Source organism: Pagrus pagrus, assembly GCF_965226575.1.
Source record: "Pagrus pagrus genome assembly, chromosome: 20".
Lineage (NCBI taxonomy): Eukaryota > Metazoa > Chordata > Actinopteri > Spariformes > Sparidae > Pagrus > Pagrus pagrus.
In genome coordinates, this window is record NC_140207.1 from 11,532,104 (window position 1) to 11,597,031 (window position 64,928).

General features: G+C 41.0%; 2 protein-coding genes across 2 annotated transcripts in view; one reads left to right on the top strand and one right to left on the bottom strand.

Moving 5' to 3' along the window:
- Positions 1 to 615, top strand: part of sec22c (SEC22 homolog C, vesicle trafficking protein) — a 6,682-nt gene extending 6,067 nt beyond the window's left edge. Inside the window, exon 7 of the mRNA XM_084340741.1 lies at positions 1 to 615. This exon is cut by the window's left edge and continues 2,413 nt beyond it. The gene's annotated coding sequence lies outside the window, so the exon portion shown is untranslated.
- Positions 616 to 10,349: 9,734 nt separating this feature from the next.
- Positions 10,350 to 56,372, bottom strand: vipr1b (vasoactive intestinal peptide receptor 1b). The gene is made up of 13 exons (XM_084341018.1): positions 56,184 to 56,372; positions 47,811 to 47,901; positions 43,825 to 43,935; positions 31,424 to 31,524; positions 28,652 to 28,749; positions 24,901 to 25,033; positions 19,581 to 19,734; positions 19,422 to 19,482; positions 19,269 to 19,341; positions 17,366 to 17,457; positions 16,645 to 16,774; positions 15,932 to 15,973; positions 10,350 to 14,140 (listed from the first exon to the last, which is right to left on the bottom strand). The coding sequence occupies exons 1-13, from the start codon at positions 56,235 to 56,237 to the stop codon at positions 13,949 to 13,951; spliced, it is 1,332 nt and encodes a 443-aa protein (XP_084197144.1). The 5' UTR covers positions 56,238 to 56,372; the 3' UTR covers positions 10,350 to 13,948.
- Positions 56,373 to 64,928: the final 8,556 nt, after the last annotated feature.

Genomic DNA, 64,928 nt, shown 5'->3' on the forward strand with positions numbered 1-64,928 from the left:
CTCATTTGTTATCATGTGTGATGCCGCATGGTATTTTCTGTACAGGACGTTGGTGACGCTGTAATATTTTTGATACAAAGGAGGTTTTACTGACTCACCATTTCCACTGCAAGTCTCTGACCAAATGAATTGTAAAATAATGTTCTAAAGATGTCGAACCAAATAACGTGGAGGATATTTTAAGACTTGAAATTGAAGTGAAGGAATCGTGTTGATTATGAGAGTTTATAACACACAGTAAAGATACACTGTACAGCTGAAACATGTGGCAGCCTTTTCTTAATATATATGTTTTTCTTTTATTGACGTACTGGTGACGGTTGAAAATCATTGGGGTTCAGGAGGGCAATCTGAAGTATGTCTAATAGAACATTTTTCTTTATGTTGTTCAATACAAACGCAGCAGAATGAAGTCATTTGTATCTAATTAGACTCACAAAAGGTTGATTCAGTGGGTTTTGTGGCTGCAACTTGTTTGTAATAATAGGAAGTAATGTAACAATGCCATTCATTGTAACTGCCAACTGGTGATTACATTACAGGGCTTTGTTTTTTTTTCCTGCTGTGGTAAAACTGACATTTCATTAATAAATAGTGTCTTTTTTTCAAATTGTGGATGTTTGATTTGTGTGTCCAGGAAATGAGAATTACTCAATGTTTAAACTGTATTACCCTGGTGATTTGGCTCAATGCTTATTGAATAATTAACAATTTAAATACATAAATAAAAACTATAAACAAATCATTCAATTAAATTACAACAACAAACTTGAACAGGGAATGTAAAACGTATTGATGCATTTCTCCAATGTTACACCAGATGGAGCTCCTTTACAGTGTACTAATCCTCATTTAAAGTTTGTGTCAGAAGTTGTTTCTCTGGTGAGGTTTAGCATCTTTCCGCTGGTTACCTGCATCTTATAGAATTGACTTTAAAATTATTTTTATAACTTTTGAGTCCCTGTTTGGCATCTCCTAATATTGCAGAGCTGCCCAAACGCAGACCATCGGACAAAACTCTTTTATAAAGTCCAAAATCGCGCCTCACTGTGCTTTCACTGACAGAGCCCCCACACTATCGAATGCCCTGCCCCATTTTAAATCACTTCTTAAAACACGTTTATATAAAGCTGCTTTTAACACCTGATTCAGATGATTTTAACTTTGTTTTATCAGTCCAGATTTTTACTTATTTTATTTCCCTGTGTTACACTGTCTGCTGTTTATATTTATATTTGTGATTATCACTGCAATTACTTGCTTTTTGTGATTTTTGTTGATATGTTGCATGTAAAGTACTATATAAACAACATTAATTTGTATTATTATTATTATTATTATTATTATTATTATTATTATTATTATCCTTATTATTATTGGTTGATTATATTTATCAATAGAAGTTTTACTACAGCCAGAGCCTATAGTACATTTATGTTGGGCTACAGGCCAAACAAATCTTATTCATGAAAGTGGTCCACACTCAGCTAATGTAGCTGAGAATATTCATTGTGAGACGGAGTCAAACCTGACAGGAAAGGTCACTAAAGGTGGAAATAGACACTTCTTGTTTAGTTCTGTGGCAAATTTTAGCAATTTAGTCGAGTAGTAGTCCAACTGCTGCCCCTAAATTTACATAGGTCATATTAAAGTTTAAACAGCTGGAACGGTGACTTCAGGTAAAGTTTTTAAAACCTCACCACGTCCTGAGTTGAGTCCAGACAAATACCTGCATTCTCATTTGACCAGTCGAGTAAGAGTTTCATTTAGAGAAGCAATAATTATATGTTTATTTAAAAGTACTGTTAAATTTCTTTTATAGTGTCCACTCAGTGAATGGTGAAAGTAGCCTTGGCAAATTGAAAGAAAACTTTCCCCTCAGCCTGCTGTCACCGTAACGTGAGAAGTTTTCCAAACAGCTTTTTCAAAAAGCGCGTATGAAAGGGAGTGTATTTTCCCGTCTCTCTTTCAGGTTATTAAAAAACTTCCGTGCGTCAAAGGATTGACTTTGGCTTTGACAAAAAAGTCACAATAAAGAAGGCAGCTTTGACATGTTGTGCCGTGTTTCCGGTGGTTTACAGTTTAATTAAAACTTCATTCAGTGATGGGTCTGCGTTCGAGGACCCAACCTTGAGGAACTCTCGGTTTTGGTAAAATGAATAAAGTATTTTTATGTCTATTCGTTTCTTTTTTCCAAGACTTTGCAGGTATCTACGTCACAACACTCACATCCTCATTCAGGCTTCACTACATGCAGCCCACTGATAAATATGTTCTCATATACTGTATATAATACAGTTTTAATCTTCCTCACGTCAACGCAGTAGGTCTCATACTGAGATATGCAATGGCATTTCATGACATTTGACACGTGCACACTCACTGCTGTTTCCCATAAAGTCACAAATAAGCTTCTGTTTAATTTCCAGAGAAGGACATAAAACCCTCCCATAAACATCTGGCTCATCTCTGTTGCCACTTTTATTTTATTTTCTGCCACCATAGTTTACAGACATTGACGTGGTTGTGTCATTAGCTGTAAAGCATGCAGAGTGTTTGTCAGCATTTTCATGCATATTAAGGAGGGTAATTTGAGGTTGCGACCCAGAAACAAATGGAACATGCCCCTCGGAGCTCTTGGCGGCATTACAGACCTACATCGCCATCAGTCATGCTAAAATGCGTCAGTATTGAACCATCAGCCTCAGTGATCCCTAATTTGCGAGGATTAACCTCTTTTATCCTAATTGGCAGGAGCTGCTGCAGTCGAGAGGCTGCCGTCGATCCCTTAACAAATAGGTTTTACGAGCACGGGTGGTCCGACTGACGTGTTTATGGCTCACAGTGACTCATCTGCTCACATGTTCACAGGACAGCAGCAATGGTGTTTTTTTACCTTATAAGTGTTTGCTTTTTCAGCTCTGGGTGATGATGCTACCATTGCTATTTCTGCTGTATGCTAGAAGTGATATAATCTAATGTTTCTTAATCATCGAATGTGATGGTTATTACTAACACTCTAACACTGCACTGTTTCCTGTCTCTGTGCTATTTGTCGTCACTGACTGACAGTCGCTAACAGCCGTTAAATCTGAATCCACGTCAGTCAAATGTTAGACAATGAGCTGACCTTAAGTCTTGCAGAGTAAGAAAAATGAAACTATAGGTCTGACAGGCTATTGTATATTACATAAGAGGTCACGGCCTATCAGTGATTTCCCACCCAGCGGTAGGCCTACCTGTAGCATAGTCCTTCTGCAGTGACCAGGGTATGTGGAAAGATTATGGATTAGCACATCTAATTAAAGAAACAGTAAATTAGTAACCGGCAAGAATGAAAGGATAAAATGTTAAAATAGGAAGCGTCAGATAATGAATTAAAAAATAATTACGCTGAACAAAAATATAAACGCATCACATTTTCGTGGATGACTGAAACAAGTGAAATGAACGATTCGCTGTTATTGGCTCTAGTGGAGTCAGCATGCCAAGTGCAAGCTGCTTTCTAAAAAGCGACATCTTTTTATTCTAACCAGCCCGAGGCGCACCTTTAGCAAAGTGCTCGCTAACACAGATTTTTGCCTACTTCTGCTCAATGTAGGCTGAAATAGGCTCGCGGTTGGGACAGCCAGCCTATATGCATAAACGGATGAAATGTTGGCTAACTCAAAAGTGATGGATAGCCTAAATGGGGTAAACGGGTAGCTAAAAGTAATGGATACATGGTTGAAGTAGTGAGCTAAGATGGCTGGTTAGCTAAAAGAAATGAAATGGTAATGGCCAAGCTTTTAACATGTTAGATAGCTAAACATTGGTTGAAATTGCTAAATTACTGGATTAGCAGTGGAAACAGTTTATTACAGTTCAAATGCAAATCAAACTGGTGAGTGTTATACATAGTTATAACTGTAACATTCAGTTTAATATCTGTTCAAAAGAACAGTATTTATCCTTAGGGCTGCTGGTCACCTGAGAACAGAAAAAGGATGGGAACCAGCTCTGTGTCCTTAATGTGACAGTGGCGGCAGCGAAAGCCCACCTCAACAACCTTTTTCAGAAGGTCAAATCTCTACTCTGATATTTCAATGTGATGGCAGGACGTCTTTCAGAAACTCTCCACGACTCTGTGAAATTACTCCTAGCTGTGGAAGATTTAATCAAGGTGAGTCACGATGGCACCCACTCATCTATTTAATCTTTGTCTCAATTCACTGCCCATGCCACATGCGGGCGGCCTACACTTTAGCCTTTTCCATTAATTTCAAACTCATCATTCATTGATCTCGCCCGCTGTCATGAGCGAAGCAGTCTCTCTGCGGAGGTCTCCAATATCAAAAATATTAGAATTATTATTACTTTGACAGCTCTTTCTCTGCTTCAGTGGCAGAGGGCGCATATTTATGAACCAGAACAATTAGTTACCAATTTATCAGACAGAAAACAATCAGGCTAATTCAATTTTAGTGGAAGCAAGCTGTAAACACAACTGACATATTATCACTGCATCACTGATATGGCTAAGTTAGCAAATAATTGCTTACCCATCAGCTTTAAAGTCATTTCATTTAGATTGATGAGTTTCCGGTTGAAGGGAACCAATCCAGAAATCCTTAAATCTTGCACTCTTTAGATTCCCATTGTGCGCTTCCATAACTGTGGCAGACATGACGAACAAAGCTTTTACATTCATATCATGTTCCAACTGTGATGTGTTGATTCACAGTCTGGTACGCCAGACCTCAAGGCTATACACAGTAGGTCCCTTATGCTTATTAGGATGTTCAACAATTCATAAACCCAGAGTCTTTGATGTTCCCCGCTGACTGGCTTCACTGAACCAATGCATGAAATCCCAAACCAAAGACAAATCAAATAATAAACTTTACTTACAAGAGTCTGCTTCCTTGACCATCTCTCAACAGCATAATGAATAAGTACAAGTTGGTTTTTTTGCCTAAAAGTGTATTTTTTTCACGTCTCAAGTCTCAATAATATGATTGTTATTGTTCAAAATGTATACAATATATACTTTATGTACTTGTTGATACTATTTGTAGTATGTGTATCTGCTCTCTGTTGTCATCCTTTGTTATACATCTATTGATGTAAACTTTGCTTAGTTTTCATTGGTGCAAAGTTAACCCAGGTCCAGTTGAATTGTGCTGTTTCATTTGCCTGTTCTGATGTTTGCAGTCAATCCCCAATATTAAAGAAAATAACTCCATAAGTCAATTGATTTATTAGTTTTGCTTTCATCCAGGTCCTCTCCCCCTCTCATGTAATTCAGACAACACAGAGATAGCCTGAAATTGACTCCGCTATCAGTCCAACACTAACAGCTCCTTTGAGAGCCCTCTATAACGCTGCTGCACACGGATATTAGAAGAAATCAGATGACAGCAAAGTCAAGGTTATTTTCAGAAGTATGCTCATCCTTACTTTCAGACTCAATCCAGTTGGTAAACCCCTTTTTCTTCCCATAGACGTTCAATGATTTCAGTTGCATCAATTATTGTAATTATAATAAATTAAATTGGGTACATACTGCATAAAGTCTCTGCCACACATCCTGCTGACAAACCAGCTAACACACAATAACGTGTTTTGTATAGTATTTGCCACATGTATTAAAGCTTGTATAAAGTTTAATGTTCAACTTAATTTGGCACTCTCCAACTTAGTGCACATGCCCCCTTTGCCCTTAAATGTGGAGTCATGTGAAAGGTTACTGACCTGTGCTGTGTGCAGCAATTAGGTTTTAGACATCTGCATCAAGAGGTCTGTACAATACACACCACCAGTTCCCAAACCTCATGCGAGAATTCTCCCTGCAAAACCAGCCCAGACCTAAACACAATGCAAAAGTGAGATCAAACATCCTGTCATTGTATAAATGTGTGGAACAATTTCCCAAGCTTGTTTAAACCCTGGTTAAACATGAATCAAAGAGTGTTGCTTTATAACAGTTTCTTTCCAGTGTGCGTTGGCAATGACTGATCACCTTGAGTACTGAATGTAAGTGCATATGTTAGAAGAATGGATTTTTAATACACCGCGCTGTGCATTAATCATGACTGAGTGTACCATACAAATCAAGATGAAAGAGCCGCACGACAACAATGCACCAAGGAACTGAAGGAAAAAATAACGTCTCTTTAAAGCTGCTTTTTTCATCTGGCGACAGAGGAACAAGCCAAAGCAAACTGGAAACATAGGGGCCATAACACTTTAAAATAAATTTGTAAGCAAACAGTGGTCAGCTTAGCATTTAATTTTCACACTGTACACCCGTGACTGAACTCCCAGACATCGAAAGAACTCTACTGTGAAGTATGTGGACAACAACACCATCATCGACTGCATTACAAACGACGATTAGAGTCTATATCAGGAGGAAATCAACAATCTACTGCTCAATGTCAGCAAAACCAAGGAGCTGATTGTTGATTTTAGAAAAAGGGAGACAAAGACACACAGCGCTGTCTACATCAGAAGAGCTGAGGTGGAGCAGGTGAACAATTTTAGTTTCTAAGGATCACCATCAGGGTCATCGTCATACGTCTCCAGCTTGCAGCACAGAAAAGCTCTATTTCTCACAGAAACTTAAGAAAGCCATTGTCCAGAGCCAAAAACTCAGCTTCTCTTTCTCTTTACAGAGGAGCAATAGAAAGCATCCTGACAGAAAACATCACAAACTGGCGTGGTTCATGCACGGACCAGGACAGGAAGGTTCTACAGCGACTTAAAAAAACGCCTAGGACATCACAGGCACCCATCTGTGATATTGGTGAAGTGAAATGTCTGCATAGAGCCCAAAGTGTACTAAACAACAACACCGATTGGGTCTGTTCACCCTGCTGCCATCTGGCAATGTGTTACCGTACCACCAGACTACGGAGAGGTTTCATTCTTTTCAGCTTCTCACAAAAACTGAGCAGAATATCGTTGGGTTGGTTCTTGTGAGTCAGTTCAGGACCATTTTGTTCTTTTGTATGAGCTGGTATTGGCCGGCAGTAGTGGTTGGCATGCTAATGCGTGAAATGTTCAGAAAGTTCAAGGTAACAGAGTTTGTTTTAACATTCTCTGTTATATGCAAATGGAGAGATCAAAGCTGAGTGAGACATTGTCCCCCGAAGTCTTTGTGCAGAAGACAAAGTCAAGCTCAGTCATTCTGTTGTGAATTACAACCAGGAACTAGAGCAAGTCCCGACCACAGAGGTCATGAAATCAATGATGTACGATGACTTATTCCTATGGCTCTGCGTCTGAAAAGTGTAAAAAAAAACCCAACCTCTGATGTTCATCAGCATGACTCCTGGCCACGCATCAGATCTGATCAAATCTGGCAGACGACTTCTCTTTAAATCAGGAGTCAGGTTCTCAGAGCCGGCGTGAGGATGGCAGAGGTAATCAAAGCAGCCTCTTAGCCGTTTGGACAGTTGCTCAATCGCTAGCCTTTCCAAACTTTGCTTTATTTGTCACATGAATATTTAACCAGTGTCATGAATATTGAAAGATGCTCAAAGGCAAGACACCTGTCCCACATTTTAAGAGTCACCGAGAATCTGAAAATAACTTCATCCATCTTCTCTCTTCTCTGCACCCCGCTGCCTGTTTTATTCTGACAGCGAGTACCTAAAACATGTATTTTTAATATACCTGACATGCTGCATAAATACAGACAAAAGAATAATCAAATGCCTGACTTGATGGCAGAATAGACGGCAACAAAGCATATTGTGTATTGATCAGCATATTCCAACACAAGGGCCTCAGGGGTGAATTTATTAACATATGTTTTTATTTCATGCAGCAACCTTCAACCCCAAAAATCCCTCTATTTACAATCATTACAATTCCTATGAATAGTTAATCGTATTATATGCATGCTAATTTCCACTTTGTAGATAGAGCTAATGAAACATTAGACCCAAGAGCAGCTGATCTGAGACAGCAGGCATGGCAGGGTTTGTTTGTTAATCTTCTTACGGCACACAGCGTCCTGCCTCAGCTGAATTTGCTCTTCTTCATGGTGCTGAGCACAGCGAGAGGTCTGCACCGCTCAAAGGCAGTGAGTGAACCAATAAACCAAAGGGACAACACTGGGATTAACTCAAATAGCTGAAGTTTCATTACACCAAAGCAAACTCAGCGGGTCAGTCATACCTGTCAAATATTGTAACTGAAGTGCAGCACTGGGAGGAACTGGAGCGAGAGTAGCTTTGATTTCTGACTGGTGAAAGATTGATTCAGATCCTTTTACCCAGTGGACCGACAAGTACTGTGATCATTAAGTAAAAGTAGAAATACCACAATATTAAATACTCTGTTACAAGTAAAAGTTCTGTGACAATCCATCATATTGTATTAAGTTATTATTTGGTTTAGATGTAAAAATCTGATCTGCGAAGTAGAATACTGTACAGCTGTCAGACAGATGTAGTGGAGTAAACATTACATTCCTCTGAAATGAAGCAGAGTAGAAGTCTAATGTAGCATAAACATGGAAATACTCCAGTATAGTACCTCAGATTTGTGCTCAAGTAAAAGACTATAGTAGAGGTACTGTTTAACTCCACCATTTGCTTCACTTAAAGTAAAATTATTTATTAATACCACAAAAGAAAAAGTCTTCATTCCATGCAAAAGTCTTTAATTTTGCCTAACTGAACTATTAAAGCAGTAAAATGTATTTGACCTGACTTCAGTAGTATGGATATAGACATATTTTACTGGTATGATGTAAAAAGTACATCTGTACTGGATACCCATTTCAGCTGAGTACTCACTAAACCCTGTGTATATAAATGTAAGTGGTGAAGTTGACCTGCAGGTTAAAAATCAAAATTATGTCTCCTTCTGGTCTTATCACCGTTTTTTTTAGATTCAGTTTTAAATTTTGTCTTGTTACAACGCTGTGCGTAGTTTCTGGTTAGGGTTAGACACAAAAAACACTTGGTTAATAACAGGAAAAGATCATATTTTGGATTAGAATACTTGTCTTGGTCGTCACAATCAAAGCTGTAAAGGTCTTGCAAATGTTGAAACACCGACTCAAATGGCGATCACAGGTTTGGAGTTTGGGGCCTTTTTTTCCTGTAACTCGAAAACCATCCCCCCACCTTCGTATATACAGTAGTCAGGTCATAACCATGTGATGTGAATATGATCTGACATGTTATTTAGGAATGTCAATATAGTACGTAGCCTATGACATGTACAAATGTTTGCAGAAACCATATCTGCCAACATTTTATCCTGGTGACTGGGTTGGTATATTTGACCTGTTTTACTGCTGTGAGTACTGAATAAAACAAACCATTGACTGCAGCATAAAACATTTCTAACTTTGACTGAATTGTTTGAGTTGTCTGTTATTCGTCTTTGCAACCAGACACACCAATTTATTTGGGAGTGATAAACAAGTCCAATCCTGTGTTTTAAATGTTATATTCCAGATTAAGACTTTTAATTACTTTTGCAATTATGTGTCAGTGGTGTTTAAATGTTGTTGCCCCGAGTGGCGAATTGGTTTCGCTGACTTTATTGAGCCCTTGAACAAAGTATTTTCTCGGTTTTCAGACACTATTGTCTTTAAGGGCACTGTGACTTGTAGCAGCACACAGTGAAGTGAGAAAAACAGTCATTTACTTGGATAATTCCTTTCTGTGAGTGCTTTAAGGACACTTTCAGCTGTCACAAGCAAATAACTTGATGTTTGGCTTTCCACACATTCACTTCAATTTCTCAGATAAACACGAGCAGGAATGCAAGTTCAGGAGACACTGACTGTGAAATATGAATATTTAAATGAGAAAGACCTGCATGCAGCCTGTTGAACGGTATTTTTCCGGTGACAGGGATTAGAGTATTTGCATGAGTAAGTTGAGTGGGAAGCTTAGGTGAACATCACTGGGAGTGAAAAAAGAAATGAATCAACTCTAGGCCATGCCCTTGTCAAGTAGCAGAGGGCGCTTATGAAAATAAATTTCAATTAGGCAACAGTACGTTGCATGTAGCAGTCAGTAAGGACATTACAACAGCTCGTGGTGCAGACAGTCTTACTAAAGAGATTGTTGGTAGCACTTTATTACATTTACAACCGATGCTAATAAACCTTTACGATTGCTTGATAAATCATTTATAAAGCCTCTTATTCTTTATTAACAGTTAAATAACTATGAACCAAGGTTCAATTAACTGTAAATATACAGCTTATCAATGGTTGTTATCAAGTGTTATTGATTATTGCAACTTGACAGAAGGTGTGAACACGTAAAATAACAACTGAACTTCCACCATCTTATATATTTCTAAATAATTTATTTCATACAGTTTGAGTGGAACAATGTTAAAATTTTATGGCAAGTTATTTCTCCTCACTGTTTACATACACTCTTCAACACAATAATAATGACAATATTAATAATAATAATGATAATAACAATAATAATAATGATAATAATAATAATGTGCAAAAAACCCATTATAAAAAACCTAAAACTAAGAAGAACTAAGGACTAAGAAAACTAAGAAGTGGTCCTGTATGAACACAAATGTGAACTTAAGCTAATAAATACTTGCAGTACATTTGTAGCTTCACAATGGTTTGCATTGCACCAGTATTACACGTATTGCATTAACAACAAACCAGAAAACTCTCAAATTTTAAATATACACAACACAATATCCAGTTCGCAAAAAAAAATCCATATTACAAATACGTCAATACTGAATACTTATACTTACACTATAAGTGCACAGAGTCATTGTTGATTCAATATCACTTTTTAATATTATCTCACTGATACAAAACAACCATGCCAGGTTAACAAAACACTAAAAGATGATATCTAGTAACACCTGTGACTGGATTTGGAAATGCTGTATAGATCGATAGTTTCCTCACCATGTACAACTCTATTTACATTCACTGTTATGAGAGGTACATTGGTATGGTCACACAATTACATTAAACTTTACTGACAACAGAAGACAAGCACCAAACAGTGTGGGGGAACGAGTCTTTCAGGGAATAGTTTGACATTTTTGGGAAGCGAGTTAGATGAGATGACTGATACCACTCTCATAATGTACACTAAACTGGTTAGCTTAGCTTAGCACAAAGAATGGAAATAGATAATCAAATTTCCGAAGGTTAAAAAGATGAATTAAAAAGTTTCTTCAAACACCTTGTATTTCATTTGATAAATCTGTACAAATAACTGAATGTTAAAATGAATGGGGGGTTACGTGCCAGACTGTTTTTTTTGCACGGGGGAGTTTTTTGCTTCCTGAAGTGTCTGGTTGCCTGGAAACCTCACAGTGATGACAAGACTCCACAATTAAGATTTTGTTATATTTGAATGGAGCCATACTAGCTGTTTCCCTCAGCTTCCAGTCTTTATGCTAAGCCAAGCTAAGCTAGCTGGCCGATGGCCTTGTGGTCCTGGTACTCCATGCTAAATACATCTATCAAGTTTTTAGACAAGTTCAACTGATGCCTTCTTCCCGCCACAACATAAAAAACTGACTTTTCGTGGCCCTGATAGTCAGCTAGCTAGCTTGCCATTTCCTAACTGTATGTTGAGTGGTTGTCTGGTGTTAATGGGTTGGGTTTTTCTTGCAGTTGGTTTGTAAAACATACGGACATTGGCGAAGCTGATAAAGCAGGTTGTGAGCTGTAGTTCCCCCAGTAAACACACCAAACTCTCTGGCTGTCGGAGCTGCAGTGTCTCAGGGGCTATGAAGACCCGGCCTGTCTTCTCCGTCTAGCCCAGAGACACTTTGGCTGCGTAGAGTGGATCTGGCGGATAAGTGACCCTGAGAGGAGCAACAGCAGGCTGGGACAGGTCAAAGAGGTCGGTGTGTTTACCAGGGAAACTACAACTCATAAACTACCATATCAGAACCACTATCAAAACAGACATTACCAGAGCTATTCTGTGTGTGAGTTAGCAGTTTGAGCCAAGCATGGAGAATGCAACCAGCAAAAGTAACCAATCAGAAGCTTGCAAGAAAAGCAGTGGGATCCATAATAACACATGTGAGAGTGATATCAATCTTCCTATCTAACATACCACTAGAAAGTGATTTAGTGTACTTCCCAAAATGTAATACTATTCCTTTTGTCACCAACAAAACATTCTGAATGATTGACTGTTTATCATTTCCAAGATCAATATTAGCATGTGTTCTTTATTGCACATGTTGCTCTATGGCGGTCTGACCCCTTAAATGAGCAGAGGGTTGAGATGATGTTTTTTTTCCGGGGTAAAGCTGGACCTTCTGGATGTTCCCGTTTGCATGAACATGCAGGTGACTTTCAGCCTAACCATGTAAGCTGAAAAGAACAATGATAGAATTGTTGTGACAGGGCCAGTCATCCTTGTCACCTTGCTTGGCTTTACATACTGGCTCCCACAGTCTCTGCTGACTTGTCAGGTTCAAACTCCTCCAGTGGAGAAGTTTAAACCTGACAAGTCAACGGAGAATTCAGGAAATGTTTTTGCAAAATGGTGGATTTGTGGGATGGTGGGGTTCAAGCACCCGTTATTCTACCAAAGCATCACAGAGAAAGCTTCTTTGTACATGTCTGAGAACTGTTTAAAAGTCAAGTCTCTTTTATTCAGCTGTTATGCTTAACACTGAGCCACAGACTGCCACATAAACAAGCTTGCACAGGAGAATTTTATGTTCTGGCGAGGCTTTAAATCTCACATGTTGCAATAACGTGAACAAACAACAATTAGAATGATACATTACTGACACTGCAGCCACGATATGATCAGTATGGCACAACAATCCATAGCAATTAATTTTCTTTACACTGTATACTTGTCTGTACAATGTTTAATGACCCATTCTGAGTAAATGTAAACATTCAAGGACTGAATTGCTTGAAGGCATTTCCTCTCCGGAGTTGCTGTGCAGAGCAACAGTCGGCGGAGATTTGATTCAAAGTGTCACTTGAAAATACTGAAACCAGGCACTCGTCAGTGATTGGAGCAAAACTGCCAGAGTGCCTTAAAAAAGAAGAAGATATCAAACCTATCAGTGACTCAGAATGAAAAAGAAGAGTGAAGGCTGTGCCGTTAACAGGGAAGGCAAAGGGCAATCAGTCTCTCACGAGGGTGATAGTGCAGAGAAGGGCATTTGTATACTCCTAACCCATCACTGTGAATCAGCGTCACACTGGTCACTCGGACCAAATCTGTTTGGCATTTATGGAAATATTGTTCTTCTTTTTCTGTCTTCCTACACAGGGAGGAAAACAAAACGCTTGCTCACCGTTTTGTTCTTTTACATTCTTTTCCGTTGCCTAAAATATCACCATTCACATTCAGCAACACCTTCCATATTGCATTTCTTGGTATTTTTATCACACTGTAACAACACAGCTAATGGGATTTCCTTTTAAAAAACAGCTCCCTTTCTTCTGCTGGCTGTGTCTTTGAACCAGCCTTGGTAATTTAGAGCTGCAGGAATCCACTAAGTGATTTTTAATCAGCACGAAATTACATCAGGTGGGACGGTTCACAATTGGATCCCTCACCCAGCCCCATTAATATGTGACATTTCGCGCTGCCCGGTGTCTGAGCACGCAGGGAACTGAATAGCGATTGACCACATGTGACTCACGAAACACAAAAACGTTAATGGTTCTCATTCAAATGTACAAAGCTGTGCTTGTGAAGCGATGTATCTCAGCCACTCAATCCTGCTATGTGTAAAGAGAGCGTGGAGATTAAAAGCAGCTGATTACAGTCACACCGTGTTCTCTCACCACCTACCTCTGTCCATGTCACACTCGAGCAACACATCCCCCCAAAGAGTGCATGTTGCTAATGAAGGAGTGTGTGTTCTTTCATTCAAGAGCTTACATACGCTGTGTCTTTTCTGTTTGGCATGTGAGTGTTTAGCACGTCTGTATCACAGTTTGTCTGAGTCATATGGAGGACAGGTCGTCGTGACAGGAGGATGAACCCCGGCGTGTTTTTGGGCTGCATCGCGTCAACATGGTGATCTGGGTGCTGAAGTTGTTACTGCTGCCAATAGACGGATGTTGGTATTTGGTGTCCGAGCCCATGTATCTCTGCAGGTGCCACCTCCGCCACTTCCTCTTGATCTCTGCTTGGACCTACAATGGATTAGAACAAAAAACTAATTTGCAATTTTCCATGTACATTCATTTTATGCTGTATGTCCCATGTTTTGGGGTTTTCAGTTCAGTTATTTGCCGTTTTATTTTGTAGGTTTCATCCTCATGTGTCATGATTTGTTTTACACTTCCTGTCTTTGTCTGTTTCCCGTCTGTTTTATTGCCTTTATTTGTCTCACCTGTATTTACATTTAAGTCTGTGTGTTACCCTCACTCTTTGTCAGTTCCTATGTTTTAGTCCTCGTGTCTTATCTGCATTTGCTGCCTGTGTTCTTTGTGCCAATCCTGGTTGGTTCTCAAATAGTTTTGCTCTTTGACTTTAGCTTTTTGTTGCCTGTCTTTGTAATTTGGATTTCAGCTTGGTTATTAAAGCTCACTTTTTGTTTTTCTCCCTTCTGTCTTTGTGTTTTTGGGTCCTTGACTTTTGAACAAAGCTAACAGTACACTGTGGAACACCTCATAACATTAACTTAATGGACAATATTGCATGGGAGGTGAGTTGGTGACGGGTTTAACATCATATCACATTGTTTTGAATACAGAGGATTTTGTTCCATATTGCTGGCGCACACGTTGGAGCTATATACCAATTAACAACGGACTATTCCTATAAATGTAATAATGTCTGTAAATGTAATAAAATTTGCACTTAACTTGATTGAAAATGTAGTTAAACCGCAAAATGTAATAATTTTACCAATTATATTCTAAAATGTCCTGACTCATATTTTAATAACATTTTACCAGTAATGTAAAACCTTATTACATTTAAAACTAGAGAGTCTGTGATTGGATCCCCCCCATCATAGTGTGACAATGTGAGCCATATTCATATAATACAGCCATACTGAAGTAAAAGACGGAGAAGTGATGCATCGTACATTAAGGAGAAGAAAAGCTAGGCGGTTGGCATGGCCACCAACACTAAAGCTGAAGAGCTAGAAGATGGAGGAAAAACATTAAAGGCATCTCTACAAAAGGTGTTTCTAATACAATGAGGGTGGACAAAATAACAGAAACATCTCTTTGTATAATGCACCTGATTACCTGGCTATTGATTGTATTGTGCTGTGTATCACTGTAAAGGTAGGTACAGTGCGGCATGGTGGGTAATGAGTAAGTCCTTGAGCTCTTTGTCTCCCTGCAAATGACTGTCTCCTGTTATTTTCATGCCTTTTGTTTGACTTTGTACAGTATTTGAAAATAACTGTAGTTTCTCCCGTTTGTCGATACTACATTTCATGTGTTTTGCCGTGACTCCACATGCCACTATGTGTAAAAACAGGATTCCAGGGGCGCATGTAATTCCTGAGGCTGCAGTCAAGGCTTTACACTTCACAAAGGACACCTGAAAATTGCACCAGATTAAAATTCAGGTGGCGTATTGTCAAGCCTTGCCATCCAGCCCATCACTGTGATTCAATCTGGTCCAGCCCCTGGAACATAACTAATGTGCCCACAGACAGCCTCTGCAGACATCACTGAGTAACTCGCTGCCAACAAGGCTGTGCTTTTTACTGGCACAGCGCAGAAAATGTGCCGTGAGGAGGTCCAAGGGAGGAGGTGTGGCTGGGGCGACCTACGCTGGTGACTCATCCTCATTTTCAGAGCTACGTGTGTGAATGTCAATGTTGCAGTGAAGTCACAGAAACGTTATAGATAGACTTCATTGTCTATGAATAACCACATCACTGAGGGTTATCTCTGCCTGGATATCTTGAGGTGTAAACAGTGCGTCTGGTGTTTACATCACCGTGGAGGGGTACCTACCTCTCCATTGAGGAAGCAGTAAAGGACTGCGACCACAAATCCCTAAATGGAAAGAAAAACACAGATAAGAGAGCAGTAACAGTGTTAAAAATGTGTTCAATCACGAACCATGTAAATGGATTACATTGCTAAAAGAATGTGGGATGGTTGGTTTATAGTAATGATGATAAAAAGATATGAGAAGAACGATGGGAGGAATGTGTTGGGAAGGTTTCCCTGGTTTCCAAGTGGCCTGTAATGGAGCTGTACTCTCTCACTGCATTCTCCATTATTCCTCATTATGTGGTGAACTGAAATAACTCCAGGGTTAAAAGTGGTAACACTGCCAATGGATCTGCCAGCACAAAAGTGCCTGGAGACCTGCCAGGCAAGCCTTTTCTTCAATAGAAAACACTCGCGAGTCAGAGCTGACAGGAAGCCAAATGATTACTCTGGAGCCTGAATTTTAAAAAATCGAGGAAAATGTGTTCTTAAAGGGTAAATCCACCGATGTTACAGTGTGTTTACAGGTCCTGGGGAGTTTTGTGGCTCCAGAGGAAGCTGCATTTAATCTGATAAATTGCCTCCAGTGATGTCACTCATTGGCTAAGCTGTAAACACACTTTAATGTGTACCCTTTGAGATGGCTGAACTTCTGGGACACCATTTCCATGCAAATTCTTCAATGCAGAATTCGTAAAATCCGAATTCCTCCTAAAAAGCTGACATCGTACCTGAAATGATCCCAGAATCAAGTCAAAAACAAGCCGCAGTTCAGTCTTCACCTGCTCTGGGATGAATGCAAAAACAATAAAATTGATCCCGAACAGCGGAATCAAAAGCAGCGTCGATTTCGCCAGTCTCCTGAAACGACAAAGCAGAAATGGATTCACGGTGAGACCAATTTCCAATCTGTCTCCATATATGCCAATAATGAAATGCAACTGCGGAGCACTTTGTTATTTTACATTTCGGCTCTGAGGGCCAGAGATGGAAAAAAACACCATTAAACGCGTCAGTGGGAAAATGTCTCACGCATTACGGCTGGCTTATGAGATGCTCTCCATCACAGGGAAAAAACGCTCACACAGAGCTCTATATCTCTGTGTAAAGCAGCTGCCAGGGGGAGGCTACTGTGCTGAGTGCCATGAGTTTCTTTTCTGAAGTTCGGAAAGGATTGGTCATCCCTGCATTGCTATGAGCGAGGAAGTTTAAATTGCTCTGAGGAAGTTAAAGGGAGCCACAGAAAAAAAATTAGATTTACAGCACCACAAAATCCCTCTGCTTTCTGTGTTTATTTGAGATTATCTGCTCTCTCAGAACCTAATTCAGCCCACGACAGAAAAACTACTTAAATGGTGAAGAGTTTTCCCAACAATCTTATGAGGATAGATAATATTTATCTTAATCTTATCTGAATCGACGAACGATAGAAATGTTTAAAATCATACTCACGAATACTGGTTGGACTCATTTCTTCCAATATCTGGGCAGTTGATTTTCTGGCGAAGTATTCGTATGATGCAGATGAATAGAATAAAGTTCATCTGTGGAGAATAACAGGACAGTATAAGGCCGGAAACATTTCCAGATGGAAAAAGCTCGCTCTGTTCTCAGAATGAAACTCTCCACATAACAGAAGCTTGCTGCTGAATTTCATCTCGCTCTGGCTGGATTGTGACGCTGCCCTGTGGGAAAATGAGCATTTCCTAAATTGTTAATTTGTGTTGGACCTCTGAACCCGAGAACACAACGCAAACATCACTCAGCTGCTGCAGAGAGGAAGAGACAGAGGGATCTGACGGGCCAGGCTGCTGATCCTGATCCTAATGTGAATGAACACAACTAAACATGCTGTGCCAAGACCTGCTGCCAAGCAAAGGCTGACAATTCAAGACATCAGCAGATCTGACGAGGAGGGGGATGTTATCTCTGTCTATTCTGTGCATCCCAGAATGTCTTTTTAAAAGTCTGCTGTTTGCTGTAAATTTTAAAAGGCAATTTCCTAAAATAGTAGTAGTACTAAAATAGAGAAATTAAGTAATCCCCTAGGGATATCTTTACTGATGTACAGCAAATCATTGGAAAAAATGGCGGCCAGACGTCACTGTTTTCCGGGTTAACTGTACGTTATATGGACTAAACCAAAACTGAGTACATATAGGATTATACAATTTAAATATGGTACTGAGAATAATGTTGTATAAATAACGAAAAGGCATAGATCCTTATGTGCCCAGCTGAGATCTGGTATTTTACCACTGATGGTTGAAACTGGCTGGTATGTCAGTCTGACAGAAGAAATGCAGATTTGTTCTGCGTACTGTTTGGCTGATATAAAGAAAATCAACTTGTTTTGTTTTCAACTATGCAGAACTTTGTTTAGTAACATAAAAACAGATTTGATGGGATTTGGACTGCTTTTGTAAATATGGATGATGCACAAAGATTAAGTAGGACGTAGAAAAACGGCCTCCACACTCCCTGTAATTAGTGGCAAATTACATCGTCCTCGGGGCAAGATTCAGTTCCAGTAGCCTATTATTAGTCATCTTCATTCTCACCACTTAACATTCTCCACTGCAGCTTTTCTGCTTGTTGAACTCATCTCTCCCCTGCTTTTCACACCTCTCTGAAAGTGTCTTCACTTCTCTCTCTCACACACACACACACACACACACTACAGATACATATCACTTTCTTTTTCTGACTTGGTAAGTGATTGAATCTACGATCTATGTGTGGACTGAGGTGAAAGTATCACACCTTCGCTTTTTCTTTTTATTTGACTTCCTCTGCCTGTTCGCTCTGTTGCTGTGAGTTATGAGAAGATTGATATCACTTTTATTTCAGTACAGTAAATATGAAGCAACAGCCAGCAGCCGGTTAGCTCGGCGTAGCACAAAGACTGGAAACAGGGGCGTGCAGCTCAACCTGGTTCTGTGCCAAAGTGCAAAAAACAATAATCTAACACTTCACAGTAAGGGGGGTTCATTGATTAACATTAGTTAATGCAGGTAGGTAGGTACAGTATCTTACCAAAAACGATGCCAGTCGAGAAAAAGAATCAATAGAGACGTCTGTGAAAGTTTCTAATGTGAGATGAGAGTTTTGAGGTCGTGCCGTCCTCTCAGTTGTACACTAAAGAGAATGTGGAGTTTAAAAGCCTTCACATGGAGAACTCTGACAGATACGTCTGAGGTGCTCTGATGATTACTGACGAAGACGTGTTCTCTCCTACTGGCAGTTAGATTTGCTTTCAAAGTCTGACTTGAGAGTGTCGACAGTGCAAGTTGCAAGAATGTCAAAGTGATGGAGTTTGAGTGATCGCGAAATGGTCGAGGGCTTGCAAACTTACCAGGATTGACGCTAAAATGGGAGTTTTAATGATCCACCAGAAGACATCAGTGTTCTCGATTATATCCCAGCACCTGGTAAAGCATGAAACGATATTAACACACAAGATGGTGCAGCGGATTCTGGTTTCCTTGTCCCTGGAAGTTTCTCTTACCCAACATCGTTATAGTAGGCTTTAGCGATGCTCCAAGCTGTGATGAAAACGGTCGGACCTCCTAGGGGCACAAAAAACAAATCATGAATAAAAGCGAAGAGCTCAGACTTCAGCTGAGGTCTAACCCCAGGAGAGCAGAAAAGGAAGACATCATCTCACCCCAGCCAATCAGGATGTAAGCCCAGAAGTACTTTCTCTCTGAGAAGAAAGAGACTGCCAACAATGCGTGAAGATAAAGGCCTTCCACCAGCAGCCAGAAGAAACTGGCCATAATACAGTACTGGAAGAACACAATCACCACTTTGCAGCCAACCTGGAGATGGACACAGGACACAGTCATGAATGATCTTCTAAGTGGAGAGACAGAGAGCAGGAACAAGATTACACTGCAGATATTAAAGTGCAATTTCATACCCTAGAGTGGCAGAACTGACTTTAAAAAAATGGAAGAATGTACTTATTGAGTTTCTTTGGGCGCAGGCTGCCTGTATCCAAACTTTAAAATGCCACAATGACATTTTGCACGCAAATAAATAATCACATCTCTGTATGATTGTCTCAAACTGAGAGCCGCGAACGTAAGCTGATGTGCCTCTGAGCATTTCAGGTTAATTAAACTAAATCCACCTCTGGGCCTTCAGTGAATTATAAATGAAGCTGATAATAAGGTGATAAAAAAAGTTGTTCTGCATTGCAAAAGAATTCATTTTATAGGCTCATATTAACATCTTTACTGCCTCAAATATGTCTAATAATGGAGATTTTGACTCGGTGCATATTAAATGAAGCAGAATAATGAACGTGACTTCAGTAAGTTTAAGCAGGTTTATACCTAACAGCTATATTATTGTCGAATAAAACATTTATTATTGATGTTCTATAGGTCAGTTATAACCATTAATAATAATAACTTCTGGGCCCTGTGTACTATCTTTTCGCTGTAGCCAGAACCAAAATTCACTTATCACAGTAAGAAAGCAGAAAGTAAAAAACATTTTATCAAACACTTCCACTTTAAGAGTGACATAACTCATTATCACTTTATTAACATTCACAACTGCAAACCTGACGATTAATACCTTTAATTAATCACTTAATACTATTCATAACAATGACAATGGCCGCAGATAAATATATTTCAATGCAGTGTTTAAAGCTGTTATTATGTATTGAAGATTGAAAAAAAAATCATTTTTCATATGTGTTCTCTCAATTTTAAACATGTGTGTGCGCTGTTTTTAAAAATTTTTGTATTGTGTCTGTCATACCCTAAGAAACTTCCTCAAAATTTACAATTGTAACGGAGAGTTTTGATTAGCTTTTTGGGCGTTGGGTGATTAACTAATAGAACATGGGCGGGAAAACAAACAAAGGGAGGAAATGAAAAGCAAAGGATGACACATGAAGGCAGACCTTCAATATATATACTGTATATATATATATATGAGCCACCCTAGTAATACAGAAAAGTTGGCAACATATAACTCCATCTATCCAGCCCAATAGATGACACAAAGCTAAAGTGCACAAATGTTCCCGCACATATTTCAGCAAACAGGAGGACAAGAGAGGAACAACCACACAGGGTGAAATAATCAGCTCTGTTCTGGTTCAACAACAGCACAACAGCTCCATGAGGACGGGTGAATTCTTTCAAAATTCAGCCTGCTGCTATTCAACGCGTTACACAAGTATAAAAGGTTCATTTCCCCTAATGGTGTGGGCAGGCTGAGCTGATGTGTGAGGCATGTCGCTTTTTTCACAACCTCTTCAATTCACTGCAACCACTCTCGTTCTGTAGAGTCCGGGGCTGACTCCATGAACCACATACAAGCTTGTTTTGGGATGAGCGTCCCAGAGATGCAACAGGGAGGGCATCACACAGATGAGAAAAATCAATAGTGTACCCACTTTAAAAATAACCCTGTGAGAGTGAATGCGATGAGCACTTTAGCAGATGTAGCAGATGTGAGACATGGGAAGAATCGGGAGGAGGGTGAAAAGGACAGAGTGTGATGAGGAATGGGCTGATGCACATTATGGATGGAGACAATCGGGCAGTCGGGGCTGAGGGGTAAACAGTAATGTAATAAAGAAACAAAATATGAGTGGATATGAATAAGGCACGGACATTTGTTTTCTGACAGGCTGAGTTCAACCCACAGACAGAGACAAGGACAATGCTGAGAATGATGAATGAGTCACGAGGAGGGAAATGTCGCATGAAAAATGAGCAGTGTGTAAAGCCCGAGCCCCTGCAGAGGAGTCAAAGTCTTCAGGGATACAGTACATGAACATTATGAAGACTGAAGACGTCAAACTGCTTCTCATTCATAGTTTAGTACGCTGATACTTCACTCGTGTTTCTGGAAGTTCAAACCCAGAACCTCAGATTTTAGGGAAGAGAAAGATCTTCACTGTTTTTATGCGTAAACAAACTTAGTAAACAAACTTTTTTCATTTTAATGGTTTTACTTTGTTTAATATGTGGCGGACCCTGCCACCTTTCTAGCTTCAAACAGTGTTCTGGGGACCTTACTTTCCTCTGAGAACAGCTTGTTTAGTCAGTGATGGAAAACATTTCTGAGTTTGAATTATTACCTCATTAATATTGTAAATATTAAAAGCCTGAGTTTAAACTTCTTCTCCAGAACTACACTGTGCCCCTTTAACTTCACGTACAAGCGTGAAGGAAAGTCTTTCTTCAGAAGCAAACAGGAGAGAGGTTGTGTTGATTTCCACTTTATCTGTCCACGGCTGATTAAAGTTGCTGCCTGGGTTTAACTGGTGTCATGAGGAGCTAAGGTCTGAGGACAGAATTGCTGCTTTAAGTTAAATTCTGGATATTTCTACCGCTGATGTTACGAAATCGTCTTTTGGCACCAGCCCTGCCTCTCAGAAATGTCCGGGGAGTTTGCTTGTTGATTCAAACACACCTGGACTACTAGTGGAAATGTACACAGCACTGATATATTTACTTTCCTGTGTTTGCTTTCTGGGATACACTTCTCGTTAAACTGACATAAAGCTGACAGGAATTCGGTAGCATATATAAACTGATCCCAGTTTGGCACGTTGACAGGAAGGAAATGCACCGCAATGGGCCGGAGCAGCCCTAATGCATGCAAATCAGTACACATTATTTGCTGGCGCTCCGTTTTAAAAAGCCTGCCATCAGCGGCGCATTGGATGAACATTGTGACAAACACAGGTAGCTTAAATAATGCATTAGTTGTAAGCCTCCCTACAGCGATTATGTCCTGAATTAATCTAATGGGTCACTACAGCAAGCATCCAACTGTAGAGCGAGGAGCATGCAGAACACCTACACACAGACAGCGACTGTCGCTGAGCCAACAGGAAGTAATGTCAGGGTCTCGATGAGCCGGAGCTCCAAACCTGTCTCTGTAATGTCTTTTTCAGCAGCTGGCTCCTGTCAACCCAGTAGCTCCATTAACACAACGGAGGCGGCCAGAGATCTCACTAATAAAACACACTCTGAGGCTCCGCGTGTCGTGTGGCCACATCCTGTTACATAAACCACATGTAGCAGGCCTAACTGTGGCCTCAGGGGCCTCTGGTCTGCGGTTCAGCGGTATGTGGTGGGGTGGCGGCGGCGGTGGTGGTGGCGGTGTCGAGAGCAGACTGGGAAACATCCAAACATTGTGGTTTGATATAAATCCAAGTACGGCTTGTAAGCCTGACATAGTTTAAGGACAGCGCAGATCTGTGGGCTTAACATTATCTTAGTCTTGTTTTATATGAGTTTTATTCCGATTTATATTATTTCTGATGAACAATTACGTTTTTTTTTGTTTTTTTTAATATATATATATATTTTGCTGCTTGAGGGGTATGACGGTTAACAAATGATCCAAAAAGTAAATCTTTCTGTTTCTAATCTCCCTGCAAGGAATACTTTTTTATCTTTTTACACGTGAAAAATCACAATTTATATGTAATTTTAATATTTTCACATGTGAACTTGGTTTTAACACCTGAAAAGAAGATAATGCCACATGTGAACCGGACATTTTTTACAAATAGCTGGCCTTTTTCACACATGATTCAAAGTTTCCACATTTTCTCACGTGAAGTACACACAATACATTCATATGTGACTGACTTTTGTCACATGTGGATTAGAACCTCCACCATCCTGAAAGGTCCGAAACATTTTTTTGGGTTCTGCTCTTAAAGAAACGGTGTGACATTCTGTGAAATGACTTCCTAAAGTCGCTGCACATAACCCTCCGTAAAACCCCGACTTGACATTTTTACACCACATTTTGGATTAAATCAACAGAACCCGAGGTATATTTGATGACCCATTTCAGCATTTCTTTACTTCTATTCATTATCCGTATGAGAGAACGATGCCGACCGTGACTGATTAACTAATGTACAATCTGCCCTCGCTCTGCACATCCCGTCTACTGACATTCACACATGCTCTGCAGAGAACCAGAGAGAGAAAGATGTTCTCTGGTGTTGCGTCCCTCCTGTAAACGCACTGATTGTGATGCGACCTCTCCTATTTAATGCAGCCCTTCTTATGCTGTTCTTTCGTACGAGCTTGCAAGCGCACCTGGCGGGTTGTCTTGTAAGTCGGCGGACGTTGGTATTGATCGCCTGGATAATTAACAAGTATCCTAAACACGAGGTGTGCTTTGTTTTCCCTCTCTGATGAGGCAGCAGATAACTTTGCTGGTAGAGAGAAAACAGCAAGGAGAGAGAAGGGAGGGGAACACTCCCCTGTAACTCCTCTTAAAACCACAACTTGTTGATTTTACACTGTGAAGTCTTCTGCGGGATTAAACGAATGAAAGGGGCGCCGTCAAAAGGCCTCAAGATCAGGTAGTAAATTGGGACGGTCAGTCAATATTTCACTTAAGTACTGCATACTCCTAAATAAAATTGAAGCACAGTAAGCTTCTAACTTTCGATGCCCTGGGGCAGTTAAACCGTTGGCAATCCAGTCTAGCTGTTTACCCTCAAAAGTCCAGTGTTACTAATAAAAATCCATAAAAATATCAACTAATGCAACAGATAAAACAGAATCACCATCATGCAGTTACTCAACTCATCGCTCTTGACGTTTGAAGGTCATATGTACTAAAAACCTTGATCAAATGATACCGATCTTTACCCTGACTTGATTTTTGTCTTTGTTATAATAAAAGTGACCTTTCGACAGAACCACTGAGGCTCCCTCTGTGTCTCCCGTCAAGCCTCAGCACTACAGAAATCCATCTTTTCGTCCCCATCTGAGCCGTGCAGACCTCTCATTAGGTGGTCCAACTTGGATAATCAGCTTTCCAGCTCTGCGCCACGTCTGCACACCCTGAGTGTCATGTGCGCCTGCTGAGCTTCTTCGAGAGTTTGACTTCTTCGGGGGTTCAAAGACACCAGAAATCCCCGAGAGCTTCATCTGAAAACACCCACGGCAAAACAGCAGTGTCTTTGACAAACAACTCACAGAGCCTGAGGAGCAGTTGTCCACCTCCCCGACCTCGTAGAGGACAACATCCTTGATGAACACAGCGATGGCCTTCAGGATAAATGACACAAACAGATGCATGTGGATGTAGTTCCTCGTGCAGTGGAGCTTCCTAGGCGACAAAGAGGCGAGACACACACACACACAATTCAATAAAGAGGGCCTTCACACTAATTATCCAATGTCCTTGGAGTTAATAGCTTAAAATGACAGCAAATAACAGACTGACTAAACTCATAATTAAGCTCATTAGTTCCTTTTATCACTCCGTGGGAGGATCTGCTTTAGAGCACTACGAAAGCGTTTGATGGTCCTTCACATCATTCGCCAATAAAGTCGAGAGGTGTGGATTTCAAAATGACTAATCGGAAACATTTTGAAGTGCTTGAGCGTCAACTTCTCGGCTTCCTCGTCACGTTTATCACATACCATGAAGATTCAACATTTAGGGAGAGAGCGAGAGAGATGGCACGATCACGTCTGTGCTTTGCTTCAATCGTTGTTTATGCAGGTGATGTCGGTTTCCAGGTCGCTGTAACGCAGCGCATGTATAATCACTTAATACCCCCTCAGGGAGTAATTTAAGTCCCATCTCACCTTATCTCACAGCCACGAGAGCTTGTTAACATTCTGTCACAGCGGCTTATAATGACAATTGTTAAAAGGCTGTTAATCCGAATTTGGTCCGGACTCCAAACTGTTAAATGCTTGTTTTCCTCAGCGACATTTCAGTTTTAGACACTCAGAGACTTCAGTCTAAGTGCTCAGGCAAACACTGACAGAGGAGAAAGCTCAGCAGAATTAAAGTGTTGAAATCCCACATGTGTAATCATCTGCCGTTTCTATTTTGGGGGCAAAAGTGAGATCTAATCTCACCGCGCTGGTGTCGTCGTAACTAGAGACTGTAATTTTCCATTTCGGCTCATAGTCAGTACTTTCACTACAAGTGTCACTTTCTTCTCAAGGTTAAATGACTTTGGATCAGGGGAGGAAAGCTTTTCTTCTAGAGCAGAGATCTGACTGTTTTGGCAAATTAACGCCAAAGATTCGATTAGATTTCTCTCTCCCGGTAGTTTTAGCGACAGTCGACCAAATCAAACCGTTACCTTGAGTAAAACCCCCAAGTCATCCCTATAACATTGATGCAATTTTGAGACTGACGTATTCTGTCAAAAACATTGTGATATTTGACTCTGAAGTGCTTTTGAGTTGATTTTAAAGATAAGATGCCTATTGTCTAAAAAAAAACCCAATATTATTTTAAGGCTGTATCAGCCAGCCCATCTCAGACACGTCTGTAATAACAGCCGGACAGAGAGGAGTGGGCAATGTAAACATTTTTAGGCAACAGAGATTACGACTGAAAAGGTTAAAGAAATGATTGTAGAAGAGAGTGCTGGTGACATTTATGGATACGGACGAAACAGTCCCAGTGACGTAGGTACCCAAACTGCCGCACTATAGGTTGCCGTAGTTCACAAAGTAAACGTTGTTCAGCTTTTGCCGCAGTGAAGCCGAGCTGTCTCAGAATAGGGTACGGGAGGAAAACAATAGGAGCACGCCTCATTTTCTCAGAAAGGCCGATGACAGACATGCAGACAGAGAGATAGCATTGAGCAACCAAAGCTAGTTTATCAAAGGGCTGTAGTCCTGATTGACGTCATGACTTCGGCTCTCAAAAGATCAAACTGCAACAAATGCGACAGGCTGACATATTTTTGCTTCCGACCTGTAATCTTTTAGAAACAGGTGTGACTCTTTCCATCACACCAACCCCTGTTAAAACCCGTCACTGTAACCCCCTCAGCTATCTTCACCCTCCCACCGCTCTGTCATTACTCTCCTCCAGGCTCAAACCTGTTGGCCGGCTCGAATTCACACCTTCACACATTTTCTTTTATCATCCTGACCTTGGCCCGCCTTGTGGCTCTGGATGCACGAGGGTGAACGCAACTCTCAGGTGGACACACTTTCACACCTACTGCGCGTCTCTGCGGAAAACATGAAAAGTAGCTCTGACCTGTGACTAATGCAGCATTACACAGTGTGGCAGCGGGGGCACGCTATACTACTGGAAAAATGCTGACGAAAAAGAAGCCATAGAAAAAAGTAATTCTCTTTCTCCCCGTGGCCCTGCGGGGAATTAGTGTGCACACGGTAAAGAATGGATGGTTGAATGGAAGAAAGAAAATACTTGTTGCATCACATTATTTTGGCTGTGAATTCAAGTGAGCACAGAGGAGAGCTCATGCAGCATGAAGAGTGATTTCACAGCCAGAGTACTCGTGTGGGGATTATTCCAGCAGAGCAAAAAGCTTATTTACAGTGCGTTCAGTGACAAAACGCCGAAATGGAGACCACGCATCTGCTTAGAAACTGCTTTTTCCTGTTTCCTTGTTACGACGACTGAGGTGGAAAAACTGCGTTTAATCAAAAGAATCTGCTTTTTCCGACTTAAATTCTGAACACTGTGGTTTTATACGCAACCAGTTCCAGCATTTTTCCAGCCACTTTCTTTTACATGAGTCTAATTTCAAATACAGTACTCTGCTGTTGTCCCAATTTTTACTGGTAATGCGTCAGCAATTTGTATGGAGGCGTGAAACTGCCAGTAAATCAGACGTAATAAATAAATAAATAAATGGCAATATAAAAATATGTAGGAATTAATTCATTTAATGTGACATACAAAGGTCAATTAAAGCAGAAATATCCATTTAAGTCACATTCTATAGATTAATGAATGCCTACATTTACTTTCATTAATCATTTTTGATGCATTTGATGCCATCTTTAATTATTTATTGTGACATTTATTTATTTATTTATGATTTTGGCAGTTTTGGTCTTCCCCATATTCCTGCAAAAGGATTACTGATCAATATGTGTCTCTTTTCCAGCATTTCCAGCAACTACAGAACCAAAACAACGCTCCAAGATCCCTTTAATCAGTATGATCTGAGTCGTGCACATACTGTCCACTGTGTATTGTCTATTTATTGTCCTCCAGGGTGAAGAACTTGCCACCTGCCACCAAAGCTGTGATCTCCGTCATTCTTGACATCAAAACTGTAATTGTGTTTGAGGAGCTTACGATCAGCCGCTCACTTGTCAAATATCAAACACGTCACTGTACTTCTGACGTATAATCTCCAGAACACTGCAGATAAGTGCCCTCAAAAGATCAAGGCAGTGAAATGAATGAAAGCATCGCCACGTTTGACTGACAGTTTAATTCAGAGAGCATTTTATATCTTTCTTCCTGTCTTTCATAGTTTAACATAAGCCTCGTATTTCCGCCCGGGTGTGAAGCTGCGCTGATCGGAGGCTATCAAATCCCAGTTCAGATGTACTGCCTAAGTGTTTGATGTTCAAACTGTCATGTTGTCTGTATCATACTGCCCAGCAGGAAGAAGTCAACGTCAGTTTGCTTTATGGTAGATTGCTCTTATTAATGCTCGACGCAGGGGGTCCTGCAGCCGTGACTGTTTGTTCTCCTTCTCCTTCTTCTTCTCTTTATTCTCTCCTTTTATCCGTTCTCTAAACAACTGACCACAGGAGGCCGGGGACAGGGTTTATGTTTCAGGAATTATCATAAAAGTCAATAGTGCAAATCCTGGAGCTGCTGTCAGGAGTGAAAACATAGATTTCTGTTTGCTTCTCTCTACATACGCTGAGAAAGAAATGAGCAGTCGTGTGGTGAAAGGTGACTCACTGTTTTCCTACATACCTGAAGATGCAGAGGATCACAATGGCTGTGGTGAGAGAAATGAGGGAGACGCTGTGGCCGATGGTGTAGCCAATCTTCACCTGCCAGAAAAACTTGCCCTGAAGGAAAAGTAAGAACACGACATCAACACAAGTCAAATGTGAAGTTTGTATTGCCGACTCATTGTGGCCTATTTCCAATACCAATATATCCACATAATCCTTTTTTTCCACCTAATGGAAGTGTCATGATTAAGCAAAGGGGGCACAAACACAAGACGCACAGGCAGGCAAGTAAGTTGAACAAAAAACGAGCTTTATTAACATAAAGCTGATAATCCAAAATCCAAGAAGCAAGAAAAGGCGAATAACAAAACCAAAAGTAAAAGCAAATTACGAAGCAGAAATGACGTGAGGAATCAGGAACAATAAGCCAGAAACACACGACATGAAGCTGGGACAGGGAGACACAGGAACAGATAAACTGACAGAGAGACAGGGGAAGACGGTGATTAACTGATGGGACACAGGTGAACACAGACAAAGGGAGGAAATGAAAAGCAAAACGTGACTGATGAGGAAAGCACTTGACGCCGTGACAGGCAGAGTCTGTCTTGTGGTGGAATTTACATATTATCAGACCTCTTATCAAACTTTCCCTCACCTCAGAAGACTCAATCCAACTGGATCTGCTGACGTACTGCGAGCTAACGTTCGTTGTCGTCTTCTGTAATAGCTGGATTTCACATGAAGCTTGTCTCTCTACAATGTTGCTGCCGCAGCACTGTATGATTTTTGTGCTTGATGAAAATGAGATTAAGAGCTCTGCATCCTGAGGTATCAAGTATGCAGAAGGACGGACATCAAATTCCTTTTAGAGCTCTTCACCCGCCTCGTCCCTCCTGACTTCCTATGTGGCATACTAATGAGGGAGTCACAGAGCAGAGTACCCACCTAGAAAGCTTTTACTGCACTGTAGAGCACATCAGCTCTCTGCTCCACCTTCGTCAACACGGATTAGCTCTCTCTGCATTACACTGGATAAGACAAACATGTGATGTATTTATTCCCGTCCTTGCCCTGAAGGCAACGTGAATAACCTCTAATGACTCATAATGTCTGATAACAGAGGCAGGATATACTAACTGAGCCAGGCTTGTCAATGAAAATCAAGAGTGTTCTGCTTTAAAGACATATGCCTGCTTCAGGAAGCAATGTCGACTGATGTATTCACCTCTGGTGCTGTCTGAATTTCAGTTCATGAATTCTTCACACAAGAAGAGGAGAAAAAGGAACGAACATAACTTTCTGGCCAAGAGTTCAATACCTCTCTCTTGTCTTTGGGTTAAAGTGGATAAAATCAATATTTTTTATAATAAGTCTGGATCAGGAGAGTGCAATATGAAATGAGTCAGTACCACCCCACCAATAATTATAAAATCTCTGCAGTTATCTTCAGTCTTCCAGTCCAGACAGATAAAGCGAGTAACGTGCAAACATAGTGGAGACATGAATCTGCACTTTCTGAGCATGTCATTATTGCAAATGCACATCCATAAATCCACATAGGAATCACAGAAAAACTATACTCGTCAAACATCAGAACTTGCCTGTGATTTGTCACAGGTTAAAGTTTTCTGCAGCATCAAAGTAATCCAGCGACAGCTGTCTGTACCTTCATGGGTACACCACAAACAGAAACTGCTAATAGATAATTCAGCTTTCTGTTAATGGTGCCAATTTGCCTGAATGCAAACATATATAGGTTAAAACACAGGGCTCAAGTTGTAGCCAACGGCTAAAGAAAGAATAAGATTGGGAGTGACAAACTCTTCAATATGAACTTCTTCCAATTGCACAATACATCTTTTTTTTTACATTACAGTAGAAGTGGGTCCCAGAGGGGCAGAGGGGGGTTAACAGACTTTGAAAACCCTTCGGTGTAGAGCAAACCAGAGATAAAGGAGACTGATCTGGGTGATTTTACACCCACTATGTTGAACTTTTTTGACTTCATGCACCAATGAGCAGCTTTAATAGGAATGAATGGGGCTCAACCTCCCACACTGTACCCAGATTCCTGTTATTACATTGTGGGTAAAGGCATGGAGCTAGCATACGATTAGCTTAGCTAGGCTTAGCAAGACTGAAAGCAGGCTGTCTCCAAGGTTCAGAGATGCACCTACCAGCAACTCTATTTTTCACTTATTAACATGTTGGTCGATCCATATATCAAATGAAGTGCAAGAACAACACTTTGTGGTTTTACAGGGAATTACGTGCCATTACTTTCTCTGGGTGAACGGGGAACCAGTGGAGACACTGGACAAATGTCTCACTTCGAAACCTCCACTAAAACCACAAATTTCTATTTAACATATTTGTTCAGACTACATTACATAGGATACAATGTCAGTGAGTGTTAGAGTTGCTGTTAGTCGCAATTTTAAACTTGGAAAGGAGTCAGGCTACCTTGTTCCCCTTGCTTTCACTCTCTGGACTAAGCTGAGCTAAGCAACATTTTTGTGTTCTTTGTCCATAGAGGCCATAAAAGACAGAAACAATTGAATGCAGGCATAGAACAAGTATGAGTCGTGAACCTAATGATCAATAAAGCTATTTTCCTGATAGACCCGACGACATCCCCCCACTGAGAAGAAAAGGATGTTCTTATTAAATTCTTCCTGCCCACTGGCTCTCGAGCTAGTTTCGCACTGTGCCGCAGAGTTCATTCACAATTGGACCATTGGGTATCTGCTCTGCTGCCTCTTATTGACAGCAGAGGTGTACTCACATCGTCGCTGGTGCCGTTGAGATTGTATCCACAGTTCACGGCGATGTCAAAAGGATGCATCTCAGTCCAGCCCTCTGCTGTGCAGGTCTTGGAGAGGTTACCTGGAGTTTGGGAAGACATGCAGAGGTCAAAGCCACCCAGGCAGCAGATTTCCCTTTTATCTGCTCAAGAAGTTAGTTTAAATTTATCCAACTGCGAGACCTACGGTGGAATGAGTGACCTCGTATCTCGGCTTGTTGTGTCACTGCAAACAACTAGAAAACCTCCACAAACTTGAATCTCTCCCACTAATGTGAGCCGTTATTGACTCCATGCCTGCAGAGGGCACTGACATTCTGATCCTCCTCCAAACATAAATAAATTTTAACAAGCTCGAGCCAAGGAATGGTATGCATGTCATATGAGGAAACTTAACATGCCGAGACCATTATTCTTTGGTATTTTTTTATTTATTTCCCACACAAAAGTCATAATGACGCAGTTTGGGTGGATGTTTTGGGTACAAAGTGCAGACCAGGGAAGCATTATCAAAACAAAAACAGGGCACAAGGAGCCATGGTATCGAATAATTGAGGAGGTTGGCCTGCCAGGTGTGTAGCCAGTTTTGCAAAATATTCTGTTAAAGGACACACAGCTACGCCACATGCCTTTGAACTTTCCACTTCGAGGAAAAGTAGAAATAAAGCTCATCAGTAAGTGAATTTGTTTATGCTATAACTTCCTGTCGGGCTGATACATTGAAATACAGGATCAGATCGTTTGGCAGAAAGGAATTAAAATGCATTGACAGACAACATTTACTTGGACATATCGCTACTTGCCAAATAACATGAATAAATAACCACAATTCTTCATTATGTTGATTCCAAACTTAAACTTAAGGATCACTGAATAACTGTATCCAAGGCCGCTATCAAGGCCGCAACATGTTCGGACAATTCGGAAAGTATATTGTGGCATTGTTGTGTAGCTGGAAACGTTAAGTAGTCTCTGTTGATTGCGGGGTTGGTTTCAGGTAGATATTTTAACTTTCTGTGTAATAACGTAGGCAATAAAATAGATCCGTTGAGAGCTGTGACCTCTGGTGGAGGTGTAATATGCTTCATTACTTCACTTGTTGTCATATTGATTCTCAATGCGATTGTCTGCTCCTATTTTTCACCGTTAAGACGAGTTTTCTTTTGCTTCTTTTACGGATTGTGTATATGAGCTTTTGTATTGAATACTAATTAATAATTATATGTGATACAACTGCTTATGCATTACAGAACCAGAAATATCATCTTTTTATTCCACACTTTCTTCTTCCTTTTCAAAACTTCCCACCCACATATTAAATGCTTCCTACGCCCATGATACTAACAGATACTGAAGTGATTGCTCCACTGTTCATATCCTATTGATACAATCCGTTAAGATCAGTTTTCCCTTACACACCGTGCTAGACATGACCTGCTACTTCCTCTGCCGAAGACATACTTTTTGTGCGTAATTGCAGGAGACGAGCACCAGAAATAGTCGGTTATTTGGTTTATTCATGGGATTTATTCATGGTTTATTCATTTGTGGTGCATCAGAGGTTCATGTAAAAAGCTTAACCCCAAATGAGACCTCAACTACAGTGTGACCAACAGACAAGCTGCTCTGCGCATGCAAACCTGGACAATTATGACAAAATGTTATCACACGCAGGCACAGAGCTGTGGAGGAAAGCATGTGCAGCAGGAGGTCGGTGTCTAGAAACGCTGATCAGCCAGAGAAAGGTTTGCTATCGCCGCTGCCGTGGCTGCATTTGAGCACCATGCTGGGATGATGGGCTTAAATTCAGCCTCATTTTCCCTCTTATTTCATCCTTAGTCCACCCCTCTAGTAACCAAACATGCTTTCATGGATGTGTATGTTCACTCCACACACACACACACACACACACAAAAAGAAACATTGACTAAAGAAGGTGTGTAGTCATTGTTCAGGCCAATCGACTCATTTGTAGTCAGTGTGGTAGACTCGCAGTCTGTTCAATAGATTTATTACTGCACTGCAGAATATTGCAGAATGGAGGAGCAAGGGGACGGCAGAAAAGCACTACAAGGAAAAGCGACTTCATCTGGACTCAAGGCCGTTTCACAGAGAGATATTGTACCAGCTCGAACAGTTTTACACATAGACAGATTGTAAAATACATCTTACACACAATATATAAACGTGTCTGTGCCTCCTGGATAAACTGGCAACACCTTTACTATACAACAAAACACAAAAGTTTAATTTAAGTTTCCGAACTGCTATTTCTAAGCATGTGTCACTCAGACTTTCTTCTGTTGCACTCAACAGAAATTGCTCTTCAGAGTCTCAACTGACAGACTTAAGAGGTGGTTGTGTCTCTGGGTGAGCCCTGCAGTGCTTCTCCCACTATCTCTCTGACAGGACTGTCTCGGTTGCTCTTGGCGACTCTGCCTCTGCCTCTTCATCTGAAGCTCTGTTTCGGGGTGTGCCCCAAGGGTCGGTCCTTAGCCTTGTTCTGTTTGGCGTGCTTCTCTTTGAAGAGATCTTAAGACACTTTAAAGATGTTGCATATCTCTGCTACGCAGATGATATTCAGCTTTTCATTCATTTCATTTAAAGGGCCTTTGTACACATTAAAGTGTGTTTACAGGTCTTGGGGAGTACTTCTGTGTATGTGAAAAAAGTAGTATCCTTTTGTGGCTCCAGAGGAAGCTGTGTCTAATCTTATAAATTGCCTCCAGTGATGTGGTGAAGTTGCACTGTGTCCACTGGTCTCGCATTGCACTACTATAACACTGTTTGACTCATTATGGACCGTTTAAAAACAAATGATGAAAATCGATACAGCAGAACCAGAGATATCAGCTTTTTATTCCACACATTCTTCTTCCTTTTCAAAACTTGTCCCACCCACACGTTAAATGCTTCCTACGCCCATGATATCAACAGATACTGTAGTGATTGCTCCACCATCCATATCCTATTGATACAATCTGTTCAATGATCAATTTTCCCTTACACAGTCACTGTTTTGAGAGAACCAAAATAATGGATCTATAAATACCAGCGAAGAAGAGAAGCTCATGGACAGCCATCCTCTGATAGTCCCATTACCACCACTAACAGCTCAATCTGTAAATTCTCATGCAGGAGGATCGTTTTCATGTCGATGCGAGCAGCTGTCATGACATTTTCTTGTAAGAGAACAAAGCAAAAGTGGAGCGCCATCACTGGCTGCAGCGTCGGGTCATTTGCAGAGAAAAAGATGATCCCACCTAGCTGGGTCACACTCACCTGAGACAGTCCTTCTTCTCACACAGGGAGCGTCTTCAGCTGTCATTTACAACTAAACTTACTGCTGAGGAGAACTCAGGTCACTCCTGCTTTCAATCATTATATTTCTTTGATAACAAGCAGCGAGGGAAATACAAAGAACATGTTTTCATTCAGTCATGTCAGGTCTTCTCTATGGAGAATCTGTCAGTCAGTTCAGTGAAACATATCCAGCACTGCTCAGAGACACAGTCTGCATCAAGATCCCTTAAGATTCAGGTGAGCGGGATGATTGATTAGAGATAATCGTCTGCTGTAAAGCATGATTGACGACGGCATGCTCTTACTCCAATAGATTATGTTTTCAGACATGGTGTTGCACTTGAATGGCGTCAGCTTGCTGGAAATTGATTTTTGTTTATCAGGCATCTCTCTCTGTCTACTTGGAAACTCAGTAAATGCTGGAATAGGCCGATATTTTCCTCCAATTGCATCTGAAATGTACAGTTTTTCCAATAGGTTTTCTGACAGATGTAATAAATCCCGATGATGAATGCCCTTCTATGTGCCCACATAAGATATGAAGGAATTCAGGATGAAATTTCTTTGACACTGATTGTATTCTTACAATACGCTAGCAGCTGCATGTAGCTTTAGTCAGAAACAGCAGAGCTTTGAGCTTTGTTTTGTATACCATGTTTAGCATGTTAGCATGCAGCTAGCTAGCACTAAACACATGGTACAACTGATGCTGATGAGAATGTCATTAGTTTTGCAGAAATGTGGTCATAATCAGTAGGCAGTTAGCAAAATGATCTTCCTATCCAGCGTTTCTGTTTTAAGTGGCGCAGCTTTCCTAGCCTTTCTGGCCCAGATGGTCCAGGAAACTCCCAGGCTGTTTGTATGTGTTGTAAATCACTCACATTACGCTTCTCAGCCAATCAAAACTGCGTATTGCGCTTTGCATGGTGATTCAAATCAGACAAACACACACAGACAAGAAACAAGACAAGAGATAACAGGTGGACCACAAAAACAGCTAAAGCATCTATTGGGAGTGAAAGTTAATGAATCATAAAAGTGATTGCGAGTCATCATGAGGGTGAGTTAGTCAGTATTAATATTCACCTGGGCTTTATGAATATTTGTACAAAATTACAATACAAAATCGTTGTCCATGTTTTCTAGAAGGACACAGAAGTTTTTTCTAATTGGGGACGCCCAAGCAGCAGGACAGCATGATTTATCTGTGCCTTTAAAACAAAAGAAACGGTCAGGTTTAACCTTGTGGTTTGGGGTAACATAACTTAAGTATTATGTGAAGTTTAGCAGAGCTTTGTCATCATGATTATGAAAAGAAAAACTTGAATCAGCAAACAAACAGCAGTGTCCTGTCGCATGGACCCAGGCATAAAAGAAGCCATCATAAAAACCCTCAATTGATAATAAAAAAAAAGTACGATTCAGATTCACAGCAGAGAAAGAGAGAACACTTTCTTTCTTGTACTAAAGAAATAACATTTTATAAGAAGGCTCAAATAATCGAGAAATCGTCATAGACAGCGTTGCACAAAGTTTCAAAAGTTCAACAACTCAATTAACTGAGCGAATTTCTAAGGGAGTCTGGTGTTCATGTTTACTGTGTGCAAAACCTTTTCAAATTGTTGTAAATATATCTTAGAAAGAAAGATGAACTAGAAGTACAACAGAGTTTTTGAAGTGACAGATTTAGAGAGATTTATCTGCAGTCTCAGTCGTGTCTCTGTGTCCCTCCAGAGGAGTTCACCTCAAGCTGTTTCCATCTCATTATATTTGTTTTGAGTTTGAAGGTAAACTCCTGCAGTATTTGCATGCAGAATATTTACCATTTTGATTTTGAAGTTTTATGAATTTGTTTTTCCGTTTTCCAAAGGTTTACACAGCACTCAATTATCTGACACCAGCAGACACCAATCTCCTTCTGACTTTACTGTTGTTTGTATACTTCCAGTAGCATTCAGAGCTGAATTATGATGAGGCCTTGAACATACAGAACATGTCCGTCAAGCTTAAAGAAAGTTTGGTGCGCCGAAGTGTCTAATGGGGATTACAAAACTTCCACAGTTACTTTTGACCAAGTCTGCTCCTGCTATGCCTGCCACAGCCAGTCAGGAGCAAAACTCACATACAGTACGTGACCTCCAGACGTCAGTAAACATGTTGGGTTGACTTTAGGAAACTGAAACTACTTGTTTGAGCTCAAGGTTTAACATTGAGATATGATCGTTGGTCTCAGTAGCACATGTTCCTGGTTAATATATAATAAGATTATGGCTCAGTCTGCACCAATACCAAGCTGAGCCCCCCACATATCGACTTGTACCTGTCAGTCCTGTGATCACTTGTACTTTACTACTGAAAAAGTGGAATTAGCAAAAGCCATGTTGCATTGTTTTTGTCTTTTCTTCCAACATAAATAAATGGAGGACCTGTGTGTCTGGCTTATACTACGATTGTAGATGCAAAGCGCATAATCACTGAGACGAGCCGTCATAGTCGTCTCTCACAATGAAAGATTAATTGCTGTGATGTCTGCTTAGCTGAGCAGTCCAACACTAAGTGTGACCGGCAAGAAAAACATCCACTTTAGCTGTAAAGTGGCACAGAAGTAGTGAATAGTTCATCATTGTTGTACTGAAAACATATGCAAATGTATTATTTCTGCATGTTTTAGCATATCGGATTAACCCTTTACATGTTACTGTGAAAGCACGTTTGTACACAGGTTGCGGAGGAAATTATCTTAATCACGATAAAAATAATGACTTGATATGACTGTAACGAGGTCAAAGCAAGTAAACAAACACTAGACAGTCCATCTTTTTGGGAGACAAGACAAACATACCGCTTGGACGGGAATCTACAGCTCGACCGATAGATGTGCAGACAATAGTTCTCACTTATTTCCACCGTGTGTGTGTTTGTCAGTGTACGTGTGTGTGTTTTAGTGGGCGGAGCCAATAGTGTTGGAGGTAATGTGTAAATGAGCGCTATTTTGGCGTTCATGCAAAACACTGGCTATTCCTGACCCCAAGCTAGAAAAAGTTAAGTAAGGTTGGCCTAGTCACAATCTGGAGGGGGGGACCATACGACATGGCATACTGACTGGGATTGTTATTTTATACCCACACCACTAAAGCTCTTAATACATCAAGATTGTTTTGGTGTGAGTTGCAGAGTTTTGGAGATATCGGTCCTAAAGTCTCAGCTCGGCACTTGGCTTGTGGTGCTCAACGTGCTTCAGAAATCCTGACTGGTTACTGCCATCTACTTCCATTATATTCGAGAGAAGGCAGGCATATCTCCAAAAGTCGGCAACTCACACCAAAATAGTCTGGATGGATAAAAAGCCCCACAGGTGAAAGGAAAAGTATGTATTTTTGACTTTAAAGTGAACCTTGAAGATTAAGTATAACCTACTACCAGGAGCGACACCACCTCTCTTTTAACCTGATACCACAGGACATGTTCTGCTTTCATGCTTGTTCCACTTTGTTAAGCGTCCTTGGGTACCCTGAAAGGCGCTATATAAATTAAATGTATTATTTTTATTATTATTATTATGGGCATGTGTCAGCAAACTGCTTAAAACAGGTCTGAATGTGTTTTAGCATGGCTGCGTACAACACTCACCGCTGTGCTGAGAAGATGGTTATAAGTGCATAGTTGTTTCCTTTGATTTTTTCTTGTGTATACAACTTTCCTTTCATAAAACACAGATGAGGTGAATCGGGGTAAAAGCAATTTCCGTATTAAAGGTAAAGCAACAAAAAGGAGCAGATGTGAATGGGAAACTCAATCAGTGCGAAGATGAGGGTTGTGCACAAACAGCTGCAGCTCAATATCTGGAAAAGGTCATGAACATTATGTAATTTCAATATGAATGAAAACGAAAAAGGAAGGGTAGAATATTTAGTTTATCCCAAAACTACATTTGCTTCTGTTTGACGACGCCCCACCACAAAGTCTGACAAAAAGAGTGTGACTAATAAAATCTGGCTTAATCCCGACACCTGCTCATGTTCATGGGATGGAGTCGCCTGTGAAATCGGCCATCTGGACCGACCCTTCAGATCCCTTACCTGATTATGTTTCACAATAAGATATCAGAGCCGAAACTTCCTGTGTGGCAACGACCTGACATGTACACAGAAGCGGAGCAGGTCCGAACTTTGAAAAAACAGAAAAACTCTTAAGATTTTAAGTAAGTAAGTAAAAAGTATAATTTGTAGAATATGGCCAAAATTCAAAGGGTGCAGCATATCACCAGAGTAACTGACGACTGCTGCCTTTCACTAGCTGTCCAGTATCCTCCACTGACGAGTGTCACCAGCAATCAAACATTGCACTATAAATGCACCTTTTTTCTCGACCATTCACCACTGACAGAACTCAAAATCATACCAAACATAACAAACAAGTAAATCCGATGATATACGACAAACAAGTCAGTTGTCATCTACTGTTCATTTCTGCCTCAGTGGGGAATTAAGGTCTCAGGACTATTGAACAAATGTGTCAATTTATTCTTGAGGTGAGGGAACCAGAAAACCAATTACATCAATACTGAGAAAAACTGAGCATTTGCTTTAATGTTGGGCTCAATATTTTGAAGCTCCCATGGCTCCTAATTACATGAAACTATGTCTCCGCTAACAAGGAACTGGTTGTTATTAAAGCCAAAACTGCTTATTATGCTGAGAACAAAACAATAATCAATATTAGAGTTATTCATGTATCAGCGATGTGCTCTACAAGTGAGCTTACTGATGCTGATATCAATAATCATAATATTGTAAAATAATATTAGAATTAATAGCCCAGAACGCAATCTTTACATTATTCTAAGGAATATTTAACGAATGGTGCCAGTGGTGGTGTACTTTCACCCCACAAGCCAAAGCACTGCTAGATTTTTCTGTTTTCTGTCATCAGCTTTAAAGTCAACCTCTCTTTCATGGTGCCATCAATACATGTGGGGATTAAAGTGCATCCTCCATCTTTGAAGTGTCACATTTCCCCCGTGTCTCTAATTTGCTGTTTGACTCTCTGAGGCACTAATGCCTGCATGAGTGCAGCAACACTCCCACAAGGGAAAAAAAAAACAACCCAAAAGAAGAATCACACGTTAGCCTGCACCAGTGGATGGAGACCGTATTTAATTTTTCACTGAATGTTTAAGAGGTGGTGGATCGGCTTTTTCACACCCACAGGATATGCAAACGTAGGTAACAGCAGCTTTTCAGGTTTGAGGAGGTTTTGGGCTACAAAACGGTAAATAAATAAATAAATATGGAGTGTGTTACAGTAAAAAACTTTTGAAACTTTCTGATGAATGATCAAAACATGAATATTAACCCAGAAAACAGGAAGAAAAACTCTGAGGCTAACTGTTACTTATCACAGCCATACAAGGAGTCTATTGGTCCTGTTGTCATGAAAACAGCAGCAGTAGAGGTCAAATAAAGTCATCTAGGATATTATCTTTGTAAAGAAATGTAAAGAAATGGTCACACATTTTAGACTCGATGGGACAACTGATACCACTCTCATGCCTGCTAATCATGAAGCCTGTTAGCCAAGCTTAGTTTAGAGAAGCACCATATTGCACCTTTAAAGGGCAATATGTAAGAATTGTTGTTGAAAAGATTCAAATATAACTAAAATCAACCAAATGCGAAGAAATAACAGTTTTGAGGATATGATATCTATCGCTGCAGAGATATCGACTGAAGACAACATGATAACCAGCTAGGTTCAGCCCGTCACGACCCAAAGCTCTCGTGATAGCAGTGTAAACACCAACACTCCCCTACTCTTCCAAGCTCCCAGTCCAGATCGCTAGCTGCACAGCTAGCCGAGCTAACAAACTAATGGCAGCTACAGTTAGCAGTTATTCTGGAAATATGCTGCCCCCTGTTGGTTTGGAGTATGAATTAGCAAGTTCTTACACATTGCACGTTTAAAGCTCCCCCCCCAAAAAAATTCAAAAGAGTTGCCCTGAAGCGTCAAAGGTAGTGGGGAGAAACTGAGGATTAATGAACCCTTGTATTGTCTCTTTAGGTGGGAAAAAAGGAGCCGGCTTTATAAGAACCAGCAGATGTTAATACCGATGTGTCAAGTATAAAGGATAAAAGCTTAGACACAGAGAGGGGAACATTTTCTGTGTTCACACTGAAGAGTCTGAAATGATTATGAGGCCCTTTTGTCTGTGAAAAACCTGCTGAAATCCATTTCAACTGCAATATAGCGACCTGATTTAATATCTTATTTTCCAGTAATTGTAAACAGTTGGATATTAGCTCATCTGTCAGTCAGGGGGGCAAAAATGAGCAATGACTTGCTGGGTCAAGTCAAGATGAGCAGGTAAAAAAGCTGCAGGGAAATTGCCCAGAGGTGTTGAAAAGATGGAATGGATATCCATCAGCAGAGGGCTGAAAATGATTCTCTGAGATGAGAAAAAAAGGATCTGATGGGGATGTTTTGGGTCAGGCAGCATCAGAGAAAATATCGAAACTGGTGTTCACGCTGATCTGCACCACAGTCGTGTTTAATTTATTAACCTAATAATCAATTCAAGTTTAGAGTAAGGTAAAAAAAACTTTTACACAGCATGCCGCAAAACTGCTGTGGCCGTGATCAACTCTGTAGATTCAGCCTCAGTAAACTACAGGCAAAAAACTAAGCCGGCAAAAAAATGTTGCAGCTATTCTGACAGATATTATGATTGCCATATGATTCACAGCTGAATCACTTTTACATGTTTTTAAATCTTGTGTTCCCTGCCCCCTTTCTCATCCCTTAAATAATATTGAATTGCAGAAGAAAGAAATCAGTCAACACTTACAAGAAGAAAACAAGGAAATCAAATCAAATCATCTGCCGTGAAGTGAAGTGAAGTGAAGGCTTCTTTAGAGAGCAGCGCGGCAATAGATACAATATGTTGTGATTCAGCATCGACTCGTCAGTTAAGAAGACCGGTGGTGACAACGGTCAGTGTCATTTTTCTTTATTTCCCGGAGGCTACAGAGTGAAAAATGGAGTCGGTTCTTAAGAAGAATACGTTCCTGTTAGTTGAGTCATGTAGCTGAGGGAGCAAAAGTTTTGATGGCGCAGGTGTTGTGAACAATTTGAAAGTCTCCAAGAATGTGCAGGCGGCGGGGTAGTTCAAAGAGTGAGAGAGAGAAAAAAAACAAGGCCAGTAAGGCTTTGAAAGACAGGGAGGCAAATGGTAGAAATGTCTCCAAAAAAACAGATGAGCAAAACAAGACTTTTGAGGTCTATCTTTTGAGGAGCTCAGTTAAAAAGATCAAAAATTCAAAGCGGTAGCCAAGGAGGGAACAGTCAGGGGGTCCCCCACCTCCCCAAAACAATATCCTGCCACTCTAAAGTATTTATAAATTCACCAACTTTACTCAGACTTTAGTACATGAACGGTGATTTGATACGTCCAGCGCAAAATTACATATCAGTGTTAACGTAACCTTTTAATGCATGTCCTGGCTGAAGTGCAGTCTTCTTATTGGTTGGTGTTAAAATTTAATTAAAAGTGACCCATCGACAACTGATGATAACATTAAGGCATCCTAACCTGATGCAAAGCTAACAAGTGGAATATGCTCAGAACGTAAGGGCGATTCGCTAGCAAATGCAAGAATGTTTGCTCGCTGGCTAGCGTTCTGCAGAAATTTAGCATAATATTGTGAGACAGTATTTGTAAAATTGTCACTTTCAAAAAACTTTACAAAAACTATCACGATCGACGGCAGTATAGCCCAGTGGTTCTCACGTCTGAAGTTAGGCAACTGCCATGAAGTTTGTTTTTAGCCTAACGCTAGTTTTTTTACTTGGTGGTGATTGTATTTACACTTTAAAAATCATAAAAGTGGTGTTCATTAGTGAAGATTTGGCATTTTTGAGATTGAACAAAACATGTCATATCATTAACTTGTGTTTGACAAAGAGCTCATAGTATAGCAAAGTGTTTTCATTGATGTTTTCTACACATCCATATCAGGGTTGGGGCATTTTGAACTTATTGAATATTGGGAGGGACGCGTCAGCCCAACAGCCCTGCTGAAGTTCGTCAAGGAGAAAATAACAGAGACACGGAGTGATTTAAAAAAACACACCGAATTTTGATCATGTTTCTTTTTGTTATCTTATTTTGGTGACTCATATCTCCTCCTCCCCCCTCTTTCTTTGTGCTCCTTCCAAAATAAAGGTTAAAGGATGAGCCAGATTCCTCCTTGTTTTCTTAGACCCTGACTGTAATCTGTGGCTGAGTGTACGTGCCCATTTCAAATCTGCTCTTTCATTTGGCTCATGTAAAGGCTTCATGCTGTTTACAGTAACCTGGATTAACTTTAATTCCCGGGTCTGAGGCACCTGGAGAATCCCCGATATCTATTTGAAACGGGCCGTTCACAGGGTCACTTTTTCCAGAGCATCGTCTGTCAGGTGCCTCTGACTTTACGATCGTTCCTCTCACTCTTTGATTGGATAGGAATACTACACAAATGTAAAAAAAAGTCCTGACATTTTACAGATTAGTCTCGTAAATATAAACGATGTAATGATGTAGTTTATGAGCTTCATGAATCAATATCCACTATTCCTGCAAGTTGTTGGCCTTGGGCTTTCTGCAGAGTTTCTAATAATGTCTGCTGTCTTCAGGAGGTGATGGTGAAACTTTAAATGTCAATTTGCATGCGAGCAACACATTTCATTTTCAGTATTTACCCAAAGGCTCGACTGTATGCAAATACACTTTTAAATATCAAAACACTCACAGTATTGGAGACAATGTGAATAAATTAAAATCTGTAAATGTGTGGCAGCCCTGAGCTAATGACAAAATGACCACACGGCGTCCTGTATTAGCACCTGAAGGCTTGTTTGCATAGAAATGAATTATTCCATTAATACAACATGATGAAATTCTCAATTCTCTTAATTTCTCAAGCTGAAAATCCAAGTTTGAGCTGATTCTACTTGCACATTAATCTGTTTTTCTGTGTTTCATTATTTTCTGTTATTGTTAAGGCATGTACTGTGGCAAAAAGTGAGGAAAAAGTGTTTACCTTTGTGCTGGTCGCTGAAGTAACTGAAGTAAGTGGGGCAGGTTATCGTCACCACCTCTCCGACGCTGGCTGAAGGCCAACAGGCGATGATGTCCCACATGCCTTGGCAACCTGCCAGGAAGAGACCATAGCATTAACATGGCATCACTCATACTGTGACAGACACACAGAGACACACATGTCACCATCACTTTATTAAATCATGTGCTGAACATGACGCCCATGACACAGGCAGTGCTGTGCGGTGACCGAGGTACGGATCCAATACAAGCTGGGCAACAATCAATACACAAGTCATTTCCTCTTTTATTTTGTGGTAACATCCTCCTGTGTCTTGTTGTCACTTTCCAATTCCTGCTCACCTGTGTTCCCTGTGTTCTGTTAACTCCCTGGTATTATGTTCCCCTCATCAGCCTCGTTAGCACTGCCCTGCTCCCAGTGTCTCTCCACCTGCACCACATCCCCTCATTAGTTTAGTTTGTATTTAGTCCAGTGTCTCCTGTGTTCCTGGTGTTCCTCATGTTCCTGCCTGTGTTCTGGTTCGTTCTTCTTTTGGCTTTTGAATTCTCCCCTTTTTTTCTCCAGCCTGTTTTTGATTTTGGTTTTGGCCCAAAAAGACTTTCTTCCTATAAGCTTACTCTGTGAATATCAGACGTTTTTGTCTCCATCTTATCATATTTTTGCATCAAAGACGCCTCATGTATGTGATGATTTATTCCTCGAGTCTGTTTCCATTGAACTTTCTCGCACTTTTGCTTTTATGGATAAACCAACTTTTCCACTTATGCTAAACTTAAATCTTTTTTTTGATATATTCAAGATACTTTTTCATTTTCTGTCTCTCCGCTCAGAGTTTTTTCAATGCACCGATTGAGAATTCACATAAGACCTGGTGAATGGAAACCCACGTAATGTCAAAAGGCAAGAGTATGAACTCTCCAGTCTTTGTCCTTTTCAGGGAAATACTCCATCCATTCAGTAAGCTTATTTTGGTTAAGCTTTTGGTCCTCTCAATTCTCAGTCTTGCTTCCTTTGAATTCCACTAGCATTTGCCTAAAAAAGTGAAACCCGCACCGCCACTGTCACTGGTTGTTTTGTCTCCTCTGATATACTTGGGCATGAACAAACACATGCCAGGAGTGCATTAGTCTGCTTCAGCTGGGATCAGTGATATTTTCACACACAGTTTATTATAATTGTCTACTTTCTTTGAAATCTTTTTTTTTTTTTTTTTAAATCTGTTCTTCTGGCTTTAAATGAAAGTCGCCACCTTTCACTCTGAAAGCGCGGCGTAGGTCAACAGCACTGACAACGGAGCTGTGACGCGTGAGTGAAGCATCAGAAAAGTGTGAAATAGCAGAAACACAAGCAATGAACCATTTCTGAGACACACACATTTCTCAGATTCAAAAACCAATGAGAAAACAATTTCTCCCAGAGTGCGGACAGCTTCTTCAAGTCCAAACAATGATGTCAAAACTCATTTTTCTAACATGTGTACAGAGTGCCACGTTTGCGCTGGACACCAGAACACACAAACTGCCAACGATAATCAATTTCCATGTCTGTTCTGTTTCATCGCAGAACAATCTCTATATTTAATATGTTGCATAACCTTAGGCTGTGAACATATGGTTTCTCTCACAAATGCACACACTGCTAATTCATTTATTAGGGATGTGACCTCTGAGAGCAGCTTCCACTACCTTCCTGTTGAGGAAGCAGATAGGGGACTAGAGAAATGAGAGTCGCTGCAGAGATAAGGAGCGAAGCCGTCTCAACGCACGGAGTCCATGTGTTTTACCTTAATGCGCTGCGCAGTATGGACCGAATGCGGAGTGATTTTTTATTAAAATGAGACCAAATGGAGAGAGCACAAAAATATGGATGAGTTTTTAAATTCACAGGAAAGATGACAAACCAGATATTAAAGGCATGGATGTATTTTTCTGCCCAGAAACTCCCCATGGATGATCTATCTCGTGCTCTTGACCGTACGTTCATTAAGAGCAGAGGTCGGACTTTTACATTATATCACAGACGCAGCAGATGAGCCCATGGGTGTCAGGCAACAATGTTATCATCAGGTCTCTTTGTGACTTTGAGTCACATGGTTATCTTTATTAGCGATCATGTTAGCGATAAAATAAAAGTCGTGCTCTCGTTAATGACCCTGCACTCTCACTCTACAGGCTGCGTCTGAAATCACTACACTTAGTCACATTCATCACTGACAACTTCCTGCTAACAATCCCACAATGAAATACGCTGCATTGATGGATGTGAACATTACTGCTGTGTGACATTAAGCCAGTCAGCGACAATGAAAAGTACTGATTCCTCGCTTCACGATCTGGGTCAGAACCCCTGACATTTGACAAATTGGCACCACTGAAAGTTTGCCAATTTAGCTACACGCAGTTGGTGCTGCAGTCACGGTCGTACAGGAAACTGTCACTTAATAACTTTAATACTGAAGGAAAACCTTAAACATGAGGATTCCCAGGCAAGTCCTGAGGTTCTTATTATTTCTAAGCGGATTTGTGGACTTTTACCCATGATGAAGATTAGTGACGATGCTATCCTCGATTCACCCACACTGGAGCTAAAAATATGTCTATCATGTTGGTGTGTGTTCAGATCCTCCCCTGGGGAGGAGCATTTTCAGCACCTCTGCTACAGAGTAAGCTATAGAGACAACAAAGATCACTGCAAGACGCTTTGAGCAGGAAAAGCACAGGTGGAATTTATAACATTAATGACGGCTGCATTCCATTTTGGTGAGCCAGCATGCTCACTCACTGACACGGACTCATAAGAGATGGAGCCATCGTGAACATTATTGGTAACACCTGCGCTTTTCCAAGTCCAAATGTCTGCCTTGAAAAGGATCAAGAAAACAAAAGAGTTGGAAGATGTCAGATGAGTCGTACCCACACAGTCCCAAAAAGTGACACCACCTTGTTAAGGTATCCGAAGTTGTGGAGGATCTACACCTATAAGCTATGTACTATATATGGACTATATATACTATATGAAAAGTGCTCTATAAATAAAGTTTGATTTGATGATTTGATTATATATGCTATATAAGTCAGAGTTTATAGTCGACTAAACCTCGTCGTCCAAGTTTTCTTTACTTCTTTAGTTGCTACTTAGCAACTTAGCTCAGTTAGCTGTGCGGCTATTCAGGGGGAGTACTGGTGTTTACACCACGAGCAGCACAGGAGCTTTGGACCGCCTGGAGGAAAAGATTTTGAGTCACATTGTTGGTTATCCTGATACATTCAGAATAATGCTCTCGTCATCTCCAACACAGCGTGGTAGTAGCCAGCTAGTTACTGCGTCTTTCTTCCGTTTTTTGGTGGGTGGCGGCGTTAAGGTGCATCACTGCCACCTACTTTGAACAAACTAGAACGATAAGAAACAGAAATTATTGTAAAGGTGCACTATGTAGTTTTGTATAGTTTTTTTTTTGTTTTTTTTTATGTATGTCACAACACCCCTTGCTTGAACTAACAACTATTAGTCGACTACTACTCAGGGGTGGCTTTGCTATAATAGTATAAAAATTGCCATTAGTTAAAACTGCAGTTAGTCGCTCTCTCCTCATTTGCAAAATTACCAACAGCTAGTGAGCAGCTGACCGGGGGCGAGACTAGACGCAGACCTAAATGGCATGAAAAAAAAAAACATTTCAAAAATGTAGATTATTCGCTCTGTTACCATCCTACAACTCTGACTACATAATGGTGTGTTTACCTTGAACTGAGAAGTGATTGAAAGAGTTATCTAAGCTAAAGTCATTACGTCTGTCGAAAAATCCGGCTTGTATTTCTGCTGTAATGGTGCTATGATGGTGTTTTATCTATAGACTCCCACACTGTATTACCTTAGCCTCTCTATTTATTTACTCATGCTGTTTCCCATTTCCTCTGAATAGCCTCTGAATAGTCACAGAGAGGAAAATATGTTTTTGAAATGACCTGAAGTGACGTTCCCGAAGGTGCTGTTCTCGCAGCGCTCTTTCTCCAGCTCGATCTCGTTCACCACGTCGCACATCTGCACCGAAAGCACCTGTGGAAGAGGTGGAAAGAACATTTAGGTGTCAGGAAAACTAAAATGCTTCCATCACACTGCAATTAGACTGCGAAATAATTCATATTCAGTGAGGTTGAGGCTGGTAGACAGGTTACAGCCCAGTGAGTATGTGCTATTAAATATTTTAGTTAACGTTTCCCTTCAACGACTGTGGCCTTTCTATGAGAATGAACCCTCGGCTAATAATACGGTAAAAACCTAGCAATGTTCTCCATGCCTGAAATCCAAACAGAGCTCTCTCTCGCCTGGCTAATAGATGCTATCATGCAAATGGATTAGGAAGTGGAGATGGGAGGCACTGAGTAATCTACTGCAATCGTTCATCTGTGTCAACAAAGGCGGAAAAATGCGAGCTGACAGCCGCTGGCGGAAAGCCGGTGGGGTCAATGAAAATGTGTAAGACGAGCAGCGAGGAGCTTCAGAAGGTCAGTGGAGACGAGGAGAGAGAGAAGAAGTCGGCATGAAGGGTATTCGTGAACTCCCGGGGAAGAGCTGCACCCTGTTACCAAAGCTACAACGCGTACATGAGTGAAGGCAATAAAGGTCAGGATCGGGGGAGCGATGCAGCACAAAGCTCATCATTTATTCACAATTGTTTCAGTTCATGTTCTCTAATTGGATCTTATTTATGTCTTTATGTCTGTTTCATGAGCCTCCAGCACCCAGGTGCTGTCAAACCTGAAATGATCCTCATCAGTCTGAGCTCCCGCCTCACCTGACACACTTGTGAAGAGCAGTCTGCAGTTTACTGCTCAGCTCAGCTCAGCTCAGACAAGACCAACACAACAAACTGTCATTTATGAGAAAGGACACTCAGAGCAACACCTCTGCCCTTAATGTTTCCCACAGCTCTGTTGAGTATATACATAGCAGAGTAATGACTCATGAGGCAGGATAAACGCAGAGGTTACCTGCGTTCATCATTTCAGCCAGGAGTAGGTACACAACACCGACCAGGCCTGAAGGGCTGTGTGATATCCAAAGCACACAAATACATTAACACATAATATGATTCAACCCGATCAACTAGCTAGCTTCAATTTTTGCGGTGCCCTGTTGGTTTAACCGGCTTTCGAGGTCCTACCAGCACGCCACTGGTAACTGAGGGGATAGATGGACCGGAAATGACGAACAATTCACACTCCGTTGTCGTCAGCGTAGTCAGAAAGTCGTCAGTTCAATCTATCGTTCGGGATTGTCTGTTCGTAATAAGTACATTTTCTGTCGTGCTGAGAGGGGGGGATGACACAGCGCCGTTTGTTTTCGAGCCCTGCAGCATGAGAGCTAATAAAGCTAACAGCTGACTGAGCTATTGACTTACAGAAGAGCTAAACACACAGCAGGACTGAGAGTTTCTGTTCCTGAGAACATAGTGTTAAACAGTAGGACTGCAGGTTAATGTGACAACACAACACGTTTACACTCAATAAATGTTTTGAAGCACTTTAGCTTAGCACAGTTTGGAGGTAAAAGATACAGACACTTTGCGTTAGTGTGCATTTTATCAGTCTTCTGTCGGAGGTGAAAGTAACCAGGTACAAGCGGGGACCAGGTGGTGGAGTAGTGTCTTTAGGGCACAAAGGCCTCAGTACAAAGACTGAGACAACTGAGACTGAGAAAACAGAATTTAAAAAAAAGTAAATAGGACCCAGAGTTTGGGAACAATTCTGTGTCTTTTCTTGATCCTCCCACTAATCCTCACCAAATTCAAACATCTTGAGAGTCCTTCCACCCAAAAATGTGTTTTTCTTGGATGTTTGAGTTTCTCTGTGCTGACTGATCCATGCACAGTTTGACACTTCAAGACTGTTTCTCACTTTCAAGTCTCTCTGTGCTCATCTTAAATGTTTACGTACGAGCACTGTTTTGTAAAATCACAGCTAGTTTGTGAGCCGAGTCCAGTGTGCAACTTACTGTAGATGTAATTTGAAGGAGTTTGCAGGTAATTGAACGTTTTGGTGTAAAACCATATCAGACACAAGTTGTTATTCGCAGGAGAGTATTTTGTGGTTTCCTAAAACATGTCTGGAGGAGACCTTTAAATCCTCAGGATAGTGGTTTTAAAAGTTTGGCTCAAGGTTAAGGTGACCGATAATCTAAAATACTGCCGTGCTGCTGCAGCTAAGTTTATTCATCAAAGCCAGATGAGCTGCCGTTAACTTGCGAGCATCACAAAGACACTGCATCCGGGGAGACGCCGTTAGGTTCCTAGAAAATATGAAGAAAAGTGTACAAACTTTGTAATAACTCCAAGTTATTTACTAACAGTTCTCCACAGAGTGACTTCCTCCCCCTTGGGTGAGGTCGTCCTGACACTATCACAACCCACAGAACTGCTGCTGCTCACAGGAGTTTTTGCCTGCAACCGATTACAGCAGAAAATCCAACATAACCTGAAGTAATAGCAGCGGCACTGGCCAGGAGGCAGGAGATTAAACTGCTAACATTTTCTGTGCAGAGCAACTTGGATGAAGGAGGAAATCTCCTGTTGGTCAGACCCTTCTTTAACCTTATTTTTGATTAGCATGAAATTGATTGTCAGCCAATGTAACAGTGGACCACATCCTGGAGAGGATTTGAGTCTAATAGTCTCTCAGAGGGGGAAGTTTATAACTTATGGCTGACCACAGTGAACTTAAAACATAAAATAAAATATCTACGGTATGTTCAAAATATATCTTCATCAGAATACATCACAATATGTCAAATGTATGCACAAATTTAAATGATTACCCGACTAAGCAGTTCTCCTCAGCGCTACAGACAATCGTTCAGTTAATTGTTTTTGGCTGATAACTTTTGATTCACCAGTCTGCCAAAAAGCTCCGATGAAGCCACTATGTGCTACCTGCCAAGTACCAAACGGCTACCAACGTTATAATCCAGCCTGTGAACACAGCAGAGCATTCAGAGGCTAAAGACGTACTTCCCTCAGGACTTGGTGTGGAGACCAAAAACAGAGCTAAAAGGAGAGTTAATAATGCAGTAAATACTTAGGTGTTTACTGGATGGGACAGTTAGCGATTGTTTGCTAAAGCACATGTGAAAACTGTAAATTAGACAGCATGGTAGCTAGTCCATTCTATAGGCTGATGCTACATGTACTGGCTTCCTCCTCCAAATGGTTTCATGACACGTTTGCAACTTGCATCGCTCTCAACAGGCACGGTCTGTTTTCACCGTCCCTGGCTGAGCAGCTGATCCACTCCGGCATCCCGCAACATTTCACGGCACGGTGGATCCGTTTCATCACCTCATAATCCTGCAAATAACAAGTTAAACAAGTTTGTGTTGTAACCAGATTGATTATTTATCGAATAAACTTTCAAATTGGACTGGAATTAATGATTAAGCAACCACAACAAACACTGTTGGAGAACAGAGGCTCTTCACATCCAGATTTTCAGCTCAATTTCATGAAAATATGGTGCGTCGTTTCTTCTGCCCCTTTGTGAAATGCAAACCAGTGGCAACAAACTTGACGTTAACCATTAATGCTGCATAAACAGAGGAAAAACGGGAACAAAGTCCCTCATCGGGGGCGGGGGGCAGACATGATAGTGGACTGTGTGCAGGGACTTGTACTGTAGGCTGCTGGGATCAAGCTCTCTTCACTGCGTGGAAGTAGTTTATTAGTTCATGTATACTGTGAACAGAGCCTGAGTACACAACGAGGGGAGAACAATGATAACAAAATAATCAGAGGGCAGAGTATCTCATTTAAGGGAGTGGCTGAATTTATAATCAGTGAAGATACAAGACACGAGGAGAAGGGTCCTGGCAGTGATATATACTCGAGCTGAAAATGCCAGAGACAAAAATTAATTGCCTGCCTGCCATTTAGAGATGTTAAAACCTTGCCTATGATATCTACACTTTGCTTTAGTGGGCAATGAATCAAAATGTCAATCCCGAGCTATGCAGATGATAAATGAAACCTCTGCAGCGCCTTAGGGACACAAACATAAACACGGCGTCTCCATGAGCAAAACATCACATAAATACCTGCCAGCTTTGATAGTTTGTTAGCGCAGAGCTCATCACGAGGGCTGCCACGCCGTTGCTTCAAGTGATTGTTGTCATTTCCAACGGCCGCCGGTCTCGCCTTGTTTTAGTACAAGATAACGATCGGATAAAGAACAAGGAGAGCCGGCAGGAAAATGAAAGGAGAAGCCGGTGCCTGTGTGTGGCCACGCAATGCAGAGTGATGTGTTTATACCCATCCTACACTTCACCGGAGAACAACATCTACATCATGCGAAATACCTCTCCAGCCGTCACCTCGGGTTCTTCCACTTGGGGTTGATAAGCCGGGAATCAAAGTGTGTGCGCTGGACAGAGATTAAACTCTTTCCCAGCCAAACTCGCGTAAACACGGGGAACATGTTTGGATCGTGCTGAAAAACTGTTCGGGCTGAACTCAGTCTGTGCAGCAAGTGTGTAATAATGAGCACGACTGTGCATTTCTCTGCATTTTAGCATTTTCCAAATGTCTTAAAAACTAGTTTGACATAAATGGGAAATGCCCTTTTCTGTATTTTACCAGGAGTTAGATGAGAAGATGAGTATCATTCTCAAACATGGGTATAAATTATATACTTTATAAAGGTGTATCAGGTTGATTAACCAGATGCAGGCAGAAACAGACACACTGTATCGGTCTAAAGTTAAAAAATATGCATACCAGCATCTATAAACTCACTAACTGACACGTTACATATTGTTTGTTTAATCTGTACACAAACAGGCCGGGAGTTTTGGGCTGTTTCTCTGCAGGCGCTGTAATCAGGGTGGGAAATAAACTTTTGAAATGTAAACATCTACAAGCCACGGACAACTACTCACCAGAGACTCCATAATTAATCATTATTTTGTGTCTGAAATCCACCAGACGCTTTCATATTTTAGCTAAAATAAAATGATAAAAACAGTGGTTGGATTTTTTTGAAGGTGACTCAGAATCAGACTGATCCACTCTGTCAGATAACAATTGAAAAGTCTAGAGGAGCTGCACAAGTAAATCGTTTTATCCTCATCCAAGTCAATGAAGGACGGGCAGAGTGCTGCACGACGCAGAGGCTACGAGGAAAGGGTTTGCTTTTTTTTTGCACCCAAGAAGTCAAACCTTCTTGGCTTCATGTTCGACTGAGCAGCTGTCACACTGTCGAAATGAACAGACTCCCCTACAATGCTGCATCCAGAATTACCCTTAAGATACATATAGATGGATGCATGTGGATGCACGCGGCACTGTCATCAGCTGGCTGCTGACACCTCGACGTCAGAAATAAACCTAATGAAACAAAGTCTGGATATCTTATTTACACCACACAGTGAGTTCGTCAGGAAGCCAAGCATGCAGTTCTAGTTCCACATTTAATGCACAACCATGAAAGTGTCACTGATCTTCTCACCTGACCCTTGGCAAAAAAGTGAATAAGCACATTTCCAAAAATGTCAAGCTATTCCTAGAAATGTTAATCAAGATGTTTAAAAAGTTTCTTTGGGATTTCATGCAAACTGGTGGTGCTATATTTGCAGAGAGGCAGGAAGGAGGAGTCATTTAAGAAAAAATGGTCGCCCCTACAGTAGATAAAACGTGATAAATTGCCCTCTAAGGTGCCCAACCAGGGGACAAAATGCAATTAAGTACTCTCTCTTCACTATATCACGAGCTTCTGCGCGCTGGAACAAAATGTGGCGCCGTTCCCCTCGAATATCCCGAGTCCGCCACTGTCGCCCACCCCCAATACTCCTCTTCTCACATCTGCATTGTGTAAAACCTACAGCAGTGACAGTCAGCCACTTCAATGCACTTTTTAACCACTTGTGGGATTTTCTGTGCCTCGCTCAACACCACAGTTCCTCGCTAGATGTATTGATGAAACATGTCAGGGTATGTTATTGTAAAGCAGCCGCCGAGGACTGTGCAAAGGACACGGATAGAGCCCACCAGGAGCATGCAGGCTAACTGTCAGATGTTTTCCACACTGGTGCCTATAAGAGCCACTGAACTATGTCAACAAATGACGTATCCGGTTGATCTTTAAAGCCTCGGGTGGGCCAGACATCTGAGAGTTAGGAGAGCAAAGGAAGACTCTATTCTGCCCGGAAAAGGCTTCACTGACAGGCGTTAAAGGAGGCCATGCTGAGCATCAAATGACGAGAATCCACCAAAGACGTGACCCTTATCATAATCAGAAATCTTAAGCTTCTTAGAAGCAGATCTGCTCATCGATTTTCTTTCCCACATCTCTGGCATTATATTAAAAAGCAATGAAATTCCCGATAAGTTAAATTACACGGAAACCTGCAGAGATAAGATGCCCGAGTAAATCCCTGTCAGGAGCTGCGAGCGCTGAGAGGAACGGCAGCAGAGCGCTTCTGACATTTCTTAACAGAGATAAAACGTCTCTGTCTGTAGATGGCACTTGATTTTCTTACAGATTTATTTATGCTTCCAGATGGTGGTGATTAATTCGGTTTAGATTAGCCTTAACTCAAAGTCCTGTAAATATATAACATGTTTAACATTAAAGGTGCAATATGTAAAGACATCTACTGAAGTTAGCATGCTAATCAGCCCTAGTTCGTACCTCAAGCAGTGATAGTCCGATTGAAACCACCACCAACTCCCCGTCCAGGCAGAGTCGGCTTACATGACCACTAGCTGCACGGTCAACTGAGCTTAGCTAATGGTAGCTACAATTAGCAGCTATGTTTGGAGCTGTTCAGGGTTCAACAGGTGGCCAATTCTCACATATTGAACCACACGTGAACTACTAAGTCGTATATTAAAACTGAACAGTCCTCTGACTTTTCTGAACATACTTGCTGAAACATCTGTGCAGTAGTAACAGAATACTGATTTAAATGTGATCAGTCGTGCCTTGTTTTACAGTTTGATCTGAGTTTCGTGAGCAGTGTGTCTTCAGACGCTGACATTATCGAGTGAACGATTCGCACGTTTGTTTCGGCCGTGCTGTCGCCCCAGTGCGATATCTAGTGGCCGTGAATGTCTTTACATTTAACCCTTAAAGATCACTCGTGTGATTCCCAAATCGGACATTTTGACTTATGTGTAACTGAAAACATAGATGCAGGAGAGCCTCAACATATAGCACCCTCATGTGCACAAATCACAGCAGTGATCACACCTCCCTGCAGCAGAGCACTACGCTTCTGAAAGATGCATGACTTGCTACCATGTGGCAATGCCTCAGGACTTTCCCTCCAATTTATCCAAACACAGAGAGAATATGAATATATATTGAAAAATCATGAAATTACTGTACATATCCTCCTTGGAGCAAATTGTTCATAACAGTGGGCATATCCTAACTATGATGAGCAGTCAGCAATGTTATAGTGGATGATGTTACTGTTTAGATGTATAGCAGATAGAAATTTACAGTGTGTCCAACAGCATTATTGATTAATAGTCTTCATTCCAGTTTAAAAGCTTCTGATCAACAGATTATCAATAAAACTGTGATTTTATTTGCTTTGCATGGCAACAAAAAACAGCAGGAAATGAAACTCTGACATTAAGGGATTGTTCTTCAGCTAAAAGCGTAGTTAACATTTGTGGCACAGGGACCTCTGAGAGTCTGAACAGCCTTATTGTAACCAATTTTGATCTCTTATGTCACTTGTCGTGATGTGTTGCTGGTGAAGCACACACTGTTCTCGAGGCCAGACACTGAAGAAACTTCACCTTCACCAGCACTGACTCAGCTGCAGACAGTGGGATGAAATATAATTATTTTAAATGTTAAAGGCTCATCTCTGGGGCAAGATGACTGCCTATAATGATCTTTTTTTTTTCCCGATTTTCCTTTTTAAAAAAGGGAAAAAAGGAACATACCACTGCTTTTTATATAAAAGTGTCTTTGGGTCTTTGTTGTCACTTTAGAGTAATCCATAATTGTTAAGTGTTATTGTGTCTCCTATTTAATGACATCTGGGATCATGTAGGAATTAGGTGTTACACATGGTATCCCTTGGATTCATGCCTTCTATATCCATAAATAAAATCAAGAAGATGTTAAAGATCTAATAGATAGATAGATAGATAAAACTACTATTACTCATAAAACACAGTAACGCGCGTAAAACAAGCTGAATCATGATTTCCAAACTCATCTAAATAAGGATTTAATGTCTACAGAACTCGTTTTAATTATCTGACTCGTGACTACATAAAAAACCGACCCATAAAAAAAAAACCCATTACCAAAGTAAAGGACAGCACTTACTTTTGGCACATATCCGTGGAGCAGCAGGAGAAAGACCAGCTGTGGCGCATCCATTCTGTCCGTTTAGTTCGGGAGTTTCTTACTCCTCGATACTGGCAAAAGTCCTCAGTCAGTCTTTAAAAGGTGTGTGTCGGTGCGTGTGTGTGTGAAGAAAACGAGACTGTGTCTGTGAGGTGAGCCAAACCGCTGCTGCCGCCCCATCGGACTGCGCTTTTCTCTGCGCGCTCCTCCAGCAGGAGAGCCGCATCTGTTTGACTGTACCCGCCTCCCGCACCTCCGCCCATTCACAACTCCACAGTCCCAGGAGGCAGTTTGTTAACAAGCCTGTCAGCCCGCTGGAGATTAACTAACGATGCTGTGAGTGAGAGGAGCCACTAATGACTTGTTGTGTAACCCGGGGTTCTTCCTTTGTGATGGGACCAACTTGTTCTTCATCCAATTCAACCTGCATGTCCATGAAACCTGCAGGAGAGAGTGGATGCATTGTTTTAATCAACAGTGTCACGCTAGATTAAGCTACTTACAGTTTAATTAAAATTGTTTATGTTATTTCGAAGTGCAAGCATCTAATTAAAGGCGCACTATGTAGTTTTTGAGAAATAATTTTAACATTTACAATATTAATCAGGTAATTATACAAACTCCTGGCATATCACCTCTGCGGTATGTTTATTAGCCACTTGTGCGCAGAAGGTGGAGGGGCTGGGGATCACGACTTTGTGATGTGGGGAAGAGTTCTCCTTTTAAACACACGTCAAAGTCTTTTTTTAAAAGACACCATGTTTTCTGAAACCAAACCAAGTAATCTAGTGTCCTAGACCGAACCGAACAGCAACAGAAATCTGAAAAGAAATGGACAAAAGAAATGAGTCAACCTCGTGTAAAAAAAAAACCCAGGACAGCTTGTTCCAAGGTGATCAACACTGACTGTGATGTTCAAGGAACAACACACTGATATCACGTACGCTGCCGTCACACCGCTGCATTAGACGTTTTTAAAGGTGCCATGAGGACTTTTTCTTGTTGTTTACATTCAGTGTTTCTGAAAAGAGATGAATCCACTAAACAGCTGCCTGCTTTGCGTGATTAAAAGTCCATTAGACAAATTGTACTGATGCATCCTCTCAGAAATTAGTAATTGCTAATGCATAAAGATCCAAGTCCACGTCAGTGAAAACATCAACACAGAAAGAAGAGAAGGAGACAGACTTTTCATCGCCTCCGCTTCGTTCAACCGTGTCAATTTTTTACGTGACGTTGACTAGAATAAAAGGCGACAAGTTGGTTTTATTGGGTCAAAGAAGGATTATAAAGTGATCTACGGGCCCACGCAACACCTCTACACCACACAGTCGCTCATATAACCCATCATCCATTCTGGGTGCAGCATCAGCCCTCCGTCTTCTCCATCTTCTCCAACCGCAGGCCCACGCTCGCGCTGTCAGCGTCACAGCTGATCGACCTCCCCTCACAGCTGACCGGACATCAAGGCGCAGCTTCATCTTCAGTCTCTGCGACAGCTCGGCCACGTTCACCCTGTGAGGCCTTTCCCTGCATGAGCCCACCCATTAATATTGATGGAAAATATGTTTTGCACAAGCCAGCGTAACACAACAAGAACACGAATGAACAGAAGGAGCATAGTTTCATTTCATCTTGTTTTCCCTGATGGTGATATCACCGGTTATTTTTGTTGTGTGGCCTCGCGTCATGGTCCGAGTCTAATTTTAGCATGAATGCTAACATGCTGCTTTTCTTTCCTCCACAATACCTTCTATTCTCAGGTATCTGTGTGCTTCAGCTCTCTATGGGCTGCAGTATGAAATCATTATTAGGGTCAGAACATGCTGTCCTGTACATGACATATAACAAGTGATTAATACAACAATAAATACTAAATGTGCACTTGTAATGTAATAAATAATATTGCCGTGAGTAACACATATTAATGTAATAATTCACATAATGTAAAGTTACATTAATAAACCACCGAGAGTTTAATATTCCTGCTGGAGGACATAAAAATGTTGAGTCATATCACAGTTAATATAGGACCATCAATTAAAATGTGTTAAACACTTTATGAATTAAAGATGACTAAGAAATTGCGATATAATTATATTATTTGACATTGTATTAATCAGTCCATTCACAAGGCTTTTCTGTGTGATTCTGACACACCGGCCACATGTGGCTCCAGTCCACTTTTGTCAATATTAAGACTTGGATTGCCTTGAAATATAAGATCTCCATGGTTACTGAAGTAAAAATCCCAATGACTTCAGTGATGGCCTTTTAGATCTCACGCGTTTGTTGTTGTTGACATTTGTGGTTTCGATAGATATGTTTCTCCGCAGCTACTGGATGGACTGCCGTGGAATTTACCACAATCATCTCCACCTCAGGATGAATTTTTCATAACACTGGTTAACTTCACCTTGAATGTCGAGACACCATCAGCTCAAATTATTCATGATGGCATCGCGAGAGGTCCCTGTGCCTCGCCATCCAGCCAGCTTAAACGTCGAATCAAAAGGAAGACCAGGATTTTGTTGTTTTTAGTGAAACTGTAACAACAGGAAATGACACGTTACAATTACAGATATGTAGGTGAGTATTATTCAACAAGTGCAATGTGCCACAGTTAAGAAATTAGCATAGGATATAAGCTAAGGTTGGGAAATTAGCTTAAGTATGTCACTCATGGCGTCATGTCATCAACTAATAAAACAAACAATTCACCATTAATTCTTTAAATATGTTTTCTACGTTGACATATTGCTTATTAACAGCTCTACTTACAGACAATGTGTCGAACAAGTCTCATTACGATGGATGGAACAGGATTGTGGAAATGTCACCTCACATAGCAGCCACATTGCAACACTGCCACTAAATAAACATGACTTTTAGCTGCACTTCTATTACCTGCCAGTAGGTGGCTACAACCAACCAAACATGGAGTCCAGAAGAATATTAATTTGTCCTTTGGTTTACCAAATCTCTTGCCAGATGGCAGCAGGGTGAACAGACAGTGTATACAGTACAGCGAGGCTGAATAATGGTACAACATTCACGCCTTTTGTAATATGCTAAGATGCAGGGTGGGTGTGTAACAATGATGTTCTGGGTGGTTTTAATCACCCGCTGCATGGCCAGTTTGTGATTTTCCCTTCCCTTTTCCCTAGCTCAATCTAAGTGTCCTTGAGAAATATAGTCATTTCTGAACTTTCTTTACCGAGGTGGAGATGTGTGATCGTAGGTCCTGTGATGTTGATTCACAGGGACCTCGAAGTGTTGACCTGCTCCATCTCAGCTCCACTGATGTAGACAGGGGAGCGTTTCCTTCAGTTCCTCAGTTTTACAATCAAAGGCACTAAGCTGTGCTGACGGACATCTAGATATTGACTAATTGACAGCATAAATTGATGTATCCGTCCTTTCAGACGGATAAAAATATGCCTGTTTTTCTCGAAAGACACCGTTTTCAAAACCATCAGATGAAAAGAAATCCAAGGCTTCTCTTACCCAGACGCATTTGAAACGGATTTGACCTTTACATCGCAGAGGAGTATTAGACAAGCGGACCGTGGAGAACCAAGGACACCCACACAGGATTTCTATCTCAATAAGGTCAAGAGCCTTTTGCTAGTGAATTATGTGGAGCAATACCTGTGTCCACACTGAAGAGGCAATGGATGGATAATAAATTAAAGCACTGAATTATTAACAAGTACAATAAACTGTTCCTCCAGGTCTCGGAGAATAGAAACGAGGTTGCACTCTAATTGAGACATTTTGCTTGCATTGTCAATATAGGACATACAGGACGGACGTTTTAGTATTAAGCCTAGTAAGTCATCTTACCTCCAACTCTTTCACACCTACTCAAAATGTAGAAATAGAAAAACAAGATGTTATTGAAGATGCAGCTAGCCTACCGTTAGCGCATCCGCAGTACCGATCAGGCAGCTGACAAGGCTCAGGCAGAGCACGGAAGCTAATAACAATGAATGTCATGGTGGTTACTGTTTTAATATCTTTTACTTCAGTCTCTCTTTCAAACTCAGTGCCGACTGAATGATGTTTGAGCGCTGCTTAAATCTAGATGGATCTAAAAGTATGAGTATGAGTACACATGCACATTAAAGACAAAAGCCAGGTTCTAGTGGGTGTTAGTGGGTGTGAACGAGCGTCAGTTGGGTGTCTGAAAGGCTAAATCACACCAGAGACTCTGACTCCTTTCTGTGGTCATGTTAAGGCAACGAAAAGGACTTGGGTTAAGGTTAGGTTAACATCTGGGAAACCTAGACTACTCACTCGCTCATTTATCTGGTGTGATGCCTCTCCACATTGTGATGGATTGTGGGAATCTTCCTCCTTTTTCTTGCAGAGTCTTTGGACGTGAGTAATCTAGGAAACCCCCCTGAGGAAGCCCAGACGATGATGGTGGTGATGGAAAGGAGAGAATGGATGAAGATCTGGATGTGATAAGGTCAACTGTGATGAGCTCGACCTGGGCACTGGATATGATGAACTGGAATTGGGTGGAGGAGGGTCGCAATGATTTTGCAGCTGACAACAGCAGACAGGACAACAGATTTAAAGTTTGACAGCGATTACATGATCGTTTGTTTTATCCGGGAGAAATCTGGTCGGTTCAACTGAAAGAGTCCTGATTGAAGTTAGGCTGGGCTTTGTTTGGCGGAAAACAAATTAAATACATTTTAATGATACAGTCGTGTACAAAATACAATATTTGGGACTTGCCATGTTTGTTTATTATCAACATTTCTTTATTACGTTAAACAGAAACAGATGTATGCAAACATAACATAATAACCGTGTTTAGGTTTTTCAAACTAAATATGGATCCGCATTTCATTTATGTACGTGTTGAACAATAGAGTAGCACAATTGACAGTCGTCATTATAAACCTGTTATTAAGCCCAGAGTGGTTTTCCAATAATCCACCACTGTGGCTTTGTTTATGAAGGTACCAGGCAACATCTCTTTCTGCCTCCATTATAAAACCCCAAGGTGAAGGTGAGCAGATTATTGAATGTGCGAGTGTTATTGTGAGCTTGCGATTCAAACATGAAAGCAGGACGTGTGCCAGTGAGTCTGGTCACAGTGAATAGAGGAAGGAAATTAGAAATGAGTTTCTGTGTTTTTCGGTCAACACAAATGCATTTTACATCAGAAACATCCCTTTGTTGTCTGGAACAATGGGGAATAATGAGTGTGCCGTTGCTGATTCAGATCAAGCATAGGATAGTGAAAATTGAATTCAGAAAAATTGGTTTTAGAATGAAACTGAATGGAAAGTCGGCTGCCAGAGTTTTTCATTAATCAGCACAGCAGCAAGGATGACAACACATCTGGACGAGACTTGAATCGATACAGTTTGAATCTATCAAGAACAATCTGCTATATATCATGGCTTGTTTGTAAGGATTTTCCTTTCAAAGATGTATCTAGCCCGATGCCTCTCCACATTGTGACGGATTGTAAACGTATTGATGCTGTCAATCACATCTCTATTCGTCCGGCTCATTCGTGGGCACTTTGGCTGGCCGGGAATCTTGCTCCTTTTTCGAGCATAGAAAGAGGAATCATGGGGTTCACAGCTCAAAGGCTTCTTTCACGTCATCAAACCAAAGAAAAGGGAAATGCTCCACACAATTGTTCTATCAATAGGGTTTCATTTGAGCTGCTGCAATCAAACTGAATGGCCATCTCCTGCAGCCGTTTCACAATTGAAGCAATTGCTCCAGTGGCCATGCTGCCCCCCCCCCCCCAGTGACGCCGACGGCAAAATTAACAGCCCGGTGATGCACAACATGCGAACATTACTGGAGGACAAAGACATCACATTAAAGCCATTTCCCTTTGCTGCATATGGACTTTCTTTTCGGTTTATAAAACACAATTCCATGCACATGGCTCACGGCAGTCAGCTCTTTGGTCTGTGGAGCAACTGATTGGTTGGAGTTATTTACTAAGGAAGGCCTTTTGGCTGTCAGTAAGGGAGGCATGCAGTTATGTCTAAGTGCCAAGTTTTTCCTGGTCTGGAGGCTGAGGATAAGCTCTCTTTGCTTAAAGGCTCCCCATTTTTTAAAGGATAGTTTGCACTTTGGCTTCGCCTTTGTGCTCTGTGCAATGGAGATGTGTTCGTTAAACACTGCTGCAAGCTGTTGGGAAGAACAGAAAGATGAAAGCATGATATACATGGTGCATCATAATAGCGTACGGCATTGACAGCCAACTTGATTTTCTCTGTGGTGAGGTATGGAAGAGCAGCCTGCCAGCTGTGGTACAGCCACTCAGCTGTCATCTTTTATATTTGAGCTATACATTCTCATCCATGTCGGTCTCTGCATGCACTTCTCTATGCTGCCTGGCCCGACAGAAAGCCAGGTTCAGTGGTAGAAAGTAACCTAGTACATTTACTCAAGTACTGTGTGTACACATGCATACATGCATAACAACACGTTAACATGGGGTATCAAATATGTTGTTTTACATTGAAACATGTCCCAATGTCCCTCCAGGTTCTCTCTCTCCATCGCCTTATCAGTTGCTATCAATCAGGAGGGGGTGAAATGATAACAATGTGTCAGAGTCTCTACATTTATGCTACTTGCAGCCTGGAACACAGCAGCTTAACATCCAGCATTCAAGCGTTTAACCATAGCTATGTAATATCACAAACACTTTTTATTTCTTATTTTTACAACAGTGATTTTGATAGGTTTTTTGAAGGCACAGACAAATTATGGTGTTCTGTCGCTTTGAGGCATCTGAACCTCCTGGAGAAAGTTGTTAGTAGTTGATTGTTGAGTCTCATCCCCAGGTCATCAAATACTGATGCTTGAAAGTAAAAATGGTCGTAAATGTCAAGTACAGTTTTGAATGCACAACTTTAACTTCTGATGAAGACTTTAAAGAGTTGACCTGAATAAAGGATCTAAGTACTTTGTTCAGTACTTGTCAAGACCCCTCCAGTTTCTTCAGGAGTGATTCTAGTGTAACAAAACACACAAACACAATCAGCAGTGACTTGATAAGCAATCTGAGCCTGATGGTGGAATGACTTTGGCATCTCTTTGAGCACAAACAGATAGCCTCTTTTCACCTGTCAGAGTGCACAATTTTGTGCTTGGCAATCATGAAACCATTGTGATTGACAGACTGGCAGACAGAGAGTGTTTTATCACTGAGGTACAGTGACATCAGTGGTAAGTGAGCTGCTACAAAGACAGTATACGATTGATCTGCAATCAGTACAAGATGTTTTTAAATGCCTAACCACTGTCGTGATGTGATGGAATTATCCGTCATTTGGTTGAAGGATTTGAAAATCATGTCTACAAAGTGGAAGCGACTTGACTTCGCCAGACTCTGACACTGTGTCACTTTGTCCTCTTCCCCCAAAACCATCCCTCCTGGTACTGATCAGACTATCTTTGTCAGCGAGCTGCTCCTCGCTCACACCTCCCAGGGGGGGAAATTAGCTCAGCAGAATGCTATTTCATACTGTGACCTCACCTTTGCCCCAATGTAATCATTTTGTTCCTGGAGTGTAAAATGGTTATGGCCTTTAGACGTAATTGAAGGATGTGAGGTTAAACCATGTCTGGTGGAATAAAATGATGTTCCTGAATCCTTGCACCTATGCATTTGTAGGAATTATAGGACATAGGACATATTGTACTTGACAAGTGATGCATATTATATTTTCAAATTCAGTTGTGTTACAGATATACGCCTAACTTTATGATATGGACATCCATTCATACACCCATTTCTAGTGTTTTTCCCTGCCCAAGTCTTGCTGGCTCAAGGCAAAGCCGTATCCTTCTGTTCCTAGGGATCCCAAAGACGTTTCAAGCCAGATGGGAGGCATAATCCCCCCAACGTGTTGTGGTTCTTCTCCAAGTTGATAATGCCCAGAAAACCTTCACGGGAAGGCTTCTTGGAGGTTTTCCAACAAGATGGTCAGACCACTGCCACAATGAATAAACTGGCTACCGGATGTTGCGTAGTAGGCCAATCAGCACAGTTTTTGCCACGCTGGTAGATTGCAATGTCGGTGTGTTTGTCGGTCAGTCGTCCACTACAGGGATCCAGACTGAAAAATATCTCAACAGCAGTTGGATGGATTACTGACATTCATGGTCCCCGGAGGACAAAGCCTAACTTTGGTAATCTGCCTTTTCTCGCACCATTTGTGATTTACACTGAAATATTTCAACAACTATCAGATGGATTGGTACAGACAATCATAAACCCATTGGGATCAATTGTAATAACTAGTGATCCCTTCATTTTCATCAGGTAGAAATCAAATCATTTGAATTATGGCCTGATAATTGTAAAACTAATGAAATTACCATCAACCAAAGCTTCGCTGGTCGCAACATGTAGCAAATGTTATATGTTGAGTAAATACTGATAGCACAGTGTAATGGCTGTAGAAGAAGGACATCATCCGCATATTGATCGGTTCCCTATAAACCGAGCTTTCACAATGCTTTTCTCCCTGACATCCCCTGGTGACGGTGGAACAACTGGAATAACTGTGGAAACTCTACACAAAGAAAAATAACCCCGCTGACGGAGGAGTCAAAGAACACAAAGAGGGAGATTCATAGCAACTCTCAATGGAGGGCACTGGTGTTGGGTCAAAGTCTGTTCCCCTGCTGATATGGGTTCCCCCTTACCAGCGGGACTCATAACAG

Excerpts from the sequence above, each read along its gene's own strand:
- vipr1b (XM_084341018.1), bottom strand. The coding sequence starts at position 56,237 with ATGGATGCGCCACAGCTGGTCTTTCTCCTGCTGCTCCACGGATATGTG. Across the intron at positions 19,342-19,421 it reads GCCTACTATAACGATGTTGG|GTGCTGGGATATAATCGAGA; the intron begins GTAAGAGAAACT and ends ATGCTTTACCAG. Across the intron at positions 16,775-17,365 it reads AATGAGTCCAACCAGTATTC|GAGACTGGCGAAATCGACGC; the intron begins GTGAGTATGATT and ends TTGTCGTTTCAG.